Genomic DNA, 72,089 nt, shown 5'->3' with positions numbered 1-72,089 from the left:
CCCCTCCTACCGAGAGGCAGACTGCTATAGGCTAGTGACTAAACAATAGCTCTAATTAGCACCTATTGTGCTCTAGTTAGCACCCTCCTAATGACAGGGCAGCTGTCCCTCTCCTGATGGCTCCCTTGACGACTCTGCTGATGACGTGAATGACTCATTACCATGAACAAAAGACTGAAACTGCTTCGATCTGAGTACCCCATTGTAAACAGGGGATAAAGCATGTCTCAGACCCCCTCCCCGGTTAAGGCTGGGTTTCAAACGTTTCACAAAGAATGCCTCCTTGACCCCTCTCTCAAACCATTTCTTCTCTCTGGCTAATATTTGAACTTCCTTGTCCTCAAACGTGTAGTTAGTGTCTTTAAGGTGGAGATGAACTGCAGACTGAGGTCCACTGGCGCCCTCTCTGCGGTGCTGGTATAGCCTTTTGTGTAAAGGTTGCTTAGTCTCACCTATGTAGTGTTCGTTACAGTTTTCCTGACATCTGATAGAATACACTACATTGCTCTGTTTGTAACTAGGGATCATGTCCTTAGGGTGAACTAATTTCTGTCTCAAGGTGTTAACCGGTTTAAAGTAAACTGGGATTTTGTGCTGTCTGAAAAACCTCTGTAGTTTTTCCCATACTCCTGCTAAATAAGGGAGAGACACTCATCTTCTTCTTGTCTCCGTCTCCTGTCTATCTGGTCTCTTTGTTCTCTGGGACTTCTGCACTTTGTCCAGGGACCATCGTGTGTACCCACATACTGTGAGGGCTTTCCGGACAAGTTGTTGTTCTTTAGCCCTTCCCTCTGCAGTTGTGGTGAGGATCACCACTTCGTGAACAACTGAGTGAAAAAAATAGTCCAACAGTTTAAGAACAATGTTTCTCAATGTTCAATTCCAAGGAATTTAGGAATTCCATCATCTACAGTCCATAATATAATCAGAATCTGGAGAACTTTCTACAGGTAAGTGGCAAGTAGTCATAACTTCTTGATCCATCATTGTCAGTCTTGAACAAACTTGGTATACATAGTAGTTATGGCCTTCATTGGCAGCAAATTTGAAACTGGGATCCAATTTTTGAACTGTTCAAAAATTTAATCCTGATTCTGAAAACTGTTGATAGCACATGGTAAATTCCAGATGCTGCTTCAATCATGTTCAAGCTTCTTTAAGTGACACTGTATCTGTAGTGACTATGGCTTGAAACTTGTTTGATTATGTGACATTGAGGAAAAACGCCGAAGCAGCGTTTGTTGCAGTTCTGGCTGAGGGGGCAGTGAATTGCCAGATGTGCACTTTATAAACCAGCCAGTTTTCAAGTCTGCATTGTACAGACAGGCTGTTAGGAGGCAAGCTGGATTAAGCCTTTTCATCCTGTTTTTACACGTTTTTGGATCGTGGGCGATCGCAGTAGAACGACACCCTGTGGAATAGCCCTGTTAGATCCCAAAGCTGTAAAATTAAGGTAAAATGTTGCACAGTTCCCTTTTAATGGTAGACTCGCTGGTAAAGTTTGACATACTACAATCCTCATGCTGACATAATGGGAGTAGAAAGATGAAGCATAATTTCAGTTAAAATATTTGACTGCCCAATCGAAGAAGCAGCTTGTATTGCTTTCTTTGTCAGAATGACCTCACTAAAATTAGAACCCAAACTCAGCCACTTCAGGCCAAGCTGTGAGGCAAACTCTTAACACAGTGTTTACTTGTATTTAGTGATCTCACTTAATTTCAGTCTTTTTCCTCTCTCCCTCATCTTGTTTCTGATGGTTATGGCTGGTTAGACGGTGATGGAAACAAGGCCATTGGGTTCTGATTCCGACAGCGAGAAGCCTGTAATTTACATGTGTAGTCACATGCACAATCAGACAGACCAAAGTACTTTTCACCACGTATTACACTTTGCACACTTAATTAGTTAAAACAGCATGAGGGTTTTAAGCAGAAATCTTTGTTTGTCTTGTTGGAATTTAAGATTTTATGAATAGAGTTTTTTCCTCTCTGCAATAGAAGGCTGATGGCGTCCAGCGGTATGCACAGAAAGCACTCGCGCACGCACACCACATGGCGTTTCTCACAGCACACATGCGGGATTTTGGTTTCTGACAAAATATTGACTGCTGGATTTCACAGTGTATGTAACTATTGATCTGTGCATAGCAACGCTGCCTTTTCTTAACCTCCTCATCTTGGTCTCACTATTCTTTGACTTTCCTCCACTTCTTGCTGCCTCACGTACGCCGCACGCCCTTTATTACTTTCTACCTCAATTCATTCCGATTAAAAAATATTGACAAGGGCCTGCAGCTCCACGCTACATTCACAGACTGGGAGGGTTTCTGAGGCAATTCGAAACCCTCTCGGCAAAAGATCTCATACCATGACTATTTTCTCTGAGGAAAAAAGAAAACAAAACCCAAAAAGCAAAATGTTTTTCATGCTGCTGTTTCGGTGGAGACATTGTCAGCAGTGTTGTATTAGCATTTGAGAGACAAAGTCGACAGGAACCAAAGTCCTGCATTCTGTGAACCGCAGGTAAGCGGCTCGCTTTATACTCTTCAGTTCTTCGATTGTCTCATATGTTTGTTTCTTTTTCATGAAGAAAACGGATTTAAATCATACTGGTTTTCTGCAGGAAACCATTATTTTGTTGCTGCAAATCAACAGGAATCCAAGAACATTTTACTAAACTACATGCAAATACTTTCAATATGCATCGAGTCACGGCTGCTGATAGCAATTTAATAATTTTGCGGCTGTGGGAAATATGGCAGTGGGCGTGTTAAAGGATTTCTAAGTTCGAAGTTATTGTGGGATGTTTGTTCGCAACTATGGTAATGGGTTTTATTCCCTTTATTTTTACTGCACGCTCACAATGTTTTATTCATGAATAAATAATGAAGAGTAAAATATTCCAAATTGCAAACCATAAACTGAAAGAAAGGCATGCTTAGAAATGTTGACCATGTGGAACAACCAGAAAATGAAAATGAAGAGCTAATTTCAAGCTATGTGTAACCACACTTCTGCTGAAAGAGACAGAGAGAGAAGGACGAAATGTCTGCTTCAACTACATTCATGCAAAATCCTTTCTGTAGGGTTGTGTGGACTTGTGATGATATTTGAATTTTAGCTGTTAAACAATTAGAAATGAATGCTTTATCATTTAGTACATATCTTGGCAGAAACGCTCTCTCTCTCACGGATCCCATTCACTGTGTATATTGCTCAACTGATTCCCTTGCCACCTTTTCCTTTTATGATTAAATGCATGCACAATCCTTTCGATGGGGTTATGTGTGGAGGTATGACCATGTTATCTGAGCTGCAGAACGTATCCAATGTGAAACTATCAGAACGCGACGATTTACTTCTGGTAAACACACCTGGTCATATTCCATCATCAAACCAACAGCCACGATCCATCCAACAGGTGGAAGACAGATCTACAGTGTATCACATTGGCAAAACAAAGTTGTTTTTTTTATTTTTCTGGTGCCTCAAAGTTCACCAGTTTTCTGAGCTTGTCCTCATTATTGGACCTTTTAATTTAGTGAGCTACAGCATGACCAGCATGTTATATATTCCTTGGCTTTCCAAAATCATGGAATATGTAACAGTAACAAATTAAGGCTTGACGTATTTGAAGAAAGTTGGCCATATTAAGCTATGCTTTGGCATCTACAGTTCCCAGAGCATAATGAATTAATTTACTGAACCATGTTTTACCTTTACGTCTTCTTGCTGTGTATGTTTTTGTTGGAACAGTGTTCAGACAATCATGATAGCTATACAGATGTGAAGCTTTTTGATATTCCCCTGACAGGATGATAAATTGTAATATATTTAATGTGTTTACATGGATTTTGGTGTCAATAAAACAATTTAAAAATGTATGTAAAAAATGAACCTAGATTAAAATGAAATTACACTCAAGCAGAAGGAAAATTATAAAAGCATAACAAATAAAGCACAATGTTGCAGTGAAAGGCAGTTCACTGCATACTGCGCTAAACAGTGCATAAGAGTTGTTTTTCCTCCACGCTGAGCACCAATGCATTGTGGTGTGAGCAATAGCTCCTTGAGCTATGGAAAGGCCAAATATCTACATACTGCAGCCAATATAAGACAGTGTTGGATTCAAATCACTGATATCACAATGGCTGCAAATGACATCTATAGCCATGCATCATCAGCATACATATGAATGTCAACCCAATGCTTTCTGATTGTACTTCCTCCTGGCAACTTGTCATGATTGGCCATGGCTGCCCTTAGTTTGTACAGTCATTGAACTCACCATGCTACCCCCTCCTCTGTTTCCCAAGCAACCCACGTGAAATCAATTGACTCACCTGCTTCCACTCTGCTCATTTGAACTTGTCTATAAATAACACACACTCCCTCAGCCAGCTGCTGAATTCTTAAGTCTAGTCTTGTCTGGTCAAATCATGTCCTGTTGTTCTTGTCGTGTGTTCCACGTCCAAGAATGTCAGTCCTGTCTGCTTAACTGTGGAGTTTATTTTGAGGATTTCATTTGTCTGGTTATATTGTGTTAGCAACTCTTGTAACTAGTTTTTAAAGTGGAGTTCTCAGTTCTGGTTCTATGTGTATATTTCGGCTGAGCCTCTTGTGGATTTGATTACAAATGCAAAACTCCGTCACATTAATATTACATACAACAGGTCCAAGAATGGACCCTTGATGGATGCCAGATCTGAGTAACTCAGGTATATCAAGTATGTCTGTCTTGAGATTAAGAAATCCAAGATAAGACCAAGAAATGCTTCACATCAAAGATAGTTTGCCTTCACTAAAGCAGCACCTATTTTACATACTCTGTTGTGTGGGCCGCTGAAGAGGAGGTACTGCTGGCCCACCACCACCAGAGGGCACCCTGCCTGGAGTGCGGGCTCCAGGCACCAGAGGGCGCTGCCGCCTCACAGGAGCAGCCAAGGTGACAGCTGTCACCCATTAACCAAAACAGCTGACATCCATCAGCGGAGGGGTATATCAGCTGGACGGCATCTCCACCTCATTGCCGAGATATCGCTCTATCAAAGAGGTAACAATCTCAGCCAAACGTGCTATTAACTGAAGCCGTAATACTTGTTGCTTGTTTGTAGGACAGCTGACTACTGGACTGGACATATTTGGATAAGTACTCACCTTCCTACATTTCCATATTGTTTTTGACGAGAGGTGGAGGTGGTGTCTCCACCCTCCGTGTTGCTGGGTGCAGCCGCACCCACACCTGACTGTTTCTGTTCCTCGCCAGCAGTACCGGATCCGACGAGCGGAGGCAGTGGCCACCTGGGAGTTCCCCCTCCCACCTTCCCCTGAAGCTTACATAAGCCCCCCAGAGCCGTACGGAGGCTGTGTGGAGACGTGCGCAGATTTTCTTATGCAGTGTTCGCTCGTCTTCGCACAGCGTCCCATCATGTACGCGACAGATGCTAGCAAAGTAGCTTATGTAATAAACCTGCTTCGCGGCGAGGCACGCGCTTGGGCTACAGCGCTCTGGGAGCAGAATTCACGGCTCCTTCTGACATATGATGGGTTTGTGAGGGAGTTCAGAACCGTGTTCGATCACCCTAATAGAGGAGAAACCGCTTCAGCCGTGCTACTGTCAATGAGACAGGGGCGTCGGAGCGCAGCTGCCTATGCAGTCGACTTCCGCATCGCGGCTGCGAGGTCCGGCTGGAATAGCACTGCTCTCCGCGCCGCCTTTGTAAACGGACTGTCTTTGGTTCTTAAGGAGCACCTGGTGGCTAAGGATGAACCGCGGGATTTAGATGGGCTCATCGATCTTGTCATACGGCTAGACAACCGGTTAGAAGAACGTCGTCGGGAACGAGACGAAGGGCGTGGCCGGGCATGCGCCGTCCCTCTCCCTTCCGGTTCTGACCGCGCTCCGCCTTCCCCACGCTCCACGGCCCCCGCGCTCCGTGTGGCTACAGCTCCCCCTGCTGACGAAGCTATGGACACGAGCAGGGCAACATTTAGGGCACCAGATGCACAGAGGAGGCGGGCCCGCGGAGTATGTTTTGTTTGTGGCTCGATAGAGCATCATGTGAGAGACTGCCCCGAGCGGTTAAACACCAACGCCCGCCCCTAGAGACTGGGCTAGGGGTGGGCCGAGACATTCACGTGGGACACACCCACATTGCTACATGACTCCCAGTTACGATCCTTTATGAGGAATCAACCCTGAAGGCCCCAGCACTGGTGGACACGGGCTCTGAGGGGAATCTGTTGGACAGCAGATGGGCCAGGGAGATAGGGCTCCCTCTGGTGGCGCTTACCTCACCTGTGCAGGTTCCAGCACTAGATGGCTCCCTGCTCCCTCCAATCACACACAAGACACCCCCTGTAACTCTGGTGGTGTCAGGGAATCACCGGGAGGAGATCGAGTTTTTTGTGACTCCTGCCACCTCCCGTGTGATTTTAGGATTTCCCTGGATGTTGAAGCACAATCCCCGGATTGATTGGCCGTCCGGGGTAGTGGTTCAGTGGAGCGAAACCTGCCGTCGGGTGTGTCTAGGTTCCTCGGTTCCTCCCGGCTCCCAGGCTAAGGAGGAGGTCAGAGTCCCGCCCAATCTGGGGACGGTGCCGGTGGAGTACCACGACCTTGTCGACGTGTTCAGCAAGGATCTGGTGCTCACTCTTCCCCCCCACCATTCGTATGATTGTGCCATTGATTTGGTTCCGGGCAGTGAGTTCCCGTCCAGTAGGCTGTACAACCTCTCACGGCCTGAGCACGAATCAATGGAGACCTACATCCGGGACTCCTTAGCCGCCGGGTTGATCCGGAATTCCACCTCCCCGATGGGTGCAGGTTTCTTTTTTGTGGGTAAAAAAGACGGCGGACTTCGTCCATGCATCGATTACAGGGGACTGAACGATATCACGGTTCGCAATCGATACCCGTTGCCCCTGTTGGATTCTGTGTTCACACCCCTGCATGGAGCCCGAATTTTCACCAAGCTCGATCTCAGAAACGCGTATCACCTGGTTCGGATCCGGAAGGGAGACGAGTGGAAGACGGCATTCAACACCCCCTTAGGTCACTTTGAGTACCTGGTCATGCCGTTCGGTCTCACAAACGCTCCCGCGACTTTCCAAGCGTTGGTTAATGATGTCTTACGGGATTTCCTGCACCGGTTCGTCTTTGTATACCTAGACGATATACTCATCTTTTCTCCGGATCCTGAGACCCATGTCAAGTATGTACGTCAGGTCCTGCAGCGGTTGTTGGAGAACCGGCTGTTTGTGAAGGGCGAGAAGTGTGAGTTCCACCGCACGTCTTTGTCCTTCCTGGGGTTCATCATCTCCTCCAACTCCGTCGCTCCTGATCCGGCCAAGGTTGCGGCGGTGAGAGACTGGCCCCAACCCACAAGCCGTAGGAAGTTGCAACAGTTCCTAGGCTTTGCTAATTTCTACAGGAGGTTCATTAAGGGCTATAGTCAGGTAGTTAGCCCCCTGACCTCGCCAAAAGTTCCCTTCAGCTGGTCGGATCGTTGCGATGCCGCGTTCAAGGAGTTGAAAAGGCGCTTCTCGTCTGCACCCGTTCTGGTGCAGCCCGATCCTAGTCGCCAGTTAGTGGTTGAAGTGGACGCCTCGGACTCAGGGATAGGAGCCGTGCTGTCCCAGAGCGGGAAGGCCGATAAGGTCCTTCACCCGTGTGCCTATTTTTCCCGCAGGTTGACCCCTGCCGAATGGAACTATGACGTCGGCAATCGAGAACTCCTTGCGGTGAAAGAGGCTCTTGAGGAGTGGAGACATCTGTTGGAGGGAACGTCCGTGCCATTCACGGTTTTCACTGACCACCGGAACCTGGAGTATATCAGGACCGCCAAGCGGCTGAATCCCAGGCAAGCCCGCTGGTCACTGTTCTTCGGCCGTTTTGACTTCCGGATAACCTACCGTCCCGGGACCAAAAATCAGAGATCGGATGCTTTGTCCCGGGTACATGAAGACGAAGTCAGAACGGAGTCGTCGGATCCCCCGGATCCCATCATCCCGGAGTCCACTATCGTGGCCACCCTCACCTGGGACGTGGAGAAGACCGTCCGGGAGGCCCTGGCACGAGACCCGGACCCCGGAACCGGGCCGAGGAATAAACTCTACGTCCCACCAGAAGCAAGGGCTGCGGTCCTGGACTTCTGTCACGGTTCTAAGCTCTCCTGTCATCCTGGGGTGAAAAGAACCATGGCAGTTGTCCGGCAACGCTTATGGTGGGCGTCCCTGGAGACCGACATCTGGGATTATATCCAGGCCTGTACCACCTGCGCCAGGGGCAAAGCCGACCACCTCAAAACATCGGGATTGCTACAGCCCCTGCCCGTACCTCATCGCCCCTGGTCTCACATCGGCCTGGATTTCATCACGGGCCTCCCGCCATCCCAGGGAAACACCGTCATCCTCACGATAGTGGACCGATTCTCCAAAGCGGCCGACTTTGTGGCCCTCCTGAAGCTCCCAACGGACCCAGGAGACAGCGGACCTCCTGGTCCACCACGTCGTCCGGCTGCATGGGATACCATCAGACATCGTCTCCGATCGCGGTCCCCAGTTCTCCTCGCACGTCTGGAGGAGCTTCTGCCGGGAACTGGGGGCCACGGTCAGTCTCTCGTCCGGGTATCACCCCCAAACCAACGGGCAAGCAGAACGGGCCAATCAGGAGATGGAGCAGACCCTACGTTGTGTGACAGCCGCGCACCCAGCGGCCTGGAGTACTCATCTGGCCTGGATTGAGTACGCCCACAACAGTCAAGTGTCATCAGCCACCGGCCTCTCCCCTTTTGAGGTGTGTTTGGGGTATCAGCCCCCATTGTTTCCGGTGGTTGACGGAGAGGTCGGTGTGCCCTCGGTCCAGGCCCACCTGCGGAAGTGCCGTCGGGTGTGGCGTGCCGCCCGTTCTGCTTTGTTGAAGACCCGGATGAGGGCGAAGACCCATGCAGACCGGCGGCGGACCCCGGCTCCTACGTATCGTCCCGGGCAGGAAATGTGGTTGTCCACCAAGGACATCCCACTGCAAGTACCCTCCCCGAAACTAAAGGACCGATACATAGGACCGTACAGAATCCTCAAAGTCATCAATCCCGCCGCAGTGAGGCTTCAGCTTCCGGCCTCACTGCGGATCCATCCCGTGTTCCATGTCTCAAGAATCAAACCACATCACACCTCACCCCTCTGTACTCCGGGTCCGGCACCACCTCCTGCCCGGATCATCGATGGCGAGCCGGCCTGGACTGTGCGCCGGCTTCTGGATGTTCGACGGATGGGCCGGGGTTTTCAATACCTGGTGGACTGGGAGGGGTACGGCCCTGAAGAACGCTCCTGGGTGAAGAGGAGCTTCATCCTGGACCTGGCCCTCCTGGCCGATTTCTACCGCCGCCACCCGGACAAGCCTGGTCGGGCGCCAGGAGGCGCCCGTTGAGGGGGGGGTCCTGTTGTGTGGGCCGCTGAAGAGGAGGTACTGCTGGCCCACCACCACCAGAGGGCGCCCTGCCTGGAGTGCGGGCTCCAGGCACCAGAGGGCGCTGCCGCCTCACAGGAGCAGCCAAGGTGACAGCTGTCACCCATTAACCAAAACAGCTGACATCCATCAGCAGAGGGGTATATCAGCTGGACGGCATCTCCACCTCATTGCCGAGATATCGCTCTATCAAAGAGGTAACGATCTCAGCCAAACGTGCTATTAACTGAAGCCGTAATACTTGTTGCTTGTTTGTAGGACAGCTGGCTACTGGACTGGACATATTTGGATAAGTACTCACCTTCCTACATTTCCATATTGTTTTTGACGAGAGGTGGAGGTGGTGTCTCCACCCTCCGTGTTGCTGGGTGCAGCCGCACCCACACCTGACTGTTTCTGTTCCTCGCCAGCAGTACCGGATCCGACGAGCGGAGGCAGTGGCCACCTGGGAGTTCGGGACTTGGCGGCTCCAGTATTCCCGGGGTTCGGTGGCAGAGGAAATCGGGTTGGTTCTGGTTCGACTTGGACAGACGTCTCCTATCGTCGAGCCTGCCCACACGACACCGCTGTAATTGGACTCAATCTCAATATTGTAATCGGTTGTGTTTGTTGTGCCTATTTCACAACAGTAAAAACAGTGTTATTTGACTCCTCCATTGTCCGTTCATTTGCGCCCCCTGTTGTGGGTCCGTGTTCCTACACTTTCACAACATACTCCAGGACACATTACACTCCGGTCATGACCTGTTCCAACTGCTGCCATCAGACAAATGACAGAGGTTCATTATACCAACAACTAACAGACTCAGAAACAGTTTTTATCCAACAGCCATCAATATGCTTATTGTGGCCAGAACAAAAACGGGAACATATGTAAATGTGCATATGCAGTTTGCCTCTTGAAGGGAATTGTGTAATATCTAATGGATGTAGATGTCTATCTGCCTATTGGGTCTGGTTTTTTATATGATTTTCTTTTCTTTTACCCTTCGTCTTAGAGTTTAATATCTTTGATATCTGACATATATTTTTCTATTTAGTGTATATGTTTTAGTGTGTGTGTGTGTGTATTTATTATCACTTTTATTTCACTAAATAAGGTCATGCACTTAAAACGTCATTGTATTATCTGCAATGACAATAAGTGTTATTCTAGTTCTAAATTCTATTTTCAAACTATGAATAAGCAGCAAGAATTCAAACTTAACTAAGCCATTCATATATTTGCAATCCAACAAGCCTAAATGTTGCACAGCTACAACTCCTGAATCATGTTGTTTTTGAAGGATGGTGGTAGGCTTGGGGGTGTGGGTGGTGGTGGTGGTCGGGGGGCATTTTCTTTAAACTGGGATTTGAGATTTACCTTTTGAGTAAAACAGATTGTTCAACTTAATCTGTTTTTCATCTGAAACCACACAATAGTCGTGTGTGTGTGTGTGTGTGTGTGTGTGCATTCACACCAGGCCGCATGTTCGCTGCACTTCACCTGTGTTGTTGCTCAATCTGTCCATATCACTTCTGTTTGATAATGACTTTTATTCCCCACTCACTACCTTCATTAAATGTTATATAGCGCTCAGTCAGTTTGGGCTTTTTTGTGTGTATGCATGTGCGTGCACATTTTTTTCATGTATGCATGTGCGTGCACATTTTTTTTCTTTCACTGGCTTGTTAAGCAGACACATTTGTCCACCCAATAGCACGTGCCAGAGCACGTTTTGTCAAACATTTTATAATATATAAACTTAAAAATATAAATAAGTATATACATACATAAAGACTCACCATCAACTTTGTCCATTTACAGATTACATTTATAATCCAGATTGGTTTAGTGTGCAAAGCATTTGGAATGAGCAGAAACAGACTTTTTGCAATCACTGAAAGTACGTATTTAAAAAAAAAAATCTTTATATTTTTCACGGTTGTGAATTATTTCCCAGTCATAAAAAATCCAGTGAAAGGTGTTAATTGTTTAATGTTGGATGGAAACAAATAAAATATAATAAATCTATGCATGGAATATGGGTGCTGGGTCTATTCTCAAGAGGGGCATGGCACACATGACGCAACACACGTGTCTGGAACACGTCTGGGACGTGGGTTTGCAAGGTTTAATCTGTTAACGTGGATGCCAAAATGAAAATCCACAGGCAGTGCAGCTGCTACACGTGTTTCAGGCGTTAGAGTCTCAAACTTCAACAAGTAAAAGAAAAATAGTCTTCAAAATGTGCTTTGTCCTTTCAGCCTAACAGATCCAGACTTTTTTTCTGGAAGCTTGCAAGATTTCATTTGTGCATTGTTGTCCACAACAATGCACAAATGTAAGTATGATTGACAGGTTTGATAAAGAGCAGCACATTAAAATAAAGAAATTATGATGAATGTGCATCAGACTGATGACTTCACCAAATTCTCTGACATCTCGAATTTCTTTGCATAACTTTGCAAAGAAAATAACACAATCACAACATCCTAGTAAGCAATCAACTGCATAAATTAGAATGCATATCTAAATTGAAAAAGGATCAGTTGTTCCACTCGGCTGATGTGTGAAAGCGTCCCCGTGTGTGCTGTGTGAAAATCTTGTGTTTTAGTTTGCTGCAGTCCCCTGCTGAGCTAACGGTCCACACAGTTTTGGTGTTGTTCCTGCATCTCCTCTCTCAGCGGGGCTTTTCTCTTCGTCCATCTCACGGCACTTATCTTATCCCTCACTGATGACCGACTCGACCATGTGGGTGAGTGACGGAGTGATAAAGAATGTGATGAAACACAAACACTTTGCTCTTCCTACTATTCCAGTCTGACCCGCTATTACAGTATTTCTATGTTCACCTGCATCATTATCTGTGGGAATCGTCAAACATCAGGAGGATAAACCTGTAAAATTCTGTTGATCCAAATTAAGTGATGCTTGTTTTGCCACATCTCTGCTCAATTACATCGCCTTGCAGGAGAATGATCCCATACAATTCAGGGGTGATGCATTTAAGATTTCAAACACATTTCGAAAAAAAAAACTGGGATGGGGGAAAAATATAAAATGATCACTTTTACAGCCATTTTTCTTGAGACAAATCACAGGATGGAACATAATCCTTTTACAAATCAGGGGATCTGCCTTGGACATAATTTATAAGTAGGCAGTTCTCAAAAATTGAGTGAGAATGCTGGAAGCAAATGAGTGAGGGAAGCCACCAAGACACCCAGACAACTCTGAAGGAGCTACAGGCATCTGTGGTTAGAGAAACTTTGCGTAGTGCAAGTTTTGGCTTTTACATCATCAGTCATACAGCTTGATGAAGTGGTGCAAAGGAGGATTTTCTTTAAAAGAATATGCACAATTTCTGCTGCAGTTTGCCAGAAGGCACATGGGAGACGCAAACCTCAAATAGATCTGATTTACTGTTAAATCTTCTCTACTTCACTTCGGCATGAACCTGTGAATGGGAACGCAACAAGCAAATTTTGCACAGTTCCTAGTTTCTCCACTCACATCTACTGAAACCTGTAATTCTTTCATGGGTGTCTTGGTGGCTTTCCTCACTGTCCCCTCTGACTGGCTTACCTTCAAGCACGCATCTCATAAAAGACCTTCACATTCAAGGTCACTCAAATTTAACTGGTGGCTAAATAGTGTCAAATATGCCCATATGTGGGATTTCAAAATATGCCATTGCATTTGACCTTGAAGTTCACAATTAGGTTTGCACAAGCTTTGTTTATAGCAGCTGCCAGATTGCTGTGATCTGTCTCCTGTCTGTGTCTTTTATCCTTGTGTTAATTGTCATTATGGTCTGTTCAGTGTTTTATATGTTAGTCATGTTGTTTTTTCTGTGTTTGCACACTTTAGCCTGTTTCAGTTCCACCGTTGTTGTTAGTCATTTGTTCTTTGGTTTGTGGATTTTGTTACCTTGTGGTTGGTTCCTCTTTTAGTTCAGTATTTCATTTCAGTGTGTGCTTCTTTTCTACTCACCCCCAGAGTTCCTTAAGGTTTGTGACACATTGTCTGTGTCAGTAGGTGTGTCTTTGTCACCCGGTCTCCCCCACAGCTGCCTTACATTCTCAATCACTCCTCCTGTTGCTGGTCTGTTCATTTGCATCACTATTTTAGCAGTGGACTGTTTCCCATTGCTTTGCCAAATTATTCTTTGACACCTCCTGTTCGTTTGCTATTTATGATGTCTTCGTATTGTTTGCCTTTTGTCTGATCCTGGTTGTTTGTTGCATTCCGCTGCCTGCGTTTGAGTGCTACACTAACTCCTATTGAGCTTATCGGACTCCTTCAGTTTGTTGGACTGGACTTCTACACTGGTAAATAATTGACCGTTGTTTTCCCTTTACATTCTGTGTAGTTACTGTCGGCATATATTGGGTTTATTCGGAAACTGATCACACAAAACAGGTAGGTCCATGGTTGCTATGAGCAGAATGAACCTCCCCCACTGATATAATAAAGTTTCCCACAGAAGTTTCGTTAATAAAGTTCAACTACTTCCAGCACCATGAGAAAATGTGTCCAGCAATTTTGTTGGACACCTTTTTGAACTAGGCGTCCAAGTTACCAACATGTTGCATGGAGTAGATTTTGTACATGATTTGCTGCAGCAGAACAGCATACAGCGCAAAACAGATGTAGCCTGACGCTGTAAACATCATTTGGCATTAGTTCAGGTCATATTTTGGAAGACTGTCACATTAATCAACAAATCCCTGTTCAAATGTAGCTGTTGTAATAGTTGTTTTTTTGTCCCCTCTCTTGCTCTTTCTCTGTTCCCCCGACTGTCGAGTTTCACATCTAAAGCTCTGGAGAACAGCACTGACCACCTAATCACCTCCAAAGCAAAAAAAAAAATTCCAGTGCAGAAATCTGCTGGATTTAAAGCCGATGATTTTGTTTATTCATTAAACAAAGAAATGTCTTTTCCAATAAGACCTTCTGTGTAGGACGCCATGGCAACTAATAATTCAAGAGGTTATAAATCAGATGGTCTGAGGTTCTCTCACAGCGAGACTCCACTAATGACTGAGAGACATATGCATGAAGACGTATTAGGAACAACAAACTCAACCGTGTCTCAGGGTTAAAAATCAACATTTAAGGAGATAGTTAACGACACTGAACAAAGACGGGGAAAAATAGAAACACAAACAAAACTAATGAGATGAAATAAGTGATTGGAAAAGCACAGATATTCTCTTCTGTGCATTTATGCATTTGCATTTGACGTTCGTTGTAATTTTAGCAGATGTATAATTCAGTGAGGGAATGTTATTCCCCGGACTCAAAGCCAATCACAGTTTCATCCAGGGAAAAGATTGGAAGATTAAAATTTTATGTGAGTGGAACACCATGCTTCCCAAGAAGGCAAGAATCTAAATAAACCGTTACACATACATAGGGGTCTTTGAACCTGGATGGCAACCACTCAAATAGACAACCGGTACATTTCCACCTCTTAAAGACAACCAGTAGGGGATCGGGGTGGGGATTCAACCTCTGAATCTAGCTCCACTCCTAGTAACCATCTATCAGCTAGGTGAAACATGGGCGTGTCCTTGGCACAGAGAAATGTGCCAAAATTTTAACATGGCCAAAAAGTTGGTCATGTTAAAATACCGGCAATACTCCTCATTTTAGCCTCCCTGCGTGTTCATCTGACACAAAATCATCCAGCGGTACTCGAGACCTAGTACCAAAGACATTTCATGACTGGCTTAGATGACTACTGAACATCCAAGTCTCACAACTATAGTGCAACCCTTAACACTTGGACTTTCAGTCTTCTGTGAAGATAATGGCATCACCAAACACTTCTGTCCCTTGACTTAATTACTCGGTAAGCTCTTCCCAGGCTTCTCTCGATCTCCAAGATCGAGAAACTAGAGACATGAATGTCACAGTTGAGATGGTTCAATTGACTCGAGCTCTTGGCGAAATTCTGTTGTACCTGCATTAATGTTAAATGCCCACCAGGTGGCAATATTGCTCCATTTCAAGAACCTTGACTACAGGCTGGCACAGGACATGACAAACCTGTCGCTTATAGTAGCAAATAAGAATATTACTATATTACTAGATTATTGGAAACACAAAAATGGAAAGTCTGTTCTGTGCTGAAACTTCTTATTTTATCAATTTAAAAAAATGATAAATTGTTCTTGAAACTTCAATAAAACTTCTGAGACTTGCTAAGAAGCAGCTGCTCTTCATTTCACTTCAACACGAAAATGGTCTCATGTCATTTTGAAGTTTGTTTCATGAAATAGATTGATATGTACCTTTTTTGGAAAGAGTTACCAGAACCACTAGTAAAAGCCTTTAGTCCTCGATGACTCATGACACTAACTGTAAATGCAGATTAGTCCACGATAAATGGGTACTCAGGAGATGAATCTTCAATTAAGTAACACTCTGAATAAATCCGCATCTGTAAGCCCCTGGTGCCATCTCAATGAAACACCATTAAGTGTTTTAGCATCAATTCTCGAGGTTGGCGCCATGCCACTTCTGCCGAAGTGGCCAATCTGAAGTCGAGAATTCGTACTAGCGCGACTGTGCTCTCGGTGAAAATACGCTCGGGCTTATGCTGTTCTACTGAAATCAGCTGCTTTTTATTGTCTCTAACTTGCTTCTAACAGCCTGCTGATGGCTCTCACTGGCTGGAACGGTGAGATTTATACACCAAGCTGTGTATGGGTGTCCATGATCACTCAAAAACAGCTTTATGGAATTCCTTGAAAGTTCTTGGAAATATTACTTGGCAATATACACTCAACAAAAATATAAACACAACACTTTTGGTTTTGCTCCCATTTTGTATGAGATGAACTCAAAGGTCTAAAACTTTTTCCACATACACAATATCACCATTTCCCTCAAATATTGTTCACAAACCAGTCTAAATCTGTGATAGTGAGCACTTCTCCTTTGCTGAGATAATCCATCCCACCTCACAGGTGTGCCTTAGACTGCCACAATAAAAGGCCACTCTGAAAGGTGCAGTTTTATCACACAGCACAATGCCACAGATGTCGCAAGATTTGAGGGAGCGTGCAATTGGCATGCTGACAGCAGGAATGTCAACCAGAGCTGTTGCTCGTGTATTGAATGTTCATTTCTCTACCATAAGCCATCTCCAAAGGCGTTTCAGAGAATTTGGCAGTACATCCAACCAGCCTCACAACCGCAGACCACGTGTAACCACACCAGCCCAGGACCTCCACATCCAGCATGTTCACCTCCAAGATCGTCTGAGACCAGCCACTCGGACAGCTGCTGAAACAATCGGTTTGCATAACCAAAGAATTTCTGCACAAACTGTCAGAAACCGTCTCAGAGAAACTCATCTGCATGCTCGTCGTCCTCATCGGGGTCTCGACCTGACTCCAGTTCGTCGTCGTAACCGACTTGAGTGGGCAAATGCTCACATTCGCTGGCGTTTGGCACGTTGGAGAGGTGTTCTCTTCACGGATGAATCCCGGTTCACACTGTTCAGGGCAGATCGCAGACAGTGTGTGTGGCGTCGTGTGGGTGAGCGGTTTTCTGATGTCAATGTTGTGGATCGAGTGGCCCATGGTGGCGGTGGGGTTATGGTATGGGCAGGCGTCTGTTATGGACGAAGAACACTAGTGCATTTTATTGATGGCATTTTGAATGCACAGAGATACCGTGACGAGATCCTGAGGCCCATTGTTGTGCCATACATCCAAGAACATCACCTCATGTTGCAGCAGGATAATGCACGGCCCCATGTTGCAAGGATCTGTACACAATTCTTGGAAGCTGAAAATGTCCCAGTTCTTGCATGGCCGGCATACTCACTGGACATGTCACCCATTGAGCATGTTTGCGATGCTCTGGACCGGCGTATACGACAGCGTGTACCAGTTCCTGCCAATATCCAGCAACTTCGCACAGCCATTGAAGAGGAGTGGACCAACATTCCACAGGCCACAATTGACAACCTGATCAACTCTATGCGAAGGAGATGTGTTGCACTGCATGAGGCAAATGGTGGTCACACCAGATACTGACTGGTATCCCCCCCCAATAAAACAAAACTGCACCTTTCAGAGTGGCCTTTTATTGTGGACAGTCTAAGGCACACCTGTGCACTAATCATGGTGTCTAATCAGCATCTTGATATGGCACACCTGTGAGGTGGGATGGATTATCTCAGCAAAGGAGAAGTGCTCACTATCACAGATTTAGACTGGTTTGTGAACAATATTTGAGGGAAATGGTGATATTGTGTATGTGGAAAAAGTTTTACAACCCCTGGCAAAAATTATGGAATCACCGGCCTCGGAGGATGTTCATTCAGTTGTTTAATTTTGTAGAAAAAAAGCAGATCACAGACATGACACAAAACTAAAGTCATTTCAAATGGCAACTTTCTGGCTTTAAGAAACACTATAAGAAATCAAGAAAAAAAGATTGTGGCAGTCAGTAACGGTTACTTTTTTAGACCAAACAGAGGAAAAAAATATGGAATCACTCAATTCTGAGGAAAAAATTATGGAATCACCCTGTAAATTTTCATCCCCAAAACTAACACCTGCATCATATCAGATCTGCTCGTTAGTCTGCATCTAAAAAGGAGTGAACACACCTTGGAGAGCTGTTGCACCAAGTGGACTGACATGAATCATGGCTCCAACACGAGAGATGTCAATTGAAACAAAGGAGAGGATTATCAAACTCTTAAAAGAGAGTAAATCATCACGCAATGTTGCAAAAGATGTTGGTTGTTCACAGTCAGCTGTGTCTAAACTCTGGACCAAATACAAACAACATGGGAAGGTTGTTAAAGGCAAACATACTGGTAGACCAAGGAAGACAAAGCATCAAGACAGAAAACCTAAAGCAATATGTCTCAAAAATCGAAAAATGTACAACAAAACAAATGAGGAACGAATGGGAGGAAACTGGAGTCAACGTCTGTGACCGAACTGTAAGAAACTGCCTAAAGGAAATGGGATTTACATACAGAAAAGCTAAACGAAAGGCATCATTAACACCTGAACAGAAAAAAAACAAGGTTACAATGGGCTAAGGAAAAGCAATTGTGGACTGTGGATGACTGGATGAAAGTCATATTCAGTGATTAATCTCGAATCTGCATTGGGCAAGGTGATGATGCTGGAACTTTTGTTTGGTGCCTTTCCAATGAGATTTATAAAGATGACTGCCTGAAGAGAACATGTAAATTTCCACAGTCATTGATGATATGGGGCTGCATGTCAGGTAAAGGCACTGGGGAGATGGCTGTCATTACATCATCAATAAATGAACAAGTTTACGTTGATATTTTGGACAATTGAAAGAATGTTTGGGGATGATGAAATCATTTTTCAAGATGATAATGCATCTTGCCATAGAGCAAAAACTGCAAAAACATTCCTTGCAAAAAGACACATAGGGTCAATGTCAATGAGCAGATCTGATTTGATGCAGGTGTTAATTTGGGGGATGAAAATTTACAGGGTGATTCCATAATTTTTTCCTCTGCTTGTGTTGTGTGGGCCGCTGAAGAGGAGGTACTGCTGGCCCACCACCACAAGATGGCGCCCTGCTTGAAGTGCGGGCTTCAAGCACGAGAGGGCGTTGGAGCGACCGGGAGTGACAGCTGTCACCCATCATCCGTACCAGCTGTCACTCATCCACTACTCATCACCACCATCATAAAGGCCGGACTGCAACTCCACCTCCCCGCCGAGAAATCAGCTACCATTCAGGTAATTCTCTGCTGAACCTTGATTCGAGCATTAGTCTGATCTCTTTTGCAGCCGTTTTCCTGGGACGGATACCCTGTCTGCTGAGTTGGTGTTTGGTGTGGACTGCGACGGCTTCGCCTCCCACCCCACCCAGATAAGTGGTTATCTCGGGAGCTGCACGAGTGTGTGAATCGGAGGTGGAGGTTCTCCCTCCTAACTAAACACAGACTGTGGGATTACTGAGTGTGTGAACTCACACTCATCAGTACTGTCTCTGTTGTCTGCCAGCAGTACCGGGTCTGACTGCTGAAGACAGTGGCCACCTGGGGCGCAGGGCTTGGCGGCTCCGGTATTCTTCAGCTCCGTTGGTGGTGGAAGCTGTGTGGGATCCGGCTCTTCTCTCGCCAGACGTCTTCTATCGTCGAGCCTGCCCACACGTCACCTTGTGTATTATTGAAATTCCACCATATTGTTATTGTCTGTACTTCGTTGTGCGATTCACAACATTAAATTGTTACCTTTTGGCTCATCCATTGTCCGTTCATTAACGTCCCCTGTTGTGGGTCCGTGTCACGACACTTTCACAACAGCTTGGTCTAAAAAAGTAACCGTTACTGACTGCCACAATCATTTTTTCTTGATTTCTTATAGTGTTTCTTAAAGTCAATGTTGGGTATTTTCTCCTCCAAACATTCTTAAAACCTTTAACAAGACAAACAGAGTCAAGAAACACCAGTGAGACAGAAAGTCAAATATTACGCGCGGAGTGCGGCCAGGCTGTACACCAAGGCTACACTAAAGTCTGGCCTGCTTTTCCGCTCTTTTTATTAAGAGACGCCCTCATCACATAAACAAGAAACTTGTCCTAAGGGTGGGGGTAATGACGCAAGACAAGTTTCTTCCCATAACATAAACGCATACGTCAATAAGTGCAGCTGTAAGGAAGAACACTTCAGGTCAGCACATCTCGTTCGTCTGTTGCAGGTATCAGCTGTTCTGCATCTGCCTGAAGTGTCCTGTCTTCCACACTCCTTCACACTAAACACCACATCACAAACGTCAAAACAAAATTGAATTCTCAGGATTGCATTAAGACAGGTGCAAAACAGCACATCTCCGTTCTCATGAGAAAGAAGACAAATGTACAAACGTTTAACAGTGATAACATATATACAAAATCTTTAACATTCCCCTCCTGTTTATCGCCTGTTAAAACATACAGTAGGCATCACTCAGCTTAGCACTTCTTTTTGAGATTTTCACTAAGAGGTTCATCATGGTATGTTTTCTCTAGGCTTACACCCCAGAGGTGATGTCATCATTGTCACCATCATCGGTGTCTGGGTCATCATACTTCCATTGGTCTGGGTACAGGTCAGGAGAGCCATCGTCCTCCTTGTCGTCATCTGTCCCCAGAAGTGGATATGATGCTGGACCCCTCCTGGTCCTGGACTTATTGCTGTGGTTATCATTCTATTTACAAGGCCTCGGAGACATGGAATACAACAACATCCACACAATGTTAGAATTGCAGCAAATACTGCTATAGACACTAATAGTGAAGAAATCAAAGACCTCCATTTTCCCATCCCTTCCAGCCACCAATCCCAGCCTTCGGTGTTTACTCCACTGTGCTCTTTCATCTTCCTGTTCAACGTCCTCAGCCCGTCAATGGCTTGAGTGAGACTGCCGTCTGCAGCTGTGTTGTTGGGAATGAATGTGCAGCATTGTTCTCCGAACATGGCACAAACACCTCCTTTCTCTGCCAACAACATATCCAGAGCAATGCGATTCTGGAAGGCCATAAGGGACGTGGCTTCTAACTGTGAATGGACAGCCTTAAATCCTTCCTCAGTCCAATTTCCTAATTTCTGTACATTGTAGTGGATGTAGTTTATTCTGTCCACGTTTTATTAATTGAGCACCACCAACAGATGGAAGATTCGAATCCAGCTGCTATTTGATTAACCAGTTATACTCGTCAGGCACTCCCCTGGGGACTCCTATTGCGTCAATATATGTTGGATTTCCCACTCCTTTCCAATCTCTTTTCACTCTATGTCTGGCTACGCCTTTCTGCCAATCTTCAGGAATAAGAGAGGCTGCATATGTCGTAACGTCTTCAGGGGTCATGGGTATGGCTTCAACTGGTAACAATAATGATATTAATGCACAATAACCTGACACATTTCGTGGCAGTCTGTCAAAGATTCTGTTATCCCCACACCACCACCATACGTCACTCCTCCCGACAGGTTTGAATGTGGGAGTACTATGGACCACATTCTTACACCAGGCGGTGTGGTTTAAGCTACCCAAAGTCTTACTTGTCCCTGTCAAGTGTACACATGTATGGTTAGCATGCCCAACTTTGCTTGAGAATAAAGGTTTGATCTTAGTTAATTTGGTCACTGGATAGATCTTGTCCCACTTAAAACATTTGTTGTTTACCGCAATGTATGTCTGTGTCATAGCAGTCAGTAGACAGTCTTTGGGTAATGCTGCCGGTATTACCTGTAATACAGGTCTGGGTCCCATACACACAACACAGTCCTTCTTTGCTGCTAGTCCTGCTTGTTCTGCCATTAAAAGCCAATTGTTATTTTGTCCACTAATTCCTGTAGTTACTAGGAACCAGTCATCTGCCTTCATGTCTTTTGTGCCTTGTACAGACACCCCCTTTGCTTGTATGGACACCCCCTTTGACGTACTTAATTCGGTCAATATTGGTTGCTGTACTCTATCTGTCTCACAGAGGAAGAAATGGAAATACGGGTCTTTTCCTTGTTTGTATACCCAAAGGAGGAACAACCAACAGTCTCCCTCTATATCAGGTGGGAATATGGTTCCTTTTTCTGTGGTATTCACCACTATAGACAGCTTATCATCTGTTTGATACATTTTGAGACTTTGACTCTGGTACTTAGCCCACTCGGTTTGTGCCCATCTTGGTGTCCATCTACTCCATTCATCGGCTACCAACGTTTCCCATCTCCTATCTTGTTGATCGTTGGTCATATACCATGAGAAACTATTTCCGTAATTAGTCCCTCTGTCACCATCCGGCATTCCATGGGTAAGAGCACAGGTAAGAGTGTGGATGAAAGCATGTGGCCCTAAATGGAGTCAGGTACGCGGACTTCAAAGTTGTCATTTGAAATGACTTTAGTTTTGTGTCATGTCTGTGATCTGCTTTTTTTCTACAAAATTAAACAACTGAATGAACATCCTCTGAGGCCGGTGATTCCATAATTTTTGTCAGGGGTTGTAGATCTTTGAGTTCATCTCATACAAAATGGGAGAAAAACCAAAAGTGTTGCGTTTATATTTTTGTTGAGTGTACTTTATTTCTTATTTCTTTACAAACCAGAGCAACAGCCTAATATTTAAGCTTGCTATGCTTAAGCTATCCAAGCAACCTGACTTAATGAATTAATACAGTTACATCAAGATCGGTGACACCCCAGTTTTCTGGCCCAGAAGTTAGAAAATCAGTTGGGTTTTTGATAGAAAAACCTAATTATATTAATAATAGTGTAAAGTAGAAAATCTGTTCAGTTTTATTGAAACTATCATTTAAAATATAATCCTAAACCTATCCTCAAGAGACCCATTTTCTTAGGGCCAGGCTTTCTGACCATCAGACATTTTAACAAGTAGGCATTAATTTCTGCTGAACCCTAACCTTAAACCTAGTCCCCAAAAGACCTATTTTCTGAAGAGCAGGGTTTGTGACTACCAGGACCTCTACGAGGTATCTAATGGACCTTTTGATTAATCCTAATCTCAACTTTATCCCCCAAAAGACCCATTTTCTGAGGACTGGTCTTTCTAAATACTAGGCCTCCAAAAATAATGGGTGTTCTAACTCTTACTTTATCCCCAAAAGGCCCATTTTGTGACTACCAGTGGTCCTTCCAGAAAACAGGCAGATCCCATCAGGTTGGTCACTTGTTACCCAGATAACACAAAATATAAAATATGAAAACTGGTTGGGGGGAATCATTGATTGATGATGACCACTGCCTGATCATGATGATGATGACCTGATGAATATATATTAGCAAAATACATAATCTCCATATGAGATAAACAAGCTGATTTTTGAGATACCCGCACTCTACTGAGTGAAGCAAGGTGGCTTGGAAAGCCAAGGAAGTGCCAAAGAAACGCAAAAGCAACAATGTCAATACTATTATGAAATATACTTTTTTAACTATGTCACTATGGAGTTTAATTTTGGTCCAGACTTTCCTGGAGAGCTAGAAACTCATAATTGCACCCATTAAATGTTATTTTATACATTTTAAAGGGAACATTTGCTTATGTATTCCAAGCAGTACACTGTAGGATCGGTATTAGCATTCTTAAAAAAATAGACCCGAATAGAGTCCGTCCGTCCGTGTGCCTGTATTTCACTGTTTTAATATTTCTGCAGGGAAAAGCATTTTTCAGCGACAGGGAAAGGGAGAGCTGGTTTACGAAGAACCACGGCAGAGAGAGAACAGCAATTTCAGCTGGATGAGGACCAGTGAATTAAAGAGTGAAAGCCATTGTCAATGGGTTCAGTATGTTAAGGAGTGTACATCAGACTCCATTATCATTATGGTGATTCACAACAGATGCTGTAGAGAGACAGGGATGGAAGAATGAGACGCAGTGAATGAGGTAGTGAGGCAGTTAAACAGAGCAACGCAGACAAAAGGGGAACAAATGGAAATGAAGGTAGGTGGAATGAGTATTTTTGAGAGGGAAACGATGTCTGGATGTAAGAGCGTCTTGCCGTGTGGGAGGATTTCTGATTGTAATGAGTACAATAAGTGCATCAGTCTAATTAGCGGAAGCACTGCACAATCAGGTGCAATTACTGCATAAATACTTTGAGTAAAGTCAGAGAGGTTAAGAAGTTCTGCGCGGCTGTAACACCACCATTAACCTATTTATCATTACGCCTCATTATTTTACTCTATTTATGGTGATGATTGCAGACACAAGAAGGCAACAGTGTGGCAAAATCCACTTTGTATGAAACGTTCATACAGTGTGTTTGAACGTATCTGTCGGTTCTCCCTCTTTATCCAAGTAGAACACATCAGGTAAGTGATTAAGCCAAGAAATGTTATTTAAAATTTTTAGATATTGATATGTACATGTCAGATTGTGTAATTGAACAAGAAGATCAGACTTCTGTCATTGGCTTGTTTGCCTCATGATTTATCACAGTGACTTAAATCAGCATGCTAAATGAGACAAGATTAGGAAGCCTTAATGAACAAATGAACAAAATGAGACAATGGACAAAAAACATTTTGCCCAAGTTTTACTGGTTTCAGTGGGTCTGATATACTTAACATTCACATGAGTAAAAATGTGTGCAAACGCCATACCTCCTGCAAAAAGAAAAATAATTCATTAAAAAATTGAGCATGCTGATTTTTGCACATGGAGCATTGCATCTTTCAAATGAACAAAATATCACATATGGTCCATTGAACACATTTGCCTTCATGAAAATGCAATTCCTTGTTGAACATGCAGATAGGTGAGGTTTGCACATGCAGCACAAATTACCAAGACTAACAGCTATTTCAGAGGCTGAGACTCCAACTGTAATTTTGCACATTTGAAACCTTGTGCTAACTGAGCTAGCGCTGTGTGGTCAATGCACACGTGCATGAATCTGATTCAAAGCCATTCTATGTGAGCTGTTTGGGGTATGCATTTCTTTATTTTCACCCTATAATATTCTTTAACTCAGAAAATGTCATGCTTAAGAATGAATTTATAGCAGCCACACATGGACTCTGACAGGAATCAGCACTGTGAACACCACCAGCAGAAAATAACAGCTACATATACATATAACACAAAAATTATTCTCATTCTTTATCACATCCTCTCCAATTACTCAAATGTGATTAGAATACACTAACACTGGAGTCAGAAACTGTGCCCTGAAGAATCACCTGTGTTGCGGGAAAACACATTTCAAATTTGTCGCCTTAAACCAGGGGTGGGCAATTAATTTTTACAAGGGGCCACATAGGGAACCTGAATTATGTCCGAGGGCCACACCATCGATAACTCGGCTGTCTCCCATTACAAATATAAAAAAAAATTACGTATTTAATAGCTTTTATAGGTAATTTTTATTATTGTAATAATATGTAAATATTTAAATATACCTAAATAGACCTCTCTAATGATTTGTAACACACAAGCTTGACATTTTTAATATATGTTATAATAATCACAGACCTCATGAGGGCCGGACAGAGACATGCAAAGGGCTGCATGTGGCTCCCGGGCCGCAGTTTGCCCAGGTCTGCCTTAAACAAACAGTGCAATAATAGCAGTAATAATGATAATAATACATATATTTAGTCAGGACATTCACAGTATACACACAATAAATGGATGCTGAGTTTGTTTACAGCTGGTTGACTTAAATAAATAAAATCAAACATCTTTATTTGTGTGGATGGACGCTTTTCACAGCAGCAGTGCTGAATCCGTGCTTGTGCTACACACCTTGCATCTCCCATGAAAGAACAGGGAAACCATTTCCAAGGCCGTTTCATTTTTGATTTTGTAAATGTTCAGTTAAAGGTGTGTTTGAGTGATTTTGCACATACAGTAGTGTTCAGAATAATAGTAGTGCTATGTGACTAAAAAGATTAATCCAGGTTTTGAGTATATTTGTTATTGTTACATGGGAAACAAGGTACCAGTAGATTCAGTAGATTCTCACAAATCCAACAAGACCAAGCATTCATGATATGCACACTCTTAAGGCTATGAAATTGGGCTATTAGTGAAAAAAAAACAAACAAACAGTAGAAAAGCCCTTTAAGTGATGCACAGAACAACTGCACTGAGAGAAAATGAGATTCCACAGACTGTCATTCATGTCATTTCTGATTCTGGCCTGTTTCTGTGTCTTTTTTTCTGACTCTGGCCTACTAACCTCACACATCAGTCTGTCATTTTTTTCAGCAAGACCTTTATGCAGCAATAACACATTTTCAGGACAAACTGAGGGGAGCCAGTTTCTGCCAAATGACACGTGCACAGCTGGCCTGATTTCCTTTCTGCATAGGTGAACTAAATTTTTGACCGAGGTTATGACCAGTGATGGTAATCGTACATCACAATGGATACGGGCTGTTTTCGGGGAAGCTTAAACGGGGTCGTGAGGTCATTGGAGAGAGTTTTAATGAATGCCAAATTGTGCTCTGTGCCTGCACCGCCCTCGAGGAAGCTAAAAGTGCTCCACATTAACAAAGAGATGTGGTGATGATACGTCTGTCTGCTCTCTGCCCTCGGGCTGCAAACTCAGTACATATGTTGTTCCTGTTGCACATCCACTCAGGATGCTTTGTTTACATCAGACTGAGTGGGGCAGCGGTGAGAGCAGGTACGAGGTCTGTGCTGCATTACAAAGAAATTACTTCTGTTGATGGACGACATCAAAAGCCAAGACTTGAAGGGAAATTTTCATCTTGGTCAAACTAATAACGTATTGCAAAATGTTCCTCAGCCTATAACAAAACTCACTTTATCGTCCCATAGCGACCAAATACAGCTGTTTCTGTGCTGACTAAAGACTTTAAACTTCACAGACCATGGGACAGATAGGCTGGTCACATAAAATATCTGATGTGGCATTTTGCTATTAATGATGCTAACAGTGATCGAAGGTGGTGGATGGATGTCTTTGGTATGAGGTCTCTTCAGAGGATCCTTGGGTACTGTTGGAAATACTTTATCAGTGTATTAGTGACACACATGTCTCCGAGTCCTTGGCCTTTGAGGTCGAGAGGCACTTGAGAAGATCTTATGGAGTCAGGAGATTGCTGGCCAGAGGTGTTTGGTGATGCCGAGAACGAAGGTCCAAGTCTGTAGGGTTCTGGTGCTGCCTGTCTTGTTGTATGGTTGTGAGACTTGGACGGTAACCATTCACCTAAGGTGATGACTGGACGTCTTTAATATTAGCTCTCTTTGGAGGATCCTTGGGTATCGCTGGAATGATATTTTGGCCACGTGGCCTGTTTCTCTGTGTATGTATGATCTCAGTGGCTGGAGAAGGACAAGGAGAAACCCGTGTTTCACCTGGCTGTGGCAGACAGATGGCTATTTTAGAGATGTGAGAATGGACTGGTTGTCTGCCTTGGTGGTTGCCATCCAGGGTCCAAGGCAGTTTTGTGTTGTCGTGGATGCCCCAAACACACATCCAGTGCATGCTCCCAGAGTTGACATGCATTTTGGTGACCAAGCTGTAGAAATTTGAAAAATTTATGGCAGCCATCCCAAGGTGGCGACTGCAGGCAGGGAGGCATCAAATTTTAAAAATGTTCCTATCATATTGATAACTATACCACATTATCTGTCTGATCATAGATATTCCAAAAAGGTATCCTTTGGATAATTTGTTACTTAATGTTATGGAGTTATGGAGTAAAAACAGCAAAAATGATGACAAAGGTCTCCATTTTTCCCAAATGTAGATTAGATTAGATAGAACTTTATTGATCCCTTGGGAAGACTCCCTCAGGGAAATTGAGGTTCCAGCAGCATTGTATAGGAGCACACAGGGTAAGAAGCACACAGAATATCAAAAGTGAAAGTAAAAAAACAAAAAAGGTTGCAAATATAAATACACAAATATAAATATCAGACATACTGCTCAATATGGGTTTACTTGATGCTACTGTTCCTCCCATTCCCGTCACCTGTCTTCCTGTTACTCCTCCTGCCCCTGATTGAGGAATTGTACAGTTTTTGCTTAACTGTAAAGGTTTTGCAGGAATTAGTGCATTTTTGTGTAATGTGCATGCTGCTCTTCTGGTAGAACATTGTTTTGTTGATATGCTACATTTCATTACCGATTGCATAAAATAAAACATTAATAGTGGTTAATATGTCTTTATGCTAACTGTAATTAGGTGATAGGGTTAGCTGTTGATGCTAGATGTCTCCAGGTGTCTACAGGTTGGCAATATGCACATGAGAGACTTGTGCTGCATTCAGATCTGTTTTCTTGTTTTAAATTTCTGTTTAAAATAGTTGCACTGTGCACAATCTCTCCAATCACAGTCACGGGAGCCTATAACTCCTTCAAAGTTTCCAAGGGTGGCTTGGTGGCTTCCCTCACTCATCTCCTTCTTGTATGCCACTCAGTGTTTGAAAACTGGGGCTCATGCTGTTTGAATAGTTGCACTCCACTGTTTTAAATAATATAAAGTTAGAAATGTTAATCAAATGGGAGCCAGACGTTTATTTTTTATTTGATTCTATGAACAAATTGAAATATGTCAAAAGGTCAAGGGGGTCAGAAATGTTTTAACGGCACTGCGTGTTTCACTTCTGCACCACATCATTTAAGGTTATTTTCCACAAAGTTAACAACACAGTGAAAGAAAATAAGACTGTGTTTTGCTTGATTATTTGATTATAAAGTGTTTATCAAGTTTATATATATATATATGTGTGTGTGTGTGTGTGTGTGTGTTTCCCTGCCATATACTGTATATGTAAAATGAATATAATGGGCTCCATGGTGCAAAATGACCTAATGGTTATTATTATCACATAAAAATACCCACTGATTGCAGATTAATTTCCAAAATATCTCCCACATTGGATGAAATTATGAGATTTGACTGTTGGACGTGTTGAGCCGGAGACAGTGTCACATTAATCAATCTATTGTGCTTTTTTTGTGGGGAGCTAATGTGGGCGTGAGGGTCTGGAACCTCTGATTGCTCTTGTTGTAGGGGAGCTGAAGGTCTGAACTTGTTGACCTTTTCATGCTCAAAACATAAAAAAAAACAAGTGATTATCTGCCACATATTGTCAGCCTTTAGACGGTATAAAAAAGGTCAGTCAATTCTTGTGAGGGTGAAACATAAACCCATGATCTCATTATGGTGATGTTTAAAAAGGCCAGAAACAGCAGAAGCGTCTGCATTAGACGAATATCACAAATAAGTGAGACCTGAAAATGAAGTTTGTACATGTAGGTACAGTAGTGTTCAGAATAACAGTAGTGCTATGTGACTAAAAAGATTAATCCAGGTTTTGAGTATATTTCTTATTCTTACATGGGAAACAAGGTACCAGTAGATTCAGTAGATTCTCACAAATCCAACAAGACCAAGCATTCATGATATGCACACTCTTAAGGCTATGAAATTGGGCTATTAAAAAACAGATGCATGGAAGAAAATGGAAAACAACCATCAAAATGGATAGAAGAATAACCAGAATGGCAAAGGCTCACCCATTGATCAGCTCCAGGATGATCAAAGACAGTCTGGAGTTACCTGTAAGTGCTGTGACAGGTAGAAGATGCCTGTGTGAAGCTAATTTATTTGCAAGAATCCCCCACAAAGTCCCTCTGTTAAATAAAAGACATGTGCAGAAGAGGTTACAATTTCTCAAAGAACACATCAACTGGCCTAAAGAGAAATGGAGGAATATTTTGTGGACTGATGAGAGTAAAAAACATTTTGTCCTAGTTTTACTGGATTCAGTGGGTCTGTTTTACTTAACATTCACATGCGTAAAAAATTGTGCAAACGCCATACCTCTTGCAAAAAGAAAAATAATTCATTTAAAAAATTGAGCATGATAATTTTCTAATGGTGCACATGGAGCATTGCATCTTTCAAATGAACAAAATATCACATATGGTCCATTGAACACATTTGCCTTCATGAAAATGCAATTCCTTGTTGAACACGCAGATAGGTGAGGTTTGCACATGCAGCACAAATTACCAAGACTAACAGCTATTTCAGAGGCTCCAACTGTGCTAACTGAGCTAGTTCTGTGTGGTCAATGCACACGTGCATGAATCTGATTCAAAGCCATTCTGTGTGAGCTGTTTGGGGTATGCATTTCTTTTTCACCCTATAATATTCTTTATCTCAGAAAATGCCATGTTTAAGCATTAATTTATAGCAGCCACACATGGACTCTGACAGGAATCAGCACTGTGAACACCACCAGCAGAAAACAACACCTACATATACATATAATACAAAAATGATTCTCATTCTTTATCACATCCTCTCCAATTACTCAAATATGAATAGAATACATTAACACTGGAGTCAGAAACTGTGCCCTGAAGAATCACCTGTGTTGCGGGAAAACACATTTCAAATTTGTCGCCTTAAACAAACAGTGCAATAATAGCAGTAATAATGATAATAATACATATATTTACTCAGGACATCCACAGTATACACACAATAAATGGATGCAGAGTTTGTTTACAGCTGGTTGACTTAAACAAATAAAATCAAACATCTTTATTGCTGTGGATGGACGCTTTTCACAGCAGCATTGCTGAATCTGTGCTTGTGCTACGCACCTTGCATCTCCCATGAAAGAACAGGGAAACCATTTCCAAGGTCGTTTCATTTTTGATTTTGTAAATGTTCAGTTAAAGGTGTGTTTGAGTGATTTTGCACATACAGTAGTGTTCAGAATAATAGTAGTGCTATGTGACTAAAAAGATTAATCCAGGTTTTGAGTATATTTCTTATTGTTACATGGGAAACAGGGTACCAGTAGATTTAGTAGATTCTCACAAATCCAACAAGACCAAGCATTCATAATATGCACACTCTTAAGGTTATGAAATTGGGCTGTTAGTAAAAAAAAGTAGAAATGGGGGTGTTCACAATAAGAGTAGTGTGGCATTCAGTCAGTGAGTTCATCAATTTTGTGGAACAAAGGTGTAAATCAGGTGTCCCCTATTTAAGGATGAAGCCAGCACCTGTTGAACATGCTTTTCTCTTTGAAAGCCTGAAGAAAATGGGACGTTCAAGACATTGTTCAGAAGAACAGCGTAGTTTGATTAAAAAGTTGATTGGAGAGGGGAAAACTTATACGCAGGTGCAAAAAATTATAGGCTGTTCATCTACAGTGATCTCCAATGCTTTAAAATGGACAAAAACAAAAAACAAAAACAAAAACAGAGATGCGTGGAACAAAATGGAAAACAACCATCAAAATGGATAGAAGAATAACCAGAATGGCAAATGCTCACCCATTGATCAGCTCCAGGATGATCAAAGACAGTCTGGAGTTACCTGTAAGTGCTGTGACAGTTAGAAGACGCCTGTGTAAAGCTAATTTATTTGCAAGAATCCCCCACAAAGTCCCTCTGTTAAATAAAAGACATGTGCAGAAGAGGTTACAATTTGCCAAAGAACACATCAACTGGCCTAAAGAGAAATGTTGGAATATTTTGTGGACTGATGAGAGTAAAATTGTTCTTTTTGGGTCCAAGGGCCACAGACAGTTTGTGAGACGACCCCCGAACTCTGAATTCAAGCCACAGTTCACAGTGAAGACAGTGAAGCATGGTGGTGCAAGCATCATGATATGGGCATGACCCCAAGCACACTAGTAAACGAGCAAAATCTTGGTTCCAAACCAACAAAATTAATGCCTCGTAGATGTGAAGAAATCATGAAAAACTGTGGTTATACAACTAAATACTAGTTTAGTGATTCACAGGATTGCTAAAAAAGCAGTTTGAACATAATAGTTTTGAGTTTGTAGCGTCAACAGCAGATGCTACTATTATTGTGAACACCCCCTTTTCTACTTTTTTTTACTAATAGCCTAATTTCATAGCCTTAAGAGTGTGCATATCATGAATGCTTGATCTTGTTGGATTTGTGTGAATGCACTGAATCTACTGGTACCTTGTTTCCCATGTAACAATAAGAAATCTACTCAAAACCTGGATTAATCTTTTTAGTCACATAGCACTACTATTATTCTGAACACTACTGTAAATGATTTTAATTATTGCAAGCACTGGTTTGCAAATGCATTAAACTGACAAAATAATAAGCTTATTGGAAGCTATGAAAAACATATTCAAATTACAGTAACTTTACCATGTTTTTTTGTTTTTTTTTGAACTGGAGAAAAAGAACAAGCGTTGTCTTCGGTTCCGTTCACACACAGTCCTTTCTTCAGGGTTGTCTGCATGTCTCAACCAGTAGTTTTGAAATGTAACTACTCTTCAACAATCACCGAATATTGTTTGCTTTTAAGATTTTGTATATTACCGTGTGGAAACATACACTCTCTCTCTCTCTCTGTCTCTCTCTCTCACGTTCACCATTCACTCGATCATCTCGCTCGTTCTGTGTTTTACTCGGCTCCATTCATACTAAATCATTATATTCTGTTGTGTGGAGGTGTGACTCTAATCACTGAAATGATCTGAAAGTAATGGTGGAATTCTCTGATTTAGTACATTTTTGTCTTGAAATGGTCTGTTCTTCTGACAACCACACCTGCTTCTAATCCACCTTCATTCAGGCATCCAGTGATCGTCCAGCAGGTGGTGTGTGTTACACTGGCAAGAATTTTGCTTTTTGATTTGATCTGGTGCAGCAATGTTTGCAAGTTTTTACAAGCATTTATCCACATTATATGTTATTTTAATTTGTTGTGCTGCATTTATTGTTTAAAACTGGACGGGATGGACTCAAGTGTCTGTCCTTCCATTCGTCTGCCTGCTCTCATCTGTCACACTGCAGTTTCTCGCTGTATTTGTTGTTGTGAGTTGTTTGTAGATATAAGAGTTTAATGGCATTCACATATCGGATGAGCTCGGTGAGACGTCACGCTGCGCATAATCCACCGCTTCATGTTTTACTGTCCACTATCTCTGCTGCTGCAGTAGCGCTTTGAGCAACCAACCCGTGGCGTGAGGCCGCGGAAATGACCATGTGCTTTTTATAACAGCACCGTTACTGCAACTCCAAGTTTGATACTTGTGGTGAGAAATGATGGAAGAGACAACAGAAATAAAATATAGGACTGATGGCGTACCCTCCACGCTCTACACACCACAATGTAAATGTACAAGTAAATATACGAGGGCCGATTGAGAAGTTTTGAGCCTGACCCAGAAAAAGTAGGGCGTGGTTCTCCATCTTTTGCATTCTGAGAAACCAACATTTCTCTACTTTGCACCCAGTGAGTCAAAACGTCCCACTTTCTCGAGAAATGTTGGTTCCTCAGAATGCAAAAGATGGAGAACCACGCCCTACTTTTTCTAGGTCAGCCTCAAAACTTCTCAATCATCCCTCGTACATTAGTCTATAATCCTGTTTTTAACTATGTATGACTTCTGTGTGACTTCTTTCATACCAATAAATCACAAATAGATTCATGCTTTAGATCATGTCAGGTTCTTGGTATTTGATATATACAAAAAAAGGTTATTCATATTTGATTCCATTTATGCAAATAAATAAATAAATAAATGAATAAAATAAATAAAAATGAAAATACACCCATAAATGTAAATGTAGCTTCAGGCATTTAAAAAAAATCATGCTCTACAAGCTCAGCGTAAACTGACATTACTGAATTTATTCATTTAATGAATTACACTTTTTAAATCAAGAATTAAAATGTGCTAAGCTGAGATGGAGAGGAAGATATAAATGTACCAGTTTAACTTCATGATCACAAAATATTTATCATTTGATAAGTTTACATCAGATATTTGGCTTTTATAAAGAGCATTACCATCTGATGCAGACATTAAAAGCATTTTATATTGATGCCACACACACACACACACTGGTGTCAGCGTGCTGCCATGCACGGTCCCCAGATGAACACTGGGACTAACTTGGGGTATAAGGACCTTGCTCAAAGGCACCTTAGTTATTTTCCTGTCTGATTGAACACGCGACCCTTTGGCCACAAGCCTGCGTCTTTATCCCTGATTAAATTGAATTATATTGATGCATAATCAGGATTTTTGCCTATTTTTCATTTCTCTTTTTTGAAGACATTATATGACAATCTGTGCTCAGCTTTCTTTTTTTATTCTGATTTTCTTTAAAAGTTCAAATCTAATAATATATTAAAGCTATGTGGTCTTAAACTGCTGGCTTCAAACTGGGCCTCAAAATTACAACCCCTGACATATTGTGTCATTTATTACTAAATAAGAGCCCTGTGAAGGTGAAAACACTAACTCTCCTTCAAATCTTATTCAATGAATAAGATCAACAGCTACACTGTCTTCAGTCATGTGATTGTCTCGACCAATCACAAACGGCTCTCTGTATTTAACGCAATCATTCATGGGTCACAACCAAGCTGCAACCTTTGGTGTTGAAAAATGAAGCGAAAATGGAAGTGCCAAAATCTGCAGTTCCTCATTTGACCACTTGAGGTCACTCTGAAGATCATTCCCCATAGAATCACATGTTAAAAGGTAAAACTTTACAGCACAAATAAACATTTTCACAACCAACTCTAGTTTCCCCATTTGTAATGTACACGGGTGAATTTTATAAAAGCCATCAGTTTCAATTTTATCAAGCCGTAAAGCTGACCCTAGATTGGAGAAAGTGGGTGTAGCGAATGAATGAATGAATAAAGTTGTCAATAACCACGTTTGATGATAATCTGAGTGACAGGTAGGTGTGGCTGTGTGACATTGGGCTGTTAGCAGGCTGCTAACTCTTTTCCAGCAGTTTAAGACTGTGCAGTTAACTGTAGGAACAATTGTTTTGGTGTATAAGTATTGGTGAGTGAAACTATAGTATGACGTAATCTGTATGTCAGCACCATTAGCATGAGTAAACAAGTATCAGTAACTAGGTCATGGTAGCTACAATGATTGTACCATAGTCACTGAGGTAATATGGCGGTCATAGTTTTTAATACCTTCACCCAGTATTAGAGCCGCTGTCCAGTCTATAAAAATATGTGTGAATCAAACACTCAAACCCTCATTAACTAGCTAGTTAGCCTTAGTAAGCCGAGTAACTTAAAAGTACGTATACGAGGTCTGTCAATAAAGTATAGGTCTTTTTTATTTTTTCAAAAACTATATGGATTTCATTCATATGTTTTTACGTCAGACATGCTTGAACCCTCGTGCGCATGCGTGAGTTTTTCCATGCCTGTCGGTGACGTCATTCGCCTGTGAGCACTCCTTGTGGGAGGAGTCGTCCAGCCCCTCGTCGGAATTCCTTTGTCTGAGAAGTTGCTGAGAGACTGGCGCTTTGTTTGATCAAATTTTTTCTAAACCTGTGAGACACATCGAAGTGGACACGGTTCGAAAAATTAAGCTGGTTTTCGGTGAAAATTTTAACGGCTGATGAGAGATTTTGAGGTGATTCTGTCGCGTTAAGGACTTCCCACGGTGCGAGACGTCGCGCAGCGCTCTCAGGCGCCGTCGTCAGCCTGTTTCAAGCTGAAAACCTCCACATTTCAGGCTCTATTGATCCAGGACGTCGTGAGAGAACAGAGAAGTTTCAGAAGAAGTCGGTTTCAGCATTTTATCCAGGTATTCCACTGTTAAAGGAGATTTTTTTTAATGAAAGACGTGTGGATGGGTCCGCGCGTCGGGACACAGCCGGCGCAGTGCGGCAGCACAGGAAAAACACCTCCGTGTTGATAACCATTTGTAAAATCCAGGCGGCTTTTGATGGCTTTCAGTGGAGTGAGTATATGAGAAATTGTTTAACAGGCAGGACATGTTCCAACTTGTCCTTAAGGCTTCTAACAGAGGTGTTTTTCCTGTGGCGGAGCGTTGCGGCGGCTGCGAGCCGATGCTGCAATCCGCCCGCACGTCTTTCATTAAAAAAAATCTCCTTTAACAGTGGAATATCCGGATAAAATGCTGAAACCGACTTCTTCTGAAACTTCTCTGTTCTCTCACGACGTCCTGGATCAATAGAGCCTGAAATGTGGAGGTTTTCAGCTTGAACAGGCTGACGACGGCGCCTGGGAGTGCTGCGCGACGTCTCGCACCGTGGGAAGTCCTTAAAGCGACAGTATCACCTCAAAATCTCTCATCAGCCGTTAAACTTTTCACCGAAAACCAGCTTAATTTTTCGAACCGTGTCCACTTCGATGTGTCTCACAGGTTTAGAAAAAATTTTGATCAAACAAAGCGCCAGTCTCTCAGCAACTTCTCAGACAAAGGAATTCCGACGAGGGGCTGGACGACTCCTCCCACAAGGAGTGCTCAAAGGCAAATGACGTCACCGACAGGCGTGGAAAAACTCACGCATGCGCACGAGGGTTCAAGCATGTCTGACGTAAAAACATATGAATGAAATCCATATAGTTTTTGAAAAAAATAAAAAAGACCTATACTTTATTGACAGACCTCGTATTTGAGCTTCATTTGTCCTCCCCAGGTCTTCGTGCCGACCAACACTCCACCCTTTTACCCATTTAAGAACTGGACAGGAGTTAAGCAGCGTCGGGCACTAAGATGGCAAAGTCCAGAGTCACCCCACTTAAATTTTAAATTTCAGACATGCGTTTTTAGAAAACCTATGAGTGATGTCATAGAGGGTTTGTTCACTAATTTTAGTCTATGGTCAACTCAGGCACATATATAATTAATTCAAGGGCAGTTTGAAATTATTTTCAATCTTATGGCAGTTTCACTTTTACAGTTTCTTGCGATGATAAATAGAGATGCACCATATCACTTCTTTTTATAGATATCCAGCATAATACCAACACTGGAGTCTTCAGTATCTGCTGATACAGTACCAACCCAATACTGTATTTTCTGTTGTAAAACAATGAATCTGCTAATAAAAATACATTTGTCTAGATGAACTTTGCTAACCTCGCCCTTTAACAAATCAACTGAAACTGTGAAACAAGTGTTTGAGTTATCTAAAGGTGAACATACACAAGCTTGTTGTACCATTGCAGATTTGCACAAAAGATTCACAATATGTTCAGAATGTGGACAGAGCACAACAGCAAAATGACAGCATTCACATTAATTGATGAAATGTGACTGCAGTTTTTTTTTTTTCTACTCACAATCACAACAGAACGGTGCATCCCGCCACATTTTGCCAGTTCCCCCCTTTTTTTCTTAATCTAACATGAACTCTTAAAAACATTTAATAAGCTCTCTGTCACTTACGTCCGCCACATTTAGTGTATTTTAGAATGTCGTGACTCTTTCTGTACATGTGTGTGTGTGTGTGTGTGTTTGACTTCGATCCTGAAGAAACTGGGGAGAGCTGACATTTGGTCTGCTTATGTATTTTAGGTCAAGGATGAACACCGCAAAAACGGAACGTTGATAGGACTAATATTTTTGGACAAATTAGGGATATTAGCTAACAACATTAAACAATGGACGTTGATAATTACATTCTATACTCACATGCTATTCCAACTCATTATAGAAACTTTGCATTATTTATTACCACCCTTGAAAAATATCAGGTACGTATTTTATAAACACTACCCAATCTAGAGCCCATGGATCCCCACGAGCAACACGCTAGTTTTACATTTAATAGCAGAAAAACTATTTCCACTCCATTTTTTAAAAATAAGTTGTGTTAAAATCAGCTGGAAAAAAAAAACACCTGATGTGAGCGTACAAATGTTTTTGTTTTTTTTTGTGACTTTTAAGAATTTTGAGGTTTGTTCAAAATATACAGTTTCCATTAAATGTATTTTCAGTTTGACAATTCAGTTTGTGCAACTTGGCAGCTGATGGAAACCTGTCACCACTCAGATGTGAAATAGAAAACTTGGATCAGATTGGAGTTTATTTATTTTATTTTATTTTTTACCAGTATCTGATATTGCAATTTTGACCAATATTGGACTAATACTTATCCAAAATAATGGCTTGGCACACCCCTAATGATACACCCTTTAAACTTGCTGGTGGGTTGTGTGGGGTTTAAAGATTTAAATTCATTAGATTTAGAATTCTAAATCTTATTTTTTTAGAAATTAATCTCATGAAAGTTTGATTGAAAATATATATAATTTTTTAATTCACTTTTCAGTGTCAAAGACACATTCCACTTTGCTGATTCAGTGGTACCTGTCATCAGCAGCTCACATTTTAATTTCTATTAAATTAGCCTTGTTGAGCTTTAGTGTCCTTGAGTTGATGGAGAAACGCTGCCCGATTACTGATGACCAACATTTTTATCGGGTATTTCATAGCTCCAGGGTCTTAATCACCTTTCCTGTGGAGAAAAATCTTCCAGCAACATCCTCAACAAATCGCCGATATTAGCTAAAGTTGCAGGAAAATGGATATAAAATGCTAAAATGTGATGTTTTGGAGGTGAGTTCAGATCTAGCTCAGAAAGCCAGAGAATTATCTTGTCACTGGTTTCACATGTTTATTATTATTTTTATTGTTATCAATAATAATAACAACTATTTATATTGCCATTTTCCAACAATCAAAGTACTAAACAAAGTAAACTTCAAAAGTAATAATAAATAAAAATATCAATAATAAAAATACACTAAAATAAGGCACAAAAATCCAAAATTAAAGAGCCAATAAAAAAAATCAAATGGACTTATATTTTTATTGCTGTGTTTTATCTTATTTATTTTTGTCCAAACTGCATCAAATAACATCCAATATCTTGTCGTGTGCACATTTATTCATCCATCTTGCTTGTTTTTGAATTAAAAAAAAATCCTTATATTAAGTAACATTGCATGCTGTGGCGTGCACATGTGCTACACTGAGATCCTGTCCGTTGTCAAACTCACCCCAGGGAAATGCGGTGCTACAAAATGAGTTCCACATACAGAAACAAGTGTGACTAATATATGTTTTTTTGTTTTTTTTTCCTTCATCACAAAGTATTTATTTATTTATTTTATAGATGCAACTGTTACCCTGGAGAGACTTATACACCTGAAAACACAGTAGCTGCTAGAGGTCCTGCAAGAAGTCACCATAGAGCAATTCTGCATTTAACAAAATTGCAATGACAGCAAAATCTGGCCAGATTTTAGCTGAATATTAAAAATGTACATTGATTGTAATTCCATTACCCTAAAATTAGCAACTCATTTCCAGCCCTGCACAATCTGCAGATAAAATTTGCATTCCCAATTGTGGCTGCTCACTAACCATAAAATAAAGTATTATGTCTTAGACAGCTCCATGAAAATGATAAAAAATACTCACTTTTTTCAAAAACATTTTCACGTGAGAAGCTCAGACCGATTCTCAGTGAGATTGTATCTATAAAGCAGTCCAGAGTGCAGGATTCCATCTTGTCTGAGTTTCTCGTCAGTCCTCCTCTTCAGCCGCCACGTCTCTTTGCCTCATATTTCCGCGTGCGTCCAATATGAACTGACTGCATGATGGAAAACAACGGCTGAGCTTCGACCTTCGCGCTGTTAGCAGCTATTTAACATGACAGCAGGCCGGCCACAAAAGAGAGGTTAGTGTGCACGTGAGAAAGTGTTTCAAGGTAATGCACGTGAGATAAAAGCAAGAGAGGAATAAAAAGGACCTTTATGTGAAGGTGAGAAAAAGAGAAATATTTCTATTTGCAGCTGCCAAAATGTTGGTTAAAGAATGAGGTCCAAAAAATGTGGTTTAAGTCTATTAGAATTTTGCATTTGTTGGCATGAAAAGTGATTTAAAAAAATAATAGTTACAATTTACATCATGGTTTTGAATGAAGAATGAATTTATCTACTTGGCACACAGATCAACAATAACAAAAACTCATAAAAAGAACAACTTACTGGTGTTCCCGTGTGGCCAAAAGGGTGAGGACAGAAGTGAAGCTTATAAATACCTGCCCCTTGTACCATACAAATAAAGAATGTATACATATATAAATATATATACTTATAACAACAAATACCAAAGAAATGTGCACGAACACTATAACATAATCAATGCACTAAAATTTCAAAACACAACCAAACAAGCAATAGGGCACAATCCCAAAAACAGTAACAAATCAGTAAACCTAATTCTTCAAACTATAACAAGTAATTTTCTTTGCAATGTTGGATTTTCAGTGGGTGAAAAGTTGCAATACACCAACATGAACACCCTGTTGAACACCAGTAGACTCCAGATATTGGTGGAATTATTAGTATCTGAATGACTAATTGGCATAGTTCGGGTTTAACTGAAGAATAAGTGGCTGTATTTTTGAGGCTCTACCTTGAGAACCAGTGTCTTTCTTGCTTTTAAGAGCAAAGAAACAAATCAGATCTAGAGATTAAAGCCAAAGCAACATTTGGGATTCCTCTGGAACCACCTTTAAAAAGAGTCATGGTTCCAGGAGCAACTGGATAATTATTTATATAAAGGTTTATGAGGTTTTGGGACCATGTAGTATTTATTTCTTTGAGACTGGAAACCCAAATAAAACACCCAGGAATCAGCAAACTATTGTTCCAAAGGTCCACGAGAACCTCAGGATCAGAATGATGGAGCCGATGGAGTTGGAGGCATCAGAGAGAAATGTGAGATCAGAAAGACAAAAATAAACAAATAAATAAATAAAATACATAACTCTAAAATTGACATATCAGACCCCTCACCTTTTTAAGCATTTTTCTTTTTTCTTTTTTTTTTTTGCTTTTCAGCTGATCCCCCCTTCATTACAGCCCTCTTACCCCCTGCCACTTTAAGCATTTTTTAATGTAGATGTAAATATTCAAAGTTTTCAGCTACAGTAGTTGACAGTAGGGCTGTACAATATGGCCAAATTATCATATCTCAATATTGCCATATAAATTGTCATGTAAATGTCACTTATATACATGCTGTCCATATTCTTGAGCTGCTTAGGTGGGTAGGGAGAGTTCCCATGGGATAAAAAAGTTTTTCAACCTATCATCCCTGGTTCTCAAGAACAGGCACCTAAGTGGCTCCACTCTCTTTTTTTTATTTTTATTTTTTTAAGAAATTTCGGTGTACCTTAGTAAAAACTAGTAGAGTCCCACATTAGATTGGGAATGTATAATAGAAGATATACCTCACTGAATTTTCATATCAATATGACATATGATCAGTGATGCCGGTAACGTGTTACTTAGTAACTGACCACTTTTTTTAGTAACAAACAATCTAATGCGTTAGTCTTTCCAAATCAGTAATCAGATTAAAGTTAATTCTCCAGGTCACTGTGCGTTACTATTATTTTTGTATTGTGGGTCAATATTAGCATTAAACTTGGTTCGTGGGCAGGGGGTCGGGGTTCGACTGAACTGCCCACTTTAAGCGAGCTGTGAGCTTTTCATCCGCGGTTTTCTGCAGCAGCTACGACTCGTCATCACCTCTTAAAGCGCGGTGACAACAGCACACCTGCACTGAACTTTACAAAGACATTTTTATGCTTTTTTCCTCCTTTATTTAGAATTCTGAGCTGAGCCGCTCCGTATCTGCTTGTTAAAAACAGCTGATCCTTCGAGACGCGTCAACAACTAACACTATTTTCCACTCAAATGCACCTAAACTCTCTTTCTGAGGACCACATGATGTGAAAACGCAATAAAACTTTCTTACCTGTAAATCTGGTCATGTTTTCTGCATAAATAAATGTTATCCATTCTTTGTGCTCAAACACCAAAGCAGGGGCGAATCCAGATGGAATGAGGGCGTGAGGCAATGCCCCCCCCCCCCACAACACCTCTAGATTAAAGGTCCAGTTTTGAAGCCTTTTTTTACTACAACTACTAATACTACTTATAATAATAATTTCGACAAGTAAAATGTTTAGAGAGAATTTAAATGTTAGAAAAAATGTTTAAAAGAATTTAATAGCTACATTTATAAAGAATGTAGGTTAGAAATTGCAAGTTTTACTGTTACAGTGCTGACAACAGTTAAATATGAGGTCAAGAAAGAGGTCTTTATTTTACTTTTTATAAAACAAGTATTTATTTTCATTGAAGTCAAGAAAGGGTGACTATAAAGTGAGTTTTGGCAAAACATTGGCATGTTGAGGTGGCAGAGGGTTGTTGTCGACAGCTGGGGAAAGTAACTAAAAAAGTAACTAGTAATCTAACTTAGTTACTTTTACAATTGAGTAATCAGTAAAGTAACTAAGTTACTTTTTCAAGGAGTAATCAGTAATTGGATTACTTTTTCAAAGTAACTGTGGCAACACTGTATATGATATGACTATGATTTGACACAAAGTGCAGCAACAGTGAAAATTAAACATTCTTAAACAAAACAGTAATAATACTACACTCATTTTGCACTCATCATAAGGTTAGGATACTGTGCCCTCCAAAAGTATTGGAAAACTTGGAATTTCACACATTTTAATTTGTTTATGCCATTTTAAATACAAGAAATAAAAAAATAAAGAATTAAAATTTCTAAAATTATCTTCCTCAAGCTCAAACTGAAAGCACATCTCTAAAACTTGATAAAACCTGTAAATTATAATCAGTTTTATTGCCAGTTTTCTTTAGACAAGTCAGGAGATGGAAACATAAGTGATAAGAATGATAAATGATAAGAATGGTGACAAAGGTCAGTTTCAGTTTGTAACAGGGGTCAAAAGTTAAAGTTGCTCCATTAATTTTGCTCCAGCTGTATTTGTGCTGAATTTGATGCTTGTATCACCATTTGAAGGATTGTTTCAGTTATCTGCTGCACTATTAAGCCAACATGAACAAGTTGCTGTCTTAGTTTTACAATGTGTACATAAGGCCACCCGAATTAAAGGAGAAATGCTGCTTTTAATAACCTGGACCTCATTTCTGTCATAAGATATGGTCGTTTACTCACCAATATAAGCTTGGTGTGATTAGAAGTCCATAGGTCAAACGACGTGCTCAGTTGAAATCTGGAGCAAACATTTTTCTTCTTCTAAGGTGGATTAGAATTTTTTTGTCATACACAGCACACACTACTGGACAGGAGGAACCTAGCAGTCAATGTGACTCACTGATTTCAAAATGCAGCTCTTTCAACCAGACGTGTGGTGCTGTGACATGTCAATCATCTGTGTCCAATCAGATTTCAGGAGAGTCCAGTGAAACTCCGGCCTCCGCTCTAGCTCCACCCATGCCAGGAAGTGTTTTACATTTCCTGTTTCACTGTGACTGAGAATTCGGCACTTCCTGTTTGAGTGTGAGCTTGCCACTGAGTTTCTGCGAGATTCCATGGGATCTCGTCTGTCAATCCAGGAAGTGTTTGACATTTGAACATTTCCTGTTTTACTGTGGACTTGAATTTTTGCACTTCCTGTTTAGGACGCCCTGTACCATGCTGCACAACGCTTTGCTCATATTAACCAGTTCTTAAATTAATCATCATCTATTTTGATAATTGATTTAATCATTTGGAGTCATTCTTTAAAGTCAAAATTCTCTGATTTCATCTTCTTCAATGTGAAAATATTCCATTTTTTTCAGCTAGTTTCTTTATTCATCTCTGACAAACTGAAACTGGAAGGCACTCAGAGAGCACAAACCTCAACCAGGCCCACAGTGTGCTTACAAGCTCTTCTGGATTCTGCACACAAAATATATTCTGAATCACCTTTCAAATCAAATCCCTTATTTCTCAGAATATTATCAATCTGTTCAGCAGATTTCATTGAAATCTGTTCATTATTTTTTGAGTAATCCTGCTAAGGGACAAACAAACAAACAGCTGTGAAAATGCTACTTCCTTTGCAGAGGTAGTAATAAACATCACTGCCAAGATGAGTGAATCTTTCCACACTCTCACCACATGCAGATACATCCAGGAAGCCAGTGAACACCTGGATTTTAATCTTGATCTGAGATAATCTCAAACCCAAACACTCCTCACTGCTTCTCAAGTGTTCTAGTCGGTTCCAGATGTGTGCTTCCCCGTACCTGTCTGTGTTCTTAGAAAACACACTTCTTGTGTTGTGCTTTTTGTTTTTCCCTCTTAGTGAGTTTGCTCTGCTGGAGGTCTTGATCTCACTCATGTTTAGCACTTTGAGGATTTATTTTGTGATTTGACACTGGATGAATGAATTGATTTAAATCTGTATTGTCCCAGTCCACTAAGTTTAACCAGCAGTGAGGACGTGACCTGTGGAAGGCTGGCGTGCCCTCCAGGGGGGGTCAGACACTACCGGTATACTACCAGTACATGTTACATCTCATTGATCCAAGGTTGCTGTCATTCATGCCAGTTAATCAGACACATTTTGCTTATCAATATATGTTTTAGATCATCCAGTCAGGCTTCTTGGTTGTTATGATATACAAAGAAAAGGTGCGTCAGACCATGTTTTCCTTGGCCGGTGACCAAATTATATCTAGCCAAGTAATTTCCCACCAAGTTTGATCTATCTAGGCTTTGCGGTTGTCGAGATATACGAAGAAATGTGGTTTTCTTGACCTTGACCTTTGACTTTTTAATCAAACTACTCCAAAATCTAATCACGTCTTGACCTTGACCTTTGACTTTTTAATCAAACTACTCCAAAATCTAATCACGTCTTGACCTTGACCTTTGACTTTTTAATCAAACTACTCCAAAATCTAATCACGTCTTGATAACTCTCCAGGTAATATTCCCACCAAAATTGGAGGACATTCATCCAGCTGTTTTTGAGTTATCTTGTCCACAGTAACACACACGTGCCAATGAAAACAACACCCTGCTATCACCACTTCACTGATATGCAGGGTTAGAAAAATAAAATAAAATAAATCCTCACGTTTATCACCCTCGGATTCTTCATGCTCAGCTGCTGGTTCATTAACATCACCAGCTGACACAAGAGGGTGAAGGTCATGTGATCACAGCCATCTGTCTGTCTGTAGACACTGTAACCCAAAAAGTGCAGTGTCGGTTTTTGTATTTTACCTTTTAGGAGAAATGTGATCTTTATGTCTGTGTGACAAACAGTTAAACTTTAGCAAACTCACAGCCTGTCCCACGCTCAGCAGGTTTTAATGACTGCTCACTTCAAAGACACACACACACACACACACACCCATCTGTGTTACATCTCCTATGCCTCAAAAAACCCACAACTTAAACCTCTGCTGTCCAGCTGTGTGCACGTGTGTTTATGATGCTGCGTGCATATTGGATTGAACAAACGTGTGTGTGTGTGTGTGTGTGTGTGAGCGTGACAGAGACCGAGCCAGTCGATGCACGACAGCTGGATGCTGCAGGACTGCTGAATCAAACAGAACGATTGGCCCGTGGACGGAATACAAACAGCTGCACGATGTGCATGTTTGTGAGATGATTCCTCAAGAGTCTAAACAGTCAACAGCGGGTTGTTTGTTCAATACGGCAAAAAACTGTGGTAACGTCAGGAGGGAGATAATAAGTCTTATTCATACATGAACGTATGAAAGCATGTGCACATAATTGTGAAGTTGTATCAGTGTGTGAATTATGGTGGCAACAGATTTTTGACTATGCCCTGCTTTTAATTAGGTCATAAAGGTCACATGGTCCATGAGGGTCATAGAGCGATCATGTGTGAACTCTTCTAAGATTCTGGTGCAGAGAGCCTGTGTTTCCAATATGCAACTGATGAGTTAGCATGGTGGCAAGTTTTTGACCGGACCTACTTTTAAGAAGTTACAAGGGGAGGGGTGGTGGTGGTAAGATTAGACCTTACTTGTGTGAAGCACCTTGAGGCAACTTTGTTGTGATTTGGCAGTGACTTACTTTTAACGAGATCACAAAGGTCACAGAGGTCACAAAAGGCTGATATGCAAACTTGAAGATTTTTGTACAGAGAACATATACAGTCGACATGAAAGCAATATCTAGAAGCATCACTGAGTTGTCGTGGCAACGATGTTTTGACGGTCACTTTTAAACAGGTCATGGAGGTCACAAAGGTCACGGGAGGCTCACGTGCAACCCTGTCCAAGATTTTTGTCCAGAGAATATATATTCCAGATATGAAAGTGATACCTGGAAGGACTTATGTGTTATGATGGCAAAGACGTTTTGACTGTCACCTATTTTTCAATATGTCACAGAGGTCAGAAGGGTCAGAGAAGTCAGAAAGGTCAAAGAGACCTCATACAGTTGTAAGCAAAAAAGTTTGGGCAGCCCTGATAATTTTCATGATTTTCCTTTATAAGGGTGATTCTTAGACTACGGGCACTTATTATGTCCTTTGATCATATTGTATGAAAAACAGAAAAAAGGGGAAATTTCACACTTTTATAGTTATCTTTACAATGAAAGTGTGTTAAGAAATTTGTTCTAGTAGTCTATGATGACTAATTCACCTTTTTTCAGCATCATTATATGCAAATTTGCCGTTTTGTGCTTGTCCCACACTCAGACTTTTGATCTTCAATGATAAAAATGAATGGTAAAGAAACGTTTTTTCTAATGTTTTAAAATATCTCTGAATAAAATATCAGTAAAATAATCAAAACATAATTGGGGTATTCAATGTCATACAACTGTTGTGATTTTTTTAAATAAAATGTAGTTGTCCCACACTATTGCCGTAATTTCCACCACAACACTGTAATGTCCCTTTAAACAGTTTGTATGAAAGATTGTTTGGGTAGTTTCTATGGAGATAAACAGTGACATCAGAGCACATGTATATAGCGCCAAATCACAACAAACAGTTGCCCCAAGGCGCTTTATATTGTAAGGCAATGGTGTGGTGGAAATTACATTTACAAGGCCAATAGTGCCCATAGTTAAAGAATCACCCATAAATCATTGGTTGTCTGGATCAACAATTTCAGTTAAATATATCATATAGCAGATGAACACACTGATATTTGAGAAATGAAACGAAGTTGGTAGGATTTACAGAAAGTGTACAATAATTATTTAAACAAAATTAGGCAGGTGCATAAATTTGGGCACCCCAACAGAAAAAATACATCAATATTTAGTAGATGCTCCTTTTGCAGAATTAACAGCCTCAAAACGCTTCCTATAGCTTCCATTGAGAGTCTGGATTCTGGTTGAAGGTATTTTGGACCATTCTTCTTTACAAAACATCTCAGGTTTGTTGGTTTCTGAGCACGGACAGCCCACTTAAAATCACACCACAGATTTTCAATAATATTCAGGTCTGGGGAATGAGATGGCCATTCCAGAATGTTGTCCTTTTCCTCTGCATGAATGCCTTAGTAGATTTTGAGCAGTGTTTAGGGTCGCTGGCTTGTTGAAACTTCAACTTTGTCACTGATTCATGAACACTGTTCTCAAGAATCTGCTGATATTGACTGAAATCCATGTGACCCTCAACTTTAACAAGATTCCCAGTACCTTCACTGGCCACACAGCCACACAGCCACACAGCATGATGGAACCACCTCCTGTGTTCTTTTTCAGCCATGTATGCTGTCCCTTGTTATGTCCAAATAACTCAATTTTACTTTTATCAGTCCACAGCACCTTATTCCAAAATGAAGCTGACTTGTCCAGATGTGCTTTAACATACCTCAAGCGACTCTGTTTGTGGTGTGTAAGCAGAAAAGGCTTCCTCTGTATTACAGCCTCATACAGCATCTCTTTGTGCAAAGTGCACTGTATAGTTGAACGATGCACAGAGACACTATCTGCAGCAAGATCATGTTGTAGGTCTTTGGAGCAGGTCTGTAGGTTGATTATGACTGTTCTCACCATCCTTCACTTCAGCTTATGAGATACTTCTTGGCCTGCCACTTCGGGCCTTAACTAGTACTGTGCCTGTGGTCTTCCATTTCCTCACTATGTTCCTCACAGTGGAAACTGACAGCTGAAATCTCTGAAATAGCTTTATGCATCCTTCCCCTAAACCATGATGTCGAACAATCTTTGTTTTCAGGTAATTTGAGAGTTGTTTAGAGGTTCCCATGTTGCCACTCATTAGAAGAGATGCAAAGAGGAGAAACATTTGCAAATGCCCACCTTAAATACCCTTTCTCATGATTGGATTCACCTGTGTAAGGAGGTCAAGGGTCAGTGAGCTTACCAAACCAATTTTGTGTTCCAATAATTAGTGCTAAATGTATTCAAATCAATAAAATGACAATGGTGCCCAAATTTATGCACCTGTCCAATTTTGTTTAAGTAACTGTTGCACACTTTCTGTAAATACTAGAAACTTCATTTCACTTCTCAAATATCAATGTGTTCATCTACTATATAATATATTTATCTGAAATTTCTGATCCAGACAACCAGTGATTTATAAAGGAAAATCATGAAAATGATCAGGGGTGCCCAAACGTTTGCTTACAACTGTATGTAAAGTTGTTGAAGATTTTTGTCGACAGAGCACGTGTATCCCACAATAATCTACACATGGGAGCGTTGATGAGTTCTGGTGGTGGTGAGGGGGTGTGACTGACACACAGACAGATGTAACCCATTTTACTGTCCCCCCTTTCCGGAGGGAGGGGGACAGAATGGTATTGGATTCCAGAGGAGACAACAAGACAAAGAGAACAAAAGACATTGGAGAGTAGGAATGGAATGGTCAGAAAAGAAGGAGGGTAAGAACAAGAAAAAGCAATGCAAAGGAGACAAAGTACAAAATAAAGGAAATAAAGATAAGAAAAGGACTTCTGGAAAGGAAAGAGCAAAGGAAGCAAGAATGTTAGTAAACCAAAGGGTAAAGAACAGGAAGGCAAAGGAAACCACAAATCATGGGGGGGAGAAGGAGAACAAACGGCGGCGAAAAAAGGGGAAAGAACTGATTGAAAATAAAGAGTGAAACAACTCTGAGGGCTCAATAAAGGAGAGAAAAGACAACCAAAGGAGATAAAAGTCAAGAATGTGGGAGAAGAGCAAATAGACGAGAAAAGAAATAAGCTTCAGATTAGAGGAAACACTAAAACCAGAAATGTTCTACTCAAACAATCAAACAAGAGTAAGCATTCACCACAGGTTACTATCTGCATTAATAGTGTGAACGACGATGTAAATAAGTTTCATGATTTGTTTCGTGGAGGTACTGTACTGTTGCACCCCCATTCCAAAAGATTTGAACCATTTTGCACAAGCATAAGCAAGCATAACATAAACTTTCAGTTTGTGAACATGCTTTGTTTGTGATTTTATTTTTAACAGAAGACTCGAGTGGTAGATATGCTGGAATCAAATCACAAAACCAAAATGGCATGAGTTTAAATAACCATCCCTCATGCATACTTATCACATTATGGTCTAACATATATTATAGAATCCAGTGTACGTTGACCTTGTTTGACTGTTATTTGGACACCAAGTATTCATGATGGTCAAAACATTTCGAGTTATTAAGCCTATCAACTCAACCAATAATTTGCATTTACTAAAATCGTAGCAACTTTAACTTTTCATTCCTGTACAAACTGAAATGATCACCGTTGTTGTAGTTTTTACCCCATAACATTCCATCATAGATCGTTCACTCTATACCTTTTTGGAATCCCATGATCAGACAAATAGTGTGGTGTATGTCTCCATATGACTGGGGCATATTTAAATTCCGACTACTGACCTGGCTATAACTACCAACCTGGGATACCTGTCATACGTTATTCAAGTCCCTATTGATAGGTGATCAAAATACCATATCAAGCATTTTGCCACCCTGGGTGGTAGTGACCAACCTGACCTTTGGCCAGCTTACGCCAAACTTGATATATGGGTGATAGTCAACTCCAAAGTTGTCCTTAAAGGGTTTGGTGTGGCAAAGTGCAAGGTCCCAGTTAAAAGTTAAGATTTTCACTCTGATTTGCACCAATCATGGCACTCATATGGACATGGGTTCCGTAATTACCCAGTAAAATCAAATTAGCCAAAGGTTGGGGGTTGGGGTCAAGGTCATATAAGCTTGTGTGTGAGTTGGCCTCCTCCTCCCAGGTCCTATTGCTGGTTTCTACCAAACTTGCTAGGTCAAAAAAGGCTGGCCCCAAAATCACCCTTGAGTAATAAAGTTTCAGAAAGGTCAAGAAAATTGATTTTCAACCTGATGTAGACCAACCGTGGCAGACACTTGATTCTAGAACTGCCTTCGCAGAGTTAGACACAGGTCAATGTATTGAATTAACGTCAAGGTCACTGGGATCAAATGTTGGCTTGCCGTAGCCCTTAATACTACTTTTTCCTATTACCAAGTAGATCATGGGGGAAAAATATTCTTTCTACTGTGTTGCAGTGAGCTGAGAAACACACACTAGCTGCAGATTAAATGGTAACTAAAGCTCAACAGAAGAGATGAAGGTCTGTAAAGCTTCACTTCGTATTGTTTTCCAGAGTGAGTGAATTTTTTTCCGAGCTCACAGTCCTGCGGCAACACTGTGCACGTTCACACAGCCATTGTTGTGCTATGAATTATTAACTAATTGCCTGATTATATGAGCTGTATGCGATGCGGCGTGTGTGTGTGTGTGTGTGTGTGTGTGTGTGCGGCTTATTGCCTCGGTAATGTTACAGCTTCCAAACAGGCCAGAAATTCAATCTAGACCTCTGGGTGCTTTTGCATCTTCTCAATTTGGTCATGTCAATCGTAAGACCGTTAAAAGTGCTGCGTTCATGAACGCAAATGCGATGGTTTGATATTTACAAATGAAGGGCAAATTCTATGAAAAGAAAAAAAAAAAACAGAGACTCTGAGGAGGAATCAAGCAAGAAATGATGATATTCTGTTTGGACCAGAAATATTTTATCATTTTATTTGATTAGAATGAAACAGGAACAAATCCAATGAAATCTGGAGACAATTTATTCCCACATTCTAATTCTGACAAGAAGTGATTTAATTGTGCATTTTTGCTGTTGTCTACCGTATGTGAGGAAACATTATACGTGCACAGCAGATGGTGTATATGTGGTACCATTTCAACCAATCTGTCCATATCTTTTGCTTACCTTTGTATCTGTGTTTACTGATTGAATCCAACGCTGGTTTGGTTCACAGCAATTCTAGAAGCATCACTCAGAAGCAGGCAACAACTTTTGCTTCACAAATGTTTGAAGTAAAGTTGAGGACAGCAAGAAGTTGTGCAAAAATCATTTTCTTCATAAAGTATTATGGATCTTTGTTGGTTGGCACATGAAAATTTGACAGTGTAGACTTTATCCATGTGGATGAGCAGTGGTAGAACATAATTAATAAATGCATAAATAATCAAATGTTACAATGCCAGGTTGAGTCAAGGTGTCTGCATTTTTGATTGTTCTGGATAAAGACTAAGATCCAGGCTTGCATTGACTTCTTGGACTTGGACATCAAAATTGTATCTGTATGGGGTGGAAGTGTTGAACTTGTAGAGACCTTTGCTGATCTTGGCAGGGACATTCACTTCTCTGGGTGCCCGCACTTTGAGATCACTACGTTTGGAAAGTGCTTATGGAGTCATGAAGTTGCCAGACAGGTTTTTGGCAATGCTGACATCTTTCCAGGAAAACAAAGGTCCAGGTCTTTAGGGTATGAGCTCATTGCACGGTTAAGATATTTAGGGTGAGTTGCTACTTGGGTGACAGTCTAAAGCTGCTCTCACACCTGCTGCCCATTCCACAGTATCCAAGTTACAACTCTGGGCACCTCGGTTGTTTTCCAGAAGCAGCAATCGCCTGGCAACATTTGCCACCAAATAGGCACACAACTCAGCAAAAGTCAGAAAAACTCTCCCTCATTTGAGAGGTCGGTGGCCTCTCAAATGGACTGCATTTATATAGCACTTTTCCACATGCATCAGACGCTCAAAGCGCTTTACAATTATGCCTCACATTCACCCCGATGTCAGGGTGCTGCCATACAAGGCGCTCACTACACACCGAGAGCAATAGGGGATTAAAGACCTTGCCCAAGGGCCCTTAGTGATTTTCTAGTCAGACGGGGATTTAGACCCATGATCTTCTGGACTCAAGCCCAACACCTTAACCACTAGACCATCACCTCCCCACCACTAGACCATCACCTCTCAAACACCTCGACCCTGCCTGTCTTTAGCAACAGTTGACCTGGAAAAGGACTGGTAACTCTGATCAAACTTGGTGTACACTCTGTCCTCAACTCTTGATACCTCGGAGTAATTCTTTCCATGCTTCGTGTGAAAATTGGATGCAGACTTGCAGCCAGCCTCCACCAGAACAACCTAAGCTGAACCGAGATCCCCAAATTTTGAAGGGGTTCACAACCAGCATGAGTTTTGCTGACCTTTCCTGACTTGTGCTGATGTGTGGGAGATCCACTGATCTGAGATGACAACTGGAAGTCTTTGAAACTAGACCTTTTTAGAAGATCGTTGGGTACCACTCAAATGACTATTTCAAATGAGGAGTTTGAGGACTATCATTTGCATGTTGAGGTAGCATCAACTATAACATCATGGCCATGTGCCACTTTTCTCTGAGCGTGCTCCAGCACACAGGTGCCTGAGTGCAGAGACCGCCAATGACACGTCCACATCTTACCTGGTTGTGTCAAATAGTTGGTTATTTTTGAGAAGTGGCAATGGACCAGTTGTCGTCTAGGACCCAGTTCGGTTATGTAGGTGTAAGTTGCCAGATTTGACTTGACTTACTGATCTATTATAAAATATAAAGGTCAGGTTTATAAAATAAACCTGACCTATTTTTGATAGATACCCCCCCCCCCCCCCCCCCCCCACACACACACACACACCTCTCCCAAATCTCCCCCGGGACACATGCGAGCTGTGTCGAGGCACTGCTCAAGAAAAAAAGGTGTAAAAACTTCTTCACATATTTCAATAGACACAAAGTTGCAGAAAATATGATTTTCATCATGAAAATAACTCAACGAACCAGTTTTCCATCAAGCTCCATGTGAAATAGCCAGGCTAACTTGGTGAGCCACTTTGGTTAAGCTAAGTAGCTCGTGCTTAAAAATGTTAATTATTCAAAGGAATGCATTTTTCCACCGTTCAATTTTGTCTTGCAAAGTATATAAAGATTAATACATGTGTATCATGTAAACATGGCTAGGGTTGGGTATCCGCGACTGATTGTTTGTTAGGTATCATTGAGAAATTATTTGATCTACTGACATCAATAGGCTTTTTGCTAACGATCCTAGCGGTCCTTCAGAGCGGCCGTTGTTTTGAGGGTGTTGTCAGGAAAATGATAATTTCTCTACGTTGATTACAAAACCCTGGAGTGCGTCTGTAATCAACTGCTTCTTGCAGCACAGGTTTTCTTGAACCCTGAACCAATGAAGCAGTGCTTCGATCAGCTGCTTCGTTTGATCATTGTTTTGCTCCTCTTCAGAAGCTTCTTAACCCCTCTCAAAGCCATTAAAATATGTCAATCATGAGTCACTTTTGTGTGGATTTAAAGTGACTATTGGGACTTCTGTCTTGTGAGAAAGAAACGAGAATCATCCTCCGTTCCGTTTGCAGAGCTCCAAAAGCTGCACTACTCTCCACTGAGTCAAGTTAGAAATATAGAGTCCACTCGGAATTAATAACTTCAACGCAAATTGCCGTTTAAATCAAATGACACCTCTTTCCAAAAGTTGTAATACAACCAATAAACTGCAATCAATCAAAATGTTTTTTTCCTCCCAAAATGAGCCTGCGCTGACGTGCAGCAGCCCAAGACTGTATGGCTGAAGACCTGCAGACTCCAGCAGCCGTCTGAGTTCAGCTCAGAGGTATGCAGAGACAATCATGCCATTAATGTCTGAAAGGAAACGCTTTTGACAAAAACTACAGATTTTGTTTATTTCTATTTCTATCCAGAGATCAAGGATCCAGTGACAAATTTCATATTTATTTACTTTAAGACTCAATAACATGTTGACATAAAAACCTGTAAAGCCTACTTTAGTACACAGAAAATTCACAGGAGGTATCAATAAGGGAATCGAAAAGGAATCGATCGATAAGCGGAATCGATAATGGTATCGATAAAATCTTATCAATACACATCCATAAACATGGCTCAATTACGGTACCTGCTGCTACTTTTGACACTGTCACAAGTACAGTCAGAATCAGAATGTATTGTCATTATTATACAAATAATGAATGTTATGAGTTCAATGATATGAATATGAATATTTCATGAGGTGAAAGTTTTGCCTCGTTGAATATTACATTCCAGCTTTCTCCAAATTAAATAACTGTTCCAATGAAATAATGAAAAAACATTCATTTTTTGTTTTATATAACAGCTAAAATAGATCCTTGTCATTTAATATTTTATGAATTTATAAACAACAGAAAAATTACTTAAATTTTGGTGTTCCACTGGTGCTTAATAGTCCAACACAATCTTTAAATAGGAGTCCAAAATTGCGATGATGTTGTCCGTGATGCCGTGCACTGGCATTGTGTACTTCCAAAAAAAAAAAAAAAAAAAGGACTTTGTGTAGTTCCTCAGTCCAAGCAAAAAAATCACATCAGAAATTTGTCCAGCTTTTCATCTTTTCATCCTAACAGCTCTTTATGCCTGCAGATGACTTACAGCGGAGTGGATTTGGTTTTTTTTTGTTTTGTTTTTTTGTTTTTGTATGTGTTAGAAGAATTAGCATCATCAATTAGCTCCTTCAAATCGTTGTTCATCAGCAAAACAAACTCTGCTAAATGCTGCCACCGGAGGTCAGGGTGTGCAATAGAAAATTTCATGTAGCACCAAAATTGCATGCTAAAAAAGAACTATTGCACGGTCAGTGAAAACACAACAGCTAATGGTATGAGTAATCTATGTCACAGGACATACATGTCACATGACTGCATTTATATAGCACTTTTCCATCTGCATCAAATGCTCAAAGCGCTTCACAATTATGCCTCACATTCACCTATTCACATAGTCACACACTCAAACACAGATGTCAGGCTGCTGCCATGCAAGGCATCCACTACACACCGGGAGCAACTAGGGGATTAAGGACCTTGCCCAAGGGCCCTTAGTGATTTTCTGGTCAGGCTGGGGTTTGAACTGAGGATCCTCTGGTCTCAAGCTCAACGCTGATCTACTACACCATCACCTGCCCACTGAGTATTTTATTTTGGGGAATTTTGTCTTGATTAGAGTGGATTTATCCACGTGCGTGGCACGATTTAAAGCAGATGTGACATATTTATTAGTCAAGCAAATATTTTGCTTCCTTTTACAAATCTGTGCCTGTCTTTGAAATGCAACTCAATTTTCAGCCAAAATCTATTTTGACCAACTGCTAAGAACCACTTAGTCTTTTGGGCTGGTTATTGTTAAAAGTCGGTTTATTATTTTGCTCAGCCTCAACCGCGGGCCTTGGCTCCTCTTGTCTTTCTACATTCCTGTCTACTCCGTCTAGCAGACTTTTCATGCATAACAATGAGAGACCATGTTTCTGTTCCCACCCACTAACCCCTTCTAAAATTTATTCACCCTTTTTTCTGTCTGTCTCATTCGCCAAATCCCACACTGTACGAGTATTAAAATATGCGCAGAGAGACGGCGAGGAAAGCGTGGCAGAGTGAAAGAGAGAAGGTTGTGTGCATCCTTATGAGCGTGCGTGCAGCTGACAGGGATGATTCTGTGGTGTGAAACCAGGAAGGAGCCAGCAACGATGTTTGCCTAAAGACGCGTATTGGAAGGACGACGCGCCAGTTCGAGAAGCGGAAGATGGGGAGCGAGCGGAGCCACGCTGAGCTCAGTACTCACCAGCTAGCTTGTTAATCTCACTGGACTTGACATTTGAAAACCTTCCGCCATCTCTCCCCCCCTCCACCCCCATTTCCCAATCCCACCCCCAAACCCCTTAGCACTGATATGTGTAAATCCTGCACTACCCCTGAAGAGGCTGAACTGCTCCTTTTGCTCTAAATCCCCCCAGCAGGACAAAAAAAAAAAAAATTCTCAGTGGTAAAATTCACCTTGAACAGTTGCCTCTGAGGTTACATGGAGCTGTACGTTACACACAGCGGGTAATTCTGCAGGCAGACATTCTCCATCACGAAATATGGGCATGTTTATTTCCATTATTGTGTCATTTATTGGGATTTGTGCAAATTGGCTCATGGAGGCAAACTGCTTCTCGCATGTGAATATTTACACCGTGTGCCGTAACATGTGGGATTATTAGTTTCAGTCCATTGTGCTCGACGGTAAGTAATTTAAAAGTGAAGGTCACAAGTCAAGGTCAGAATATAGACCTGTTGCTTATACATAGAGGATATTTCAAATGGCTGCTTTGTGTTATTGGGTTAAGATGCGCTCATTTGAATTCATATATCACTTTTCTATTGGGTGACCTGGAAAGATCAAACCCAAGTCCATCACTGGTTAATGCAAACAGTTTGGAGTCAGCTGGATTAAACCTGGTGGAAGGGTGGTGTGTTAGTCAAGAAACTAAGTGGTTCAACCATCCCACTACCTCGAAAATGCAAGAAGGCAGTGGTCCTATGGGTAGGCTGAAGGTTCCGGAATTAACCCTACTTATGTGCATGAGCAATTCAGAAGTTTTTCAAAGGAATGCCCTCAGTGCTTGAGAGGCAGTGAACCTGGTGCATGTAAACCAGTAATCAGCGGAAAATAATATGGCATTATCAATTGAAAACGTCTTTTTAAGTGTTGGGGACCTTATGTGCCCCGTGGTGGCAACAGGAGCCATGAAGTCCCAGCAGGAACCTTGACTATGAGACGGCTAACAGGGCTCTGATGAAATGAGAAGTCCTCAATGGTATATCAACCGGATAAGGTGATGGCTTGTAAGCCAACAGCTGTGAAAGAGGATGAAGGCCACAGCAGGTCCTCAGACCCTGATCGTCTGGGACTTCCCAACCATTGGACCAGGCAAAGGGCTGTGTGTTTGTCGGCATGCAATAACATTCCCACATTAAACAAACCCATTCGCAGGCATCTCTAGATCGACATCTGGATGTAGATATCTCATCCGGTAATCAATCAAGAGACAGTCTTTCTCACCACCAAGGGATTGCCGCAACAACAACATTTTATGCTGCTTAATGGACCATGCAGCTCATCCCACACTTTCCTATCTTGGGCTAAGTCATCTAACTCTTCCAAGGGGATCATAAGGCATTCCCAAGCCAGCTGGGAAATGTCGTCCCTCTGGCATGTCTTGTCTCTTCCCTCGCCTCCTCCCAGTCGAATGTGCCTGGAAAACCTCCTTAGGCAGATGACCAGGGGCATCCTCACCATCGAATGGAACCACCTCAGCTGGCTCCATTCGATGCAAAGAAGCAGCGGCTGTACTCCGAGTCCCTCCCGGATATTCGAGCTTTTCACTCTGTCCCTGAGTGTAAGCCCGGATACCCGACCAAGGAATCTTACACATCTTATATCTGTGACTTTGTTCTTTTTGGTCATCACCCAAAGCTCCTGACCACTGTTGAGAAAAGGAGCATAACTGACTGAAAAAAAAAATCAAGAGTCTCGCTTTCTAGCTTAGAAATAAAGTTGACCACACAAAATATGAGATGTCTTGGGTTCGTACTGTCTGGAATAAAACAGGAGTTAACGTGATGCTAGCGGCTAATGTTAGCATGAGCTGAGTGCATCTTTTCTGAGCATTTAATTTCAGGGGAGGTGATCTAGTGGTTAAGCATTGGGCTTGAGACCAGAGGATCCTTGGTTCAAATTCCAGCCTAACTGGAAAATCACTAAGGGCCCTTGGGCAAGGTCCTTAATCCCCTAGTTGCTCCCGGTGTGTAATGAGCGCCTTGTATGGCAGCACCCTGACATCGGGGTGAATGTGAAGCATTATTGTAAAGCACTTTGAGCGTCTGATGCAGATGGAAAAGCGCTATATAAATACAATCCATTTACCATTTATCTGTAATAATATGTATTATTCTACAGTTAACTGTCCCAAGATGTGTGTGCTCCAGTGTCTCCATTGTGTGAAATTTATGTTAGAAAATTTAATTTGTGAACAGGTGTCATAGCTTAGATGGCATTAGCTGCATTCCAAACTAACTAACAATTGAGGTATTTATAGCCACGGCAAGCTTGCTGCCATACATTAACAACAAACAAATATCAATATTTAGTTAAATATGCAATAAGACATGTTTTGTAAATGCCCATAAGGACTCTCTCTCTCTCTCTCTCTCTCTCTCTCTCTCTCTCTCTCTCTCTCTCTCTCTCTCTCTATATATATATATATATATATATATATATAAGATTTTCAAATGTTTTGAGTTGGTCTAAAGATAATACAGTTTTTTTATAGGTGAAGACAATATTGGGTTTCTGTGACAACACAATATTCGTATATAAAATTGAAAATGTGAACTCTGTGCAAAATTGCGTCAATAAATAATTCATTTTTCACATATTCCTTCTGCTATCTGTGTTGGGGAAAGGATGAAGAGGCTGTTTGTAAATGGAATTTAAGGACTGACTGATCAGAATTCTGCTGCGGACTCAATCAGATCAAAGCAGCAATGTGTTGTATGAAGTGGCAGTCAGAGCAAATTGATTCCAGTGGGTGTGTGTTTGTGTGCATGTGCACGTTTCACAATATGGTCTTCAACTCGCAGCGACCCGGTTAGATGACAGCGCAGTGAAGACCGCGGACGTTCAGCGAGGGGTTGAATGGAGTGTACGCCCTGATTGCAGTCACATGACCCCTCACATTACAAGCACAGTTGTCAGAATCAAGGCCGCACCCGGTGGGGTGAAGGGCGCCGTCACGGAGGAGTTAATCATGTTCCAGCTTTTTGGAAGTAATGAAAAATCTCAGGGACTAAATAATAACAGTACTTCTGGTCATGATGACAGATCTTACCTCTGATGTTTCAGACAATGAAAGTTTGTATATTTGTCTTTCGTAGACCACTTTTTTTTTTTGCACTCCCCCTTCCCCAAGTGTTTTACATCTTGCATTGTGCAAGTAAAGTGTAGATGCACTGTGACAAATTAAATAAACTGATTAGAGATGCATTGAAATAATTTGTCCATTGGCAAATATCGTTTAATCCATCAGTTTCTGGTGGATTTGGGTCTCTGATGGACAGATAACATCACCTTTCCACTGGCAAAACAAAGAGCCACATTCATCTGAATTATTTTCCCAGTTTCAAGACAAATGTGGCTGCAATCTGGCGAGCTCGAGGATCATGATCACTGTCATATGTGACAGATTATGGAAGCATATGTCCTCTACAGCTCCCTTTCACATTTGTTAAATATGTTCTCTGCCAGCTGATGTTTGGGGAATCCATCATAAAGTTTTGTGCATGCTCAAAACTTTGAATTGACATCAGACGGAGAGCTTCCCTTGTGGTTGCACGTTTGTTTACCATTTTGTCATCTACTTGTTTCTTAGGTTGCCAGTGGATTTCCAGTAGATGTTACTTTGTGCATTATCTGTTTGTCTTCTGTTCACATCTGTAAGCATTGCGTGCCCACATTCGGTGCTCGTCTGCTCATTCCATCAGACCAGTGGATTAGGTGATTTTTGCCACCAGTCAAATTAGGTCATTCCTTTTAAAATCAGTCTGTCACAGTGTGAATACAGCTTTACTAAAACTTCTTCTATGCACACCAAAGGTTTATTTCACTCACACTTTCTTCAAAAATCTAAACTGTAACTAAGTATGTTTTAATACACTTTAGAATTCCCATTGCTCACAAAAGAGGCAGCTAACACTAACATTTGCCCGTTAGCTTCACATTATGTAATCCTACCAAGTTTTAATGCTAGCTTGTACATGTGGGAGTGGTATTTGCTCTTGAATTCCAAATTTAAGTAATTATTTGTTTGCATTTGATTACAAATTAGCAGCAGGACTGGCATCTCGTTTGTACCAACATGAAGCTGGACGATGGAAAAATGATCCCACACAATGGCCAGATGTCCAATATCCTGATATTTTTCCAACCTCATTACACACCAGGTATTTTTGTATTTTATATAATTGATGTCACGTATGCGTTATGAATTGTTGGTCTGTTCGAGGAGGAACCAGCTGCTGCTTATTTTCCCCAAAGTAACGCATGATCGATGTGACGCATAATCCTCTTGGTGTGTCGTGATGGATTTTAATTTTCTTTCTGGCTTTGTTGGTACAACCCACTGCCTCGCATTGGCGAAGCATTAAAAAAAAAAAAAAAAGGTGAAAATGAAAAACTTGCATCAACTTCATTGTCCGCGATGGATTGTTTACACACCAGCCGGCGTTGCTAAGCATTTTGCTAAGAGCTCACAGACAGAGTGCCCGGATGTGCCACTGAGTCAGTATATTCAGTATGTGGGTAAAAGGCATTGTCATGGCAACTATTTAACTTTGAGGGGGGTCAGAGGTCAGAGAGTAACAATGTTAATGGACCATTTCTTCACAGTAATCAGTAAAGACGTGGCTGTAAATCCTTCCTGTTTCATAAAACAGAATTTTACTTAAACGCAACACCATAAAAATAAACAGTTCCTACACTGACCCTTGAACGCATCATTGGCGTATAAAATATGAGCTAACTTTCTGAAGTTCTCACTTGAGGCTTGAACCCTTTGCAGTGGAAGCACTTACTGAGGATTTTAAGAGGTCGCAAGCTGTCACATGTACCTGATATAACACGTCATTATCCTTTTGGATTGATGTCGACTGCTGGCTTTAGTTAAGTTCAGCTGCACAAAGCTTCAGACAGCACGGAGGTTTGTTTTCCGTTCTTATCAGAGGAGACATTTTCCGCTGTGCAATGCTGGGAGACTGTCAATAAAAGTCACTCAGCACACATTACACAAACATTTTGTGGAAAAAAATAAAAAAGCATCTTTGGGCCTTCTTCCATTTTTGAACTCATCTCCTCCAACAGTACATCCGCCCACACCCGTCGCTATGGGCGGGCCCTAGGGGGCAGTGCCCGCCCACTGATATGCTTGGGCCCGCCCCGGCCCGCCCACCCAAGCCAGATCACAGTCACAGATCTCAAATAAATAAATAGATAAATAAAATCCTAATTTGATTTTATTGTACTTGCTTTGGGTTAAAACGGCCAGTGTTGCATAATCACTAAGACATTAAATATATTAAAACCATGTGAGTTTGTTGGAAAGTTTGTCTACGTATGTAATCACGTCAGTGTTGCCCAGCAACAATCAGTTACCGTGTTTATGGGGGAAACGAAGTGTGAGTTTTTGCCAGCAGACAGCAGCTAGTTTTTGTGCTTTCCTAAATGTGGATATACGTAACTGGTTTAAAACCCCAACATCGGTAACTTCGGATAAACCAACACATGATGTCGTTGGCAAAGAAATCCCTGGACCCATTTCTACCTCCGTGGATCCTGTACTGACACAGGGTGGACGAAAGAGAGGACAGCGCTGGCACTCTACTCAAGTAGGTCCAATTTTTTTATTGTGTGTGTGTGTGTGTGTGTGTGTGTGTGTGTGTGTGTGTGTGTGTGTGTGTGTGTGTGTGTGTGTGTGTGTGTGTGTGTGTGTCAGAGGCGATTGCTCTAAGACTGCAAGGGAAGCTCAGCTTCTCCTAAATTGTCAAAAAATAAGTGATTAAATATATACTGTAACAGACTTTCTGATGTCTTTGCTTTATTTATTTCCTTTATTTACTGTGAAGCTGCACAGGGTTAATGTTGGCACTGTTGTGTTGCCGTAGGCGGAAGGCGAGGAGCGAAGGGCTCCCGCTTTTGGTGTGTGTACGAGAACGCGCAATAAAGAGGAGCCACGTTATGGCGCTCGAACGGTCCACAGTGGTCCCGTCTCCCTCTTTCTTTTAATACTGTCAAGAGCCCACAAAGGAGCCACTATATTGGTGGCAGCGGTGGCCGCTTGTGCAGGTTGTTGCATGTGTTGGCGTTCGTGCTGAACAGTTATTTTGAGTTTTGACCCTGTTAGCTAGTGCCTCAGTTTAGCTAGCCTGCTAACGAGCTCAGTGCTTCTGCGACATGTGGTTTGGGGACGAGGACCCGTCGAAGCCTTATACGGCGTGGACCACCAGGAGCTCACTTGGTGGTGAAGTTAGAGTGGACCTGCCTGCTCCTTTCGCTGGTGATGGGAGCCAGAGCTTTCACAGCTGGGTGCGGCAGCTGGAGGTAGCCATCGGGGCGACATCTGTCAGCAGAGACTGTAATGATGAATTGGCGCGCATTCTGCCTACTCGCCTCTGCAAGTCGGCCTTTCTGCTGTGGGACAGTTTTCCTGACGCGGTGAAGAGAGATTATTCTGCTGTTAAAGATAAGCTCGGGTCAGCGTTTGGGCAGAGACAGCTCTTGGACCGCTTCAGAGACAGCCTTTCTGCTCGAGTGCGTGTTCCGGGGGAGAGCCTGGAGGTATATGCAGCGGACGTGAGCCGCCTGGTAGCGGAAGCATTCCCAGACTACGGCAGCAATGCACGGCGAGAAGAGAAATTTTGGCGTTTCTTAGCCGGCCTGGATCCAGCGTTGAAAGCTAAGTGCCTGGAGCAGGGCGCAACAGACGTTGATGAGGCTCTGACTGTGGCCGAGCGCTGTGAGAATGCCAGGGCGGCACTACAGAGAGACAGTGGGAGTTCAAGCACAGGTGTTTACCTGGGTCAGAGTGCAACTGTCCAGTCTGTGTCTGTGACGGATGGCCTTCAGAGGGCCGTGGAGACGTTAAATGAGGACATGTGTGCAATGAGAATGGAAATGAGGGAGTTGTACGGGGAGAATCAGAGACTGAGAGCCAGAGATGCCAACAGGACAGATCGTGGTCCTCGCTCTTCATCTGGGGGGCGCTGTAGCTGTGCCTGTGGGGAGTCCGGATGTCAATCCAGAGGGTCTGAGGACAGATGCGTGGGACGCTCTCCCAACCGCCCGCCTCACGATTATCCTCGCGACAGAGTTTTTTCTCCAACAGCCAGGCCATCCTGGGGCAGGAGTCCCAGTCCTGGTTGGAGGTTTCGCAGAGAAGAGGAGCCAAGGAGACGCGGTGTGCGTTTCTTTCCACAACAAGCATCTGTGAAAGGCGGTCACCAGGGAAACGGACAGTAGCTGGGGTTGAGGCCTGGACGCCAGCCGCTCAGACCGAGGGCCCTGTACGGCATGACATGACTGAGGACGTGACTGAGAGCACCACTACTGTGGACAGTTGTGATCATCCCACGTCCTACGTCAGGGGTGTGGTGGAGAGCTGCGAGATCCCTATTTTAATCGACTCGGGAGCTAATGTCTCATTGATCAGTGCAGATTTTTGAATGTCGGTCCCCGCTTTGAGGAACCGGCCTTTGAAAAAGAACTATGTTAGTTCTCGGGCAGTTAATGGGCAAATGTTGGATACGCTGGGGTCTATTGAAGTGACATTCCGATTGGGTCCGACCTACTGGCAGCATAACTTTTATGTACTGAGGGAGTCGACTCAGAGTGTTCTACTGGGGCTTGATTTTTTGACTAGGAACCGTGCATTGCTGGACCTGGGGCAAGGGGTACTGCAATTAGGGGATGTCGTGGTGCCACTGCTGCGAGGGGGGGAGCTCACCCCCAACTGTTGTAACGTGACAGTGGCGAATGTTGTGACTATACCCCCCTTAAGTGAGGCCCTAGTGCCAGTAACGATTGGTTCTCTTGGTGGGGCTATGTTGCCTACTAAGGATTTTGAAGGGTATCTGGAACCCAACGCCCCAGAGTCAACAGGGCTTGTGGTAGCTCACTCTGTGAATAGTGTGAAAGATGGGGTCACGGTAGCACGTGTTCTCAATCCATCTGGGGGAGCTGTGGAAGTGAAGCGGGGGCTGCACCTGGGTCAGTTCCACTCGGTGGAGAGAGATGACCTGGTAGCCCTCCCCGATATTGCTAATGTTGGGGGCACCTCATCTCCGCTAATGGGCAGCACCTTCATCTTAGATGAGTCACCCATTACCATGCAGCAGAAGGAGGAGCTCTCAGGGCTCCTTCTGAGGTTTTCAGATGTTTTCAACCTGTCGGACAGGAACACAAGCAAGTGCAGATTGGTATCGCATCACATTAGAACCGGTGACCATCCCCCCATTAAACAGCGGCCCTATCGCACATCTCCCAAGAAAAGGGCTGAGATTGAGCGTCAAGTAGCTAGCCTGCTGGCAGACGGAGTGGTAGAGGAGAGTGGCAGTCCCTGGGCATCCCCGATGGTGTTAGTGAGGAAGAAAGGGGGACAGTGGAGATTTTGTATCGATTACCGTCGCCTTAATGCGGTGACGATTAAAGATTCACACCCTCTACCACGTGTAGATGACAGCCTTGATTTGTTAGCAGGCTCGGCCTGGTTCAGCACACTTGACTTTTCTAATGGTTACTGGCAAGTTGAGGTAGCTGAGGAGGACCGGGAGAAGACAGCCTTTACAACCGGTAGGGGCCTCTACCAGTGGCGGGCCATGCCGATGGGTTTGTCAAACTCTCCGGCCACCTTCCAGCGGATGATGGAGCTTGTTCTGAGGGGTTTGCCCTGGCACATTTGCATAGTATATCTGGACGATATACTGATTTACAGCCGCTCCTTTGGTGATCATCTCCTCCACATCGAGGAGGTTCTGTCCAGGATACAGGAGGCCGGGCTGAAATTGAATCCAAGCAAATGCCATTTCGCGAGGGATCATGTGGTTTTTTTGGGCCACGTGGTTTCTCGGCAGGGGCTCCAACCGGATCCCCGTAACACGGACAAGGTGAGGGCCTGACCCACTCCACGTACCTCGGCGGAGGTGAGAGCATTTGTGGGCCTATGTTCGTATTACAGGAGGTTTGTGAAGGACTTCTCAAAACATGCGGCCCCACTGAATTACCTGGTGGGTAAGAATGTGCCTTTTGAATGGACAACTGAGTGTGAGGAGGCCTTTTCCTACTTTAAGCGGGTCCTGACCTCCTCTCCTGTGGTAACACTGGCAAATTTCGCACTCCCCTTTAAAGTCTACACCGATGCCTCCAGTGAGGCAGTGGGTGCGGTGTTGGCACAGGATGAGGGGGGGGTCGAGAGAGTAGTGGCATATGCCAGTCAGTCCCTCACAAAAATGCAGAGGAGGTGGTCCACTTTTGATAGAGAACTGTGGGCAGTCGTGTGGGCCGTGCGTGAGTTCAAACACTATGTGGGGCTTTCCACTTTCTCTATCATAACTGACCATCGTCCGCTGTTGGGCATCAGGAACATGGCTATGGACAGTGACCCAACGGGTCGTAGGAGTAGGTGGATTTTAGAGCTGGACCCGTTTAACTGGGTCATGATTCACAAGGCTGGTGTCCAGCACAACAACGCGGATGCACTGTCGCGCCGACCGGCTTCTCCCCCCCGAGGGCACCCAGATGGGCCGGCTGGGGAGCTCGCGGTCGCCTCCATGGCAGAGTCGGGCTGCTCATCGTCTCTCGGGGTGTCCAATGCAGGTCCGGAGGCTGCCTACTCCCTGTTGGGGAGCGACTCTGAGCTCCGGGCCCGGCAACAGGAGGACCCAGATATTAGCACTATAGTGGGGTTGTTGGAACGGAACGCGGCTAAACTGCCTCGTCGGCTAATCAAGGGGTCCTCTGCCAAACTGAGGAAACTTGGAACAGATTTCAGCCGCCTAGCAATGGTAGGTGGACTGCTGTGTTGGACTGTGCGGCCGACAGCATCTGGGGAAGACCAAATTCAGGTGGTGGTCCCCTCATCTATGGTGCCGGAGCTCCTGCGACAATTACATGGGGAGCCTACGGCGGCCCATTTCTCGGCGGAGCGAGTGTGGGAGACGGCCCGATGGTCTTACTATTGGCCCTTCATGTTGAGAGACATCAGACGCTGGTGTGAGCAGTGTGAGGCCTGCCAGACCCGCCGGTGCCCCGTTCCCAGACTGAGAGCACCTATGGGGGGGTCTCAGGCGGCCCGTCCACTACAGAGGGTGGCGGCGGACATTTTGGAGTTACCTTTGACCTCCAGGGGGAACAGATACGTTCTAGTGGTGGAGGATTACTTCTCCAAATTTGTCAATCTGTACGCCCTGCCAAATCAGACAGCGCAGATGGTGGCTCACTGCCTGTTTGAGGATTATGTGTTGGTGCATGGGGTCCCCGAAGTCCTTCACAGTGATCAGGGCCGCCAGTTTGAGGCAGAAGTGATTCAGAGCCTGTGTCAGCGGTTGGGCATGAAGAAAACATGCACCACAGCATACAACCCCAAATCTGATGGCATGGTGGAACGTCATAACAGGACTCTGATTGATCAACTGGCTAAAATGCTGCTGTCGCATGGGGGTGAATGGGACTCGTATGTGAAGCAAGTGGCTTTTGCCTACAACACTTCTAAGCATTCCAGTACCCAGTTCACCCCCTACTTTCTCATGCACGGGCGTGAAGCGCGGGTTCCAGCTGACATGCATGTACCATCAGGTATTCGGGACCGCGGGGGTGCGGGGACGCAGGCGGAGTATGTGTCGTCTATGGCAGAGAGGTTGAAGTCCGCATTTGGCTTGGCTCGGCTCAATTTGGCAGAATCTCATGATTGGCAGAAACTGTACTACGACGAAAGTGGCTGTCACCGCGCCTATGGTGTGGGTGCACTGGTGTGGCTGAATAATCCCACTGAAAACCGCACCAAGTTGGCGCCACACTGGAAAGGCCCCTATCAGATTGCTCAGGTGTTAGCTTCAGGTGGGGAAGATGCCCTGACATATCGCATTGTTAACCCTCTGGACTCGATGGAACGAGCCCAGGTTGTTCACCATGACAGACTCAAGCCATACACTCTGCCGCTGCCGACGCATACGCCTCCTGCTGCTCCTCTGGCCTGCAGTCCCATCCGGCCAATCGTCAAGGCCCTGGAGGTGGGGGGTCAGTCTCAGGCTGCGAGTGGAGATTACGGACTCTGGGGGGATTTGGGGGCATCGGTGCCCACTCGATCTCGTGGGGGAAGAGAGGTACGACCTCCGGCGCACCTCAAAGACTTTATTAGGTTTTAAGTCCAGTGCAGCACATTTGTTATGATTTTACGGTGATTGGTGGATGCTAATTACATCCAATTATTCAGGAGTCTGTTATACTGTTTTTTTTTTGTTGTTGTTGAGGTTATTGTTTATTATGATGTATGTGCTTTGTTTACAGTGGTACCAGAAACGAGGACGTTTCGTGTTGAGGGGGGGACATGTGTAACAGACTTTCTGATGTCTTTGCTTTATTTATTTCCTTTATTTACTGTGAAGCTGCACAGGGTTAATGTTGGCACTGTTGTGTTGCCGTAGGCGGAAGGCGAGGAGCGAAGGGCTCCCGCTTTTGGTGTGTGTACGAGAACGCGCAATAAAGAGGAGCCACGTTATGGCGCTCGAACGGTCCACATAAATGCTGGGCTTTGTCCCGCCCGTGTCTATGGGGCAGTGGGCTGGCCCGGCCGCTCAGCTTCTGCATGATGATTGGATGATCTGTCTGAGGCTGAATCCCTTTTTGCTTGACAGCGAAATGAGCGAATCAGCGATCTTTTGGTGTAAACATCCGTGGGAGCATTTTTTAATTTTCATTCTGTTCTGAGTTGAACCGGAGACTTTCCCTCTTAGGGGTATTTTCTTTGTTAAAAACGACTAGCGACAAATCGAGCTTCTATTTCTGGTGTTTTTTTTTTTTTGTAGCAGCTTGTGTTTGGAGACTGACTTCTATCACTCTTTCTGTCCCTACCGAGCAGCGGGTGCTGCTGAGCTCCTCCACCGTCACAAAGCACTCACAGGCGGATACACTTCACACTAGCCTCGCCAGTCCCAGCTAGCGAGCTGCACATAATGGCAGACAATTTGAATGTTGTGTACCGGATTTTGGTGAAGCCGTTTGATAGTCTTCCTTACGAAGAAAAACTTAGAGTTAAACAGCGGGGGAGAGCAACTCCTCAGATTAATTTGGTGCAAAGGTGGGGAAAAGTAACAGGTCTTTTCAGCTGTCCTGGTATGACAAAGTGAGCTGGCAGACTGGAAGTGCTGTAACAAATAAAATGTACTGTTTCTTGAAAAGGAACGGAGGGTAGAATTTACGTATAAATAAACCGGCACATTTTATGATGTAGGCCGAAACTGAGCTTCCCCTCCTTGAAGGACCAGCATCCACCACAGGTGTGTGTGTGTTGCAATTGATACTATTGCGACTGCGACCCCTCTGTTGGTTACTTTGAAATGCACCCGCCGTGGTGTTATTTTGTTTGTTTAGTTCGAGATGCTGCGTGTGATCTAATACGTTATTTGTACTTATGTGTGTGCGTGCGCGCGCGCGTGCGAACATGTGCGCGCGTGTTTGTTTGTGTGTGTGTGTGTGTGTGAGTGAGAGAGAGAGAGAGCTGGTCCGGTCATGGTTAATGTGATGATTATTGTGAGGGATTAGGGCTGCGTGAATAGTGAAAATAAGCAAAAATAAGCTATTAATAGTGGTGCCCACCTGGTGGATTTCATAAGCCCCCCTTAAGACTGAGATCTGGCGACGGGACTGCATCCGCCTAACCCCGTCGTAATGACGGAGGCTGTGGTGTGACGTGCTGGTGCCACACCAGCTGTTCTGGAGGATTGGAACACAACTGTTGAAATCGCATCGTGCACAACTTCTCTGAGCCCGCATGGTTTCATCATTTCATAGTGCAAAAGCACAAGTTCAAACATGTACACACTCCCCTCGATGCACCACAAACAGGTATCTTTGGTACTCTGTAGCACTGACAAAATACTTCAGTTCACCCTTTTAATGCAAATCTTAAAATGCTGTTCACTTTCTGTATATTATATTGTCACTTGATATTTAATTAATTATAGTATAATTTGCACCAGAGCATAAGTCACACCTGTTAAAAAAGGCCTCTTGAAAAAGGAAATACCAATATATATGTTGCAATGGCGTATAATTCGTACCTTTTTTCTGTATCATCACTTCTTTAATTTGGGATTTTTGTGCATTGTTGTACTGTGCTTCTTATTATTGGCATTTATTCTTTTATTATTAGAGTTTATTTTATTGTGTGCTTTGGTTCCTGTTAACATTTTATATAGTTACTATTATAATTATTATGAATACACAATGTGATTTTTCTATATATATGTTGCACCTGAGTAGAAGATGCAAGGCTTCCAGAACTAGAAGAAAAAAACACCACAATACTCCAGAAAATAAACAATAATGGATACATTATCCTGTTGTCTATATTGTATTATCTTATTATCGTTTAACTTTAAAAACAGTTTTTTATTGTTGTTTTTATCTACCATTTATAGCTTCATACTTTTGGAGTTTCATGTCAAAGCTGCTGAAAGTCCCTAAATTATGTCTGTGTATGTCAAAACTCGCAAAAACTGCAAAAACTGGACGTGAAGCAGCTACATTTTTAATGAACTCTATTTCACTATTCCCCACAAATGGTAATGCATCGAACCTATACTATGTGATGTGCTCGACAATAAACAAGAAAATAAATAAGTATTGCAGCAATAGTATAACTAGCTAAGTAGTGTGGATGACAACTTCACAGGCTCCATGGAAATGCAGAGAATCAGTGTATGTCAAAAACCATGGTGGGTAAAAACTTGACAGAATATCTCTTGAGATTCCTCCAAATTAAAAAGAAAGCTTGAATGGTCATGTGACCAAAGTCTCTTTATTGAGATGAGTCGTAGCTAGGCAACAGTACGTGTGTGCATGAAGACACTAAGGGCAATGGCAGGTATGCTGAAGTATGACATCAATAAGAAGTTCTTGGTAAACTACACAGAGCATTGCCTGATGGAAAGCTGAACTTTGACACCACTATTATTTACCTTGATCTCTGTGATCTTCACTGACCTTTGGCTGGCCTTGCCAGGGCAGTACGAATTCCAACCACATGGGTGGATTTGAAGTTTTGGCCTTAAAGTTAAATTTCTTGTCCTTGAGCTCAGCGACCTTGACCTTTGCCATAACAAACTTTTTTCCAGGCAGTTCTGGGGTTGACCATCTACATGCCAAGAATGGTAGAAGACTAAGAAACACAGTAACAAACATGAGCTTACTTCGGCAAATGTCATAACATCTGAGCAAATTTTGAACAGTTCTCGGGGCTTACCCCAATTCCATATTTTGCCACATCTGCCACACCATGGAACTGGATAGCAATCACTCAGGCAGACAACAGGTCCACATGGTTCCCACACATCCTGGAAAACCTGAAAATTTAGAGAGTAGTTTTCCAGTGATGGAAACGACCTGGAAATTGAACTCTGGGTTCATCGTCACCTCTCAAATTAAATATCTATCTGCCACAGTCAAGTACAACTTGGGCATGTCCTTGTCCTTCTCCAGCTGTAGAGGTCCTCTGCTTGCTGGATCATGCCCACACAAGTGCGCCACATGGCCAAAGTGTTCTTACTGATGTTCCTTCATCTCAGCTTCTCTAAGTAAATGCACAAAGTTCATACAAAGTCATTCCAGCAATACTCAGAGATCCTCCAAAGAGACCTGGTCCAAAAGACATCTAGTCATCACCTTCAGGTGCTAGTTAACATCCAAGTCTCACAACCACACATTAAGACAAGAACCATCAAGACCCTTTGGATCTGGACCTTTGTTCTCCTGGAAAAGTGTCACCAAACAGCTTTGTCGTGGAACTTCATGACTCCATACACTCTCCCCAAGAGTCTACTGACCTCAAATCTGGAATCTACCTCCACATTTGTGCTTAGATTGGTGCAAATAAGAGCAAAAATGAAATTTGATGTTTAACCCCAGCAAACTTGAGCTTTGCTAAAAGAAACCCTTCAAAGACAATGCCCTGGTCAACCTTCATCCACATGCAAAACTTTGGTGGAATCATCCAAAGTGAAAGACTGCTCAAATTACATTATGATGTGAAGGAAATAAATGTGTTAAACTATACTTCACTGGTGCTGTGAAGCAATTATCCTTATTTTCTTTATGAGTTTTAGCTCAACAAACAGAAAGAATGTGAAAATAATGAGTGTAACTTCAGCGACAAAGTCTGTCTCGCTTCACATTTATAAACCACTGTGGAGTTGTTGCATTTCTGTCATCTTCTGTTAAGATTTTGAAGTCAGCCTGAGGTGTTTCCAGGCACCCAAACAAAGTCTTCCCACAGGGAGCCGAACAACACTGACAGAATTAGTATTTCATTATAGATCTGTGGTTAAAAAAAAAAAAAAAAGAACTCTGGAAAGAGAATGAGAATCCAGCAGGTGTTGTATAATAAATGAACCCTCTCAGCAAAGTAAAGCGCGTATCTTCACCGTGGCGCTTTTCTTTAACACGTATGTCAGCTATGGTCACTGTGGTCTGAGTAACACGTGTAAAACTCTGCACGGCGGAGACAAGCGCAAAGCTAATCTGACAAACGCTGACTTCAGCTAAATGGGAGAAGTGCACATTTTGTTTTCACGCCTCGTGAGGCGTGAAAACAAAATATAGTTTTGATTCGATTTTCCCATCAGCACACACGCCTTTCTGGCATTTTACCTTTGGGGGTGCGAGCATCTGACATTTTCTCACAGTCAGCGACAGGCATGAATGCTAATCATTTCTACGCTAGCTGTGCTACATTTTCAGTGTCTGCACAAAAAAAAGACAGATGGATTTGAATTAAATAAAAGTCACTTTTGTCTCTCTGTTCATATTTAAGGAAACATTCTCTTGTGCAGAGGATTGTTTTAATGATTTTACATCGGCCTGTCATCTGATCGACGGCCTGTAGCACGCTAATGTAACCAAGTTTGCCGTTTTTATTTATTTGTGTGTACGTGCGTGTCAGAAAAATGGTGTGCAGGCTTATAAAGGGTCTACATGGCAGCTTCATAACTCAACCAATTCCACAGCGAGTGGTTATGCTGTGATATTGTGTTTCAAATATGACAAATCGCTAACGCGCAGCTCGCTAATTGTCCCTTGAGCCTGGAATACAAGCTCTTACTTTGAGTTAATTTTCACCCACAGGGAACGCACAAATCTACTGAAGTGAGCCGAGACAACATGCATAGGGTTTGGAATGCTGTTATTAAAAGCAAATCCCGAACAGATTACTAATCACCTGAAAACATATTTTAAACTGGAATACTCAGGGGAGCCAATGCGTTTGATAAATTTAATGCGCCGCATTAAGTTTGGAGGCGCTGGCCAACAAGAAGTCATTGAAGTTGGGGGTCAGCTGAAGTTTCGTCTAATTTGCACTCTCATTTGAGTCATCTAAAGTGCCAATTAACGGTTACCCAGAGGGAGCTGCCTCAGAGGAACAAGGAACACTTGTCTTAAATAGTTTATTCAAACAAAGACACCTCATCTGAATAGAACCCCACAGGCGGAGCAC

Source organism: Thalassophryne amazonica, chromosome 13 (assembly GCF_902500255.1).
Source record: "Thalassophryne amazonica chromosome 13, fThaAma1.1, whole genome shotgun sequence".
Taxonomy (NCBI): domain Eukaryota; kingdom Metazoa; phylum Chordata; class Actinopteri; order Batrachoidiformes; family Batrachoididae; genus Thalassophryne; species Thalassophryne amazonica.
The sequence above is the reverse complement of the archived record's forward strand: the minus strand, read 5'-3'. Positions refer to the sequence as shown.